Consider the following 72,089-nt stretch of genomic DNA (forward strand, 5'->3'; position numbering starts at 1 on the left):
TATAACTTTGCAATTCAACAAAGTATCTTTCTTGAACAAACTAATCTTTATTTATTCATATTCCCTAAGAACTACACCCATGTCCCATGTCCCATAATAGTTTACATACCTGACCTATTTTCCACAAATAGTAGTAATTTATCATAATTCATCCATTATGAAACATAAAAAAATGAGAATATTTATTATTAACCTTCAATTTCTCCATTCTTTATAAACCCATCTTAATATAGTTGACTTCGAGTTCTAGGTTTCAATTGTAAATGGAAAATTCTTAGAATTGACAAAAGCTAATTGACATTTGGTTGAGGCAGAACTTGAAAACTTAGAACCAGAAAGCATCAAGTTGCAAAGTTATCTTCTAGAGAGCTATAACAAGCATGGATAGGGGAACATGTGGAAGAATGGAAAATCAATTTTTTTTGGTATCATAAAAGATTTAAACTCACCACCATCTAGATACACTATAACTTTGCAATTCAACAAAGTATCTTTCTTAAACAAACTAATCTTTATTTATTCATATTCCCTAAGAACTACACCCATGTCCCATGTCCCATAATAGTTTACATACCTGACCTATTTTCCACAAATAGTAGTAATTTATCATAATTCATCCATTATGAAACATAAAAAAATGAGAATATTTATTATTAACCTTCAATTTCTCCATTCTTTATAAACCCATCTTAATATAGTTGACTTCGAGTTCTAGGTTTCAATTGTAAATGGAAAATTCTTAGAATTGACAAAAGCTAATTGACATTTGGTTGAGGCAGAACTTGAAAACTTAGAACCAGAAAGCATCAAGTTGCAAAGTTATCTTCTAGAGAGCTATAACAAGCATGGATAGGGGAACATGTGGAAGAATGGCAAACATTAATAGTGAGAATGATTTTCAAAAAAGAAACAAAAAATAATGGAGAAGAAGACCAGTGAATTACCTTGACAAAAATATCTTTTTACAATAGAAATACACACAAACCTAAAGAAAGAAGAAATCATTAGTGATTGGAAGCACATTGATAAGAAAAATAAAAATGCGTGACATATTAATTGCAAAAAAGAAATAGACTATGCTCTTAAAGAGGAGAACTATTTTTATGTAAATATAAATAAAAAGATATTCTAGAAATGAATGAAGATGATTTATTAGTTCATATGGAACTTGCTAAAATTATTAATTTTGAAGAACTTGGAATGCTAGGATGATGTCATTTTTACAACAATAAAAAAAGAGAAAAAGACAATTTTTTTCCACATTTTTATGATATTCAAATATAATAAACAAACGTACACTCAATGTCTCAACAAGCTATAGGCACTAAAAATTTCATCAATTTTTTTTTACAAATGTATATAAAAATATTTTCTAGAAAGAGTTTAAATCCACTCTTTATTCTTACTCCAATAGGAATTATAAAATTTAAAACATAGGTTTCAGCTATACATACATTCCTCAATAAAATTTCAACTATTACAAAAACTAAACATTTAAAAAAAATTCAAGAAAACTTGAAAACAATGTAACACATTCTCATCAATGAGATGAGCTTCATAAAGCTAAATCTAATCCAAAAATGTTTAGTTTGGTAGGATTTATATAATTTGTATAAGAGACCTTAACCAGCTACCATTTTTTATGGATAAATGTATCTATTGCATCAAACACAACTAAACCTACATGCAATATTTAATATATTATAAATAATATTTAGATGTAACGCCTCGCTCGAGAACCCAAGAGAAATAAACTTAACATGTTACAATGTTTATTGAACTATTTAAAAAAAAAAGAAGGTTTGAACAACATCAAGCTAACATTAATGCGGAAGCAATATAATCATGCACATCAAATATACATTTGCAATTACAAATATAGTTTCAATTCCTCAAGGGTTCCTTTATGTTGAGTCACATTTAAGAAGTTTAAATTAATTAGTTTAAGTTCCAAGTACAATGTCACATGATCATAAAGAAATAACAAATACATAATCGCATAAGCAAAGCATAAGTATAACTAATACAATGAAAGTACATCCACTAAATAACATCCACTGCACATGTCGTAGGGTATGTGAAAATAGATACAATACATCAGAATACATGATAACATATATACATCAATGGAAAAGAAGTCTCTGAGATAAGAAATAAGAATGATAAAGGTACATCTCCTGCAACGCACATCCAACAGCTGGCAATGTGAGGGGAACCCAAATGGTAGGAAGACACTACCTCCCAACCACGTGGTTACCTAGTCAAGCTTCCACTCCCACCGTGCAGGGAAGAAAATGAACGACCCACATATGGCTAATCAAACATAAAACATTCCTAGGCAAGGAATCCCTAATAGCCAAAACTACCTCAAAGGTAACACTTGCTACTCAAGAAGATAAGATAATCCAAAAAGAAAGAACACTCAATCCAATACCAACACCACATAACCAAACATCATACATGAACCAAGTATAAACCAAATACCAAGATCATAAGATAAAGTCAACGAAAGATATCCTCCTCAAGTCAAGACCACATGTCAAAAGTACATCATCCATGAATCACCAATCATCATCAATGAAAGTAATAACCACAATAAAGACATCCAACAATAAGTACACACCAAAGATACACAAAATCTACAGAGGAGAATCAAGCTACATACTAGGGAGTGTCATCACATGGTTGCTTGAGTTACCCTGGACTGGTTACTCTAAAACTCGGACCCTCAACGTGACACATGTGGAAACCAAAAAGCCCTCTCAAACAAACGAGGCAATCATCCCATTCCCATCCTTAGTCTATACAAGCACTCAAGGCGTGGGTGGATCAAATATCTCTAACTTATCTTTTTAGTGTGTTTTCCCCCCAAAATATTTATTACTAAATTATCACTTATTACATAACTTACAATAGGTTACCCTAGCACTAACCACTTTGGGTCTTGGACCCCTATTGCAAGCCACTCCCAAAGACATGCACCTAGACAACCTCTCCTAAGCACATAAAAACATAGTTTTGTCCCGTACCACAACACTCATAATAATCAAACTCAGTTCCTTAATAGGCAACTTGATAATAAGATGGCTCTCCCATCCAAGAACACATAAATGCTCCACAAGTAAAACTCATAAATATAATCTCAATTTGAAACGCAAGACATATCATGACATATAGCCACATAAATGGTATAAAAGAAATCCAACAAAGCCTTTGGTGTACATCCTAGACTAGTCAAGATCTAAACAACCCCAAAATCCAAAACCATAGACAATACAAGCAAAATAATACAGTTCATAGTTTGGATTTGATTTGAAAACATATAGTTGAGTTAAATATAAGGTTATAGTTTTAGTTCAATGTATGTTTCAAGTTATAAGATTCTTAGTTTATTCCACCCACTAACCCATTCAATTATTCAACTCAAATATATAAAGTTATTCTCATGATAAAAGTCAATTTTCCTAAAAGAATAGTCTGAGTATACCCATTTATTTCTTTAACTTATAAAAGTAACACTTTACTAATTTTAATCGAGTCATTACAATTTTATCAATATTAATGATCATTAACAACAATAGATAAGTTTACATATTCGTTAAATAACTCTTGTTATTAATAATTCTTAATTAAATCAAATTTAATTAAGTCAATTAATAATTTTATTTAACCATATTTCAATTATTAATAATTTATATAATTATTAATTTAATAATAAAATTTTAATAAATAACAATATAAAATTATTAATAAAATTATTAATAAAATTATTAATAATTAATAATATAAATTTAATTTAATTTAAAACTTAATAAAAACTAAAAACGATTTTAAATACATTTTAATTTTTATATGAAAAAGTGCATTGCTTAAAGAAACAAGCACAAGCCTTAAAAAGGCTTTGCTACCGTGCGACAGGCCTGCTAATGCAGGGCCTGCAACAGCTTGCCTGTGTAGTACCTGCGCTAGTAGTGACTGCCGGTGGCTTTAAAAGCCAAGAGGGGTGGGGGAGGTCGTGGCCCCCACTTTCCAATTTGATTTTTTTTTAAATTAAATTTTTTTAAGTATATATATTTAATAATGTGTTCTTTTTAAATATATATGTATATTTTATATAGTTTTCACAATAACAAAGACCACATTAAAAAATATATTTTAAAAATATTATTTAAAAAAAAAAATTACACTCTTAGTCTGATAGGATAAATACTTTTAGCTAATCAAATTTGAAATTTCCTTTACATCTCAAACCCTCCCCAGATTTAACTTCGATTCTCTTTTACCTACAGACAAGATTTCTGATCGATTTTTTTATCTATTTTATTTTATTTTATTTTTCTTCCAGCTCTAATATACAGATGAGATACAACACTATAATATAAAGTTCATAACGAGAGAGCGAAAGATTCATACAAAGATACCCAGAAATTTGATTTTAACAATCACGAAGAAGACAAGATTATCTAAATAAGATAATTCTACTGGGTGAATGAAAACTCAAGAACCTACTTGGTTTTGATGCTAATATTCTAACAGCTAGATGAAAATTCCTACTACAAGCAAAATCCTTCAAACCATGAAAACTTCTCTTCTTTTCCAAACCCTCCGAGTTGCTTTCCAAAACTTGTATTCTTGAAACTTGTGTGTGCAATAATGACCCGAAAACCCTCTAATATAAAATCTAATTACCTTTTAGGGTTTTTGTCACCACCAGTTCTAAATTACAATTATTTTATTTAATTATTTCTTTAACACACAATTAATTTTCTTTTAATTAAAATATTATTTTATTATTCCACTAGACTTCGCTTTTAAATTAATTTATTAACTTTTAAATCTCAAGTGCACTTTATTAAAGTATCTTTATTAAGTTCACATATTTTATATTTTAAATTAATTTCCTATATTTTAATCTCATACATGCATCATGCGAACTTAAATCTTTTTTCATAATTTAATTTCTTTTCACTTTTTAATTTATTTTTGAATGTTTAATTTGATAAATATTTATTAACTTAAATAACAATAATATTTAGCATTTATTTAAAATGAACTCTAAATATATTATTATTAAATTAAATAAATATTATCACGTTCTAAATTTAATCTTATAACTTTTATCTTCGAATTCCATTTTTTTTTATTTAATTAATTTATCAATTAATTAAATATAATTAAATATTCAAAATGTCATAATAATTTTCCATTAAATTAAATCATGAATTTAATCTTTTAATTAGACTTATTTAATAGAAAATTCATCAAAGACTCATGAACAACATATGCAGAGAAGACTCACGGGTTTTAAAAAGGGTATACAGTTTGTTACAAGTCCTCCTTGCAGGACAAGTATTTTAGGCTATGGTTGGGATTGGACCTGATCATTATCTTCCCATTCTCACCATTTAAGTATTTGTAATAGAGCACACTCATCCTGGCAATTCAGGGAAGTTGATGCCTCGTACCTGCATCCTGCATAAAAGATGAGCATGTAAATGTATATAATATTGTTGGAAATATTCAAGATATGATAGGTTATTGAGAGGGGAGGGGTGAATCAGTAACTTCAAAACTTTAAACAATTCAACACTTTAACCACATATACTATTCACCATTCATTCATCTAATCTACTGCATATATGAGAGATCAAACATTCATAGCACATGTACACAGTGATTTGGTAACCCAAAAACCTTCCAAATAGAAAGTAAAACTGGGGTGGGGATGATACCCACAAAACTTCGTTGTTGCAGTATGAAATTGGCCTGTTAAGGCTTACATTGACCACTTCTGGTGATTTTCCCTGTTAGGAGCAAAAAGGACTGCTAGGTCCACCTTGTTAGAGGATTTACAAACATACACCGAAGTATGCACTCTATTAGGAGATTTATACAAAGACTGTTAAGTCTACCCTGTTAAAGGATTTACAAAACTAATTCACCTGTTAGGATGAACTAGTGGATCTACTTACAATCTTGATTGCTGATTAGATCCTTGAAGTATAGATCACCTCTTGTGACTGATGAATCTTTACTGCACCTTGTAGACCTTGCTGAATACTCTGCTCTATTACTGATTCACATTTATTCACCTCAAAGTATTACATGTGCATTCCTTGATACTCTCTTGCATTTTATTGTAAATGATATAATACATTACATATATACCATTCCAATAATTACAATTGCAAGCTTGGCCAAAACACAAGTGAACAAAATATTACTGAGTCGGTCAAATAGTAGAAAACTCGAGTTCTTCAAGCTGACTAGGTAACCTTTTGATACTCGGTGTCCACTGCATTACTCGGCATCATCATGCGCTTGGTAGAAATGAAGGTTTGGTCCATACTAATCACACAATGTAGCTTGGAACTTAGTAATCATTAGAGACTCGGTAGATATAGTATCACTCGATAAGAACTGAATCCTTCGTTTACCTTGCTTTCACTCGGTAAGCACTACACTTTCATTACTCAGTAAACACTGTGAAGCTCGGTGAATGCTGTATGCTTGGTAGATACTATTGGGCTACAAACCCACTTGGTAGCTTCATGAATGCTCGGTATGAACTGCTTGACTGCACACTCACTCAGTAGCTTCAGGAATGCTCAATATGAACTACTTAAGTGATGAACCTACAAGGTAACCACTGAATGCTTAGTATACACTATAGACTGAGTGATGAACTCGGTAACCATTCAGAATTGAGTAAGTGTTGTCACTAATGACAAATACAATATAATGCCAACAAATATATCTAAACTAAACAGGCAATGGCAGGGAGTGGTGCATCGTGTAGATCCTGACTAGCAAGTGACTACGACTCCCTCCCTTAACCACATCAAACACGTTAGACAGAAAGATAAAATAAACATGCACACCATACACATGCAAGTACGGGGTAAGTATCATAAAAATCACAAATCTAACATCAAATGCTCAGGTATAATAATGCATCTGTATCAATACAAACATAATAATCATTAAAGACATCACTTTAACATTGTTATGAAAGAAACCATATTGACAAATTAGGAATCATCAAGACATCATTAACAACGCGTGAAATGAAATCAACTAAGAAATAATCACTAATATATCACTAATCCAAGTCATGAAATAATATCATAATATTGTAAATCCAGTATCTCTAAAACTAATCAATGCATAAAATCAACCTAAAAGAATTTGACAAATAGAACATAAAAGAAAACTACAGGTGGGCATTACATTAGACATGAAGTTGATAATCCAATTCAAATAAAATTGTGCTATATATTACAAAACACATGTAATTTGAAAGGAAGGGACAATGGTTGAAAATTATTAATGACTCCTACCCACAAGAAACTAATACTAATAGAATAAGAGGGTTTTGACCACTCAATTAATTTAAGTGTTAAAAATTTGCTTGGTCTTGTAGAAAAAATATATTATAATTTTTTAGTCATAATAGTGATTACCAACTTTCCAAAGAGGCATTGTAAGGGTAAATTTGAAGATATCATGCTTATGAAAAAACTATGAATCGAGGTGGAGTTTTAAATGGATCTCTTAAAGAAATAAAAGCTCTTGAAGAGCTAGAGTCCTTGCCTTTGTGTGAAATACAATATAGCTCTCTTCTTGATAGTTGTAGTTGTGATTGAGTATATAGTTGTAGTTGCAATTGTGTATATCAAGAGTTGGTAAACAATATCTATATTTTAGTATTTATAAGTAAAAATCATTGTCAATAGTCTTTAAAGTTAAAATTTCATAGTTTTAGTTCCTTAACTTTTTGATATTTTTATTTTCATATAATTGTAGGAATGTTGTTAACATGTGTTTAATAAGATATATGTTTTATAATTTTAACTTTCAAACTTTTAAAAATAATAATTTTTGTAGACATAACAAAAAAAATCTATCATTTAATTAATAAAGTAAATGATAAACCCTTATTAAGCCGAGAGGCTTTCTACAATAGAAGCATTCATCAACATAAACTTTTGCTACTTTTAAAAAAAATTGACACTCCTTTAAGTGTCATATATTTTATAATTATTTTTACATTTGTTCATTACAAATGTAACTGATAATAATGCATACAATCAAAATGTAATAGCAAAGATTAAAGAGTCACCTACTGCAAACTGTAGTGCCTGCCCCTAGTTTACAATTTTGCTATCATTGCCAAACTCTTTCTTGGTGAATTTTCTATTAATTAAGTCTAATTAAAATATTTAATTAATGATTTAATTAAATAGAAAATTTTTATGATATTTTAATATTTAATTTTATTTAATTAATTAAATAAAAATAATTAAATTTGAAGATAAAAGTTATAAGTTTAAAGTTGGAACGTGGTAATATTTAATTTTATATATATATATATATATATATATATATATATATATATATATATATATATATATATATATATATATATATATATATATATATATATATATATATATATATATATATATATAAGAGTTCATTTTTAAATAAATGCTAAATAATATTATTATTTAAGTTAATAAATATTTTATCAATTAAGTTTCAAAAATGAATTTAAAATTGGAAAAGAAATTAATTTATTAAAATTTCATGACCACATGATAAGTGCATGGGATTTAGAATTAATAAATTAAATTAAAAAGAGTAAAGTGATTATTAAATAAATTAAGGTGCATTATTTTAATATTTATTCACATAGGAGTATGCGAACTCTCGAGAGTTGTCATGTAGACAACACAGGAGTTTGCACTCTAATTATGCACGTGTTGTCTACACTTAGGAGTTAGCATATTATTTGAGCACATGGTGTCTACAACATTCTAGACACCTCATCATGTTTATCTTCTTATCGTGAAAATTATGTGCTTAGTTGTCATGCTTATCTCCTAGTTCTTTCTAGACACATTCTAGATGCATCCTAGAGGCCTTTATAGACAAGCTCTTCTAGTATGTTTGGACAAGCTCATATGCTTCGACATCCTGATATGCTTCTACAGGCACTTCTAGTCACTTGGGGGTTCGTGGTTGGAGGGACTGCGAATGTTGGAGAAGGAAAGGATTTTTCTCTATAGATTTTGAGGAGTAGTGATTTAGCATCAGTGTCCAGGTAGACACTCATGATTTTCGCACATATTATTTCACTCCTTTTACTTCTTGTCTTCTTCATGCCTACTAATGCTTGTCTGAATAGTACTCTGTGAACAAATCTTCAATCTTGTAATTTTAGAATTCAGGCATGCATGTTGAATTGAGAATAGAATATAATCTATGATGGTTGATCTCTCCCTTAGGAATCTTTGATATGGTTAACAAATATTTTCCATCTTTCCCATGGTTCGGCATAGACGTATTCCTCATTGCTTGACTTAGGCTCGTTGCTATTTGCAAATTTAGTTTCTATATTACTAATACTGCTGCCAGTTGTCTTTTTATACATATATGAATAAAATAATTCTTGGCAAGAAATTGATGCCGTATGTGTCTCCATGTCACACATTGTGGAGGATGTAGACAATGAGTTGTCAAAATCTTAGTTCTGTCATTTAATAATATGAATGGTTGTATGAAATTTGCAAACACATCTGACGATAGTTATAGTTCATTATTTGAAATATAATACTCTCAATGAAGATTAAGACCAATGCATGAAACCATAAATTTGCTCCAGGTAGTGAGCATTGTGCTTACACTTGTAGGCATACAATTTTATCTAAAGACAGTAGTTCTCCACCAACATAATGTTAGTGGTAAAGTTCACCTATTTATAATTAAATAATTTTAAGAAAAGATGAAATTTATAGACACGAATGCATTAAATAGTAGCATTGTATTTCATATGGAGCTACTAAATTCAACACCACACATATAGAAATATATACCTCAGCAACATGAGTAGGGAGCAAGATCATGTTTTAAAGATGTCCTCAGGTAGCCAATGTCCCAATATCAATCTTTACGTATACTCAAGAAAGAGCAAGACTAAAGCTACTATCCTTTCCAATAGCCCTTGATTCAAGGCTTTATCCCCTACCCCCACTCTCCTCTTATCCACTGGCATTCGCAGGTTGCTATACTGCGTCAATGCAGTTTACCTACGTTGTGCAGTAATAGTTGCAGGACCTTCCATTATAGCCGCACGGGCTTAAGAAGTTTATTAAAGTTTATTATAATTTGTATATTAAAGTTTGTTTTGAGCTCGTTTTCAATTAAAAAACAAAATTTATCATTGAGCTATTTATATCAGCAATGATTCAATCAGCACAATGGTACGATGTAGAGAAGTCAATTGAGATCAATATGAATAATCCTTACTTGACCATTTTTATGATCTGAGGCATTATTTTTGGAGCATGTATGGTCGCGCTTGGGAATTGAGGAGAGAAATGACTAGACAAATCATTAACTTTGAGGAGGATAACTTTCCATATCAATGCCACATCAATTCCCTACAGCAGGATTATCACTATTTCAGGGATAGAGTTAACATGTGTATTTGTGACGTTCCATGAGAGCTAAAAGTGGAAGACATTTATGGATCAATTATTTTGTTGGTGAGCTTTTTGCTTTTATTAAGGAAATCCATTTCATGCGACTGAAGAGAGAAATATTACAGGAATCATTGAAAGCCTACCGAGCATACATATTTCAGATTCAAACTACCCACCCACTCACTTGATTTACTTATCGACAGCTCCACGTATGCATGTCTGTGGTATACATGATGAGTTCGTTACGTGCCTTAACTGGCTTTAATGATAGCATTATGTTCTCCAAAGAATTGGAAGATATCAGATGTTCTTAATCTCTAGCATCTTGGAAAAAAAAGTAGATGGCATATCTTGTCTCTGTGACCTGAGTGAACCCTTCCAAGTCACATTGTTTAAAATCTCCAGATAGCTGCAGGTTCCACTAAACTAAAGCCTGATCCTTGGATCCCAGTGAGGGGTGCTGTTATGCTACCCTGCGAGTAATGTTAGTCACAGGTCTCCACCAGTATTCCCCATTTGCTTCATCTAATTTTTGAATCTTAAGTAAATTCAGCTTTAGATGCAAATAATTGTGGTGCAAAATCAGCACCTGCCATAATAGCTGCAGTGCTTTCTCTCAGAAGACTTCTCCAATCTCCTATCTTCCTAGCTTCTCCACATTTGGTTAGGTAAAATTATATTGCTTACATTTCACTCCAATCTGGCAACTACCCGGCTATCGTCAGGTGTCTTTTAGCATTTTTCTATTTTCCCCAATCTGAATTAGAGAGTCTCAAGTTTTGAATCAGCACATGAACCAGTGAATGCCTTGCTAACTCATGTAGAAATGAATGAGTCAACATGGAGGAGACGAGATTGACAATGTTTTATTTGATTTGACATGGAAAATATGTCCACTTATAAAGATTAATAGTATTCCTAAGTGGGTTTACTATAATGTAGCGGCAACGAGACTCTAGATGCCCAATTATCTTAGCTTTAATGGCACCCATTTCCTCTTTGTCGGTAACAATCAGATCATTATTAATATGATTAGGGCTATCTTTCCCTTGCACTAAGAATGTGATTAATTGGCTATAGGACTTTTCCAATCAATTCTCAGCCCTTTTTTCTTTGAAATTTGTGAGCTCCGATGAAACTGTGGCCAGCTCAGAACAATGTAATTAGGCAGCCATTTCCAATCGAAAATAACAATGCAAGTTGTTTGGATATCACATGGGAATATTATACAGATTACACTTTTAGGTTGTTGCTGTATTGACGTTGCCTGGGAGTAGGGTAGAGATCATGAGCACAAACATAGGAAGGATCGAGCTTAATGGCCTCCGTGCACTCATGAACCACTTCCTGCAAGCGGCCTAGATTTGTAAGTGCAGCAATCTTATTGCGATGATACAAGGTGCATCCAAGAGACTAGGCAATTGCTCTTTCATACAAAATATTAGTAAGTTTTAATAATATGTTTTAAATTAATCATATGTACAAATGTTTATTAATTAATATTAATATATGTTATGTGATGTTAATATATTATAAGTTGTTAATAAACAATATTTATTAATGAGTTTGATGATGTTGTTTTATTTTAAATAATATTGAATATTAATAAGTTTTTAATATGACTTGTTATTATTTAATAATGTTTAATAACAAGTTTATTATTATTTGTTAATTTAAATATTAATGCTTTTTAGTGTAAATTTTTAACTAGTTTTATATGACTTATTAATTAATTTAATTAAATTAAATTTAATTAAGGTTAGTTAATAATTGAGGGAGAGTAATCTAGTGAATTATTAATCAATGTGGAAATTAATGTGGATTGAATTTAAGTGGTGTATTTAATGAGAATGAAATCATTTTATAATGACAATGATTTTAACAGAATTGAATTTAACCCTTTGAGAGGTCATTAATTATAATCCTCATAATTTAAGTGAATTGTAATTTATGGGAGTATGAATATAATTATTAATTAATTTAGTTTAATTCATAATTGAAGTTAATGTAATAGAGTTTAAAATTTATTTATATTGTTAACAATTAACAATATTGATTTTGATAAATAAATCGTTATTTCTATGACTTAAATAAATGGATGATTATCCTTAGAATAATGTTTTTGAAAATTGACTTTTATCATGAGAGTAACCTTACATATTTGGGTCAAACTAATGAATGGGTGAAGAATCTTATACTCCTGAAATATACTTGAACGAAAACTCAAACCTCATCTTTGGCATAACCATGTGATTGCAAAGCAAACCCAAACATGTGCTTGTATCTTATTTCTTTGTGCTATCCATGTTTTGGGGTTGACTAGGCTGTTGACCAGTCATAGGATGTCTACCAGAGGCTTGGGGGTTTATGTAGATGTGGTAGTTGTTAGACCTAGTATTAATTAAATTAAATGTGACACAATGTCTTGGGATCCTTAAGGAATGTAACTTGTTATGTATGCTTATGTATCCTTTTAGTTGAATGTATGTTATTACTTCTGCTACTATGTGTTTGATATGAATGGTTTATCTTTCATGATTTAAAAAAAATTGTTTGGCAAACTTAGTAAAAATTTGGGTTAATTCTTTTGGATCCCTTGGTGGGGCATTACACAAACAATAACTCCCATGCTTTAGGAATTTTTATTAATATTTAATGAGAATGGAGGAGAGTGGATGAAGTAGTAGATTAAGTTTATTCATAACCAGTGCCTCTGAAAAAGATGACTGGAGAGTATTATTGAGCTCTCCAATAGATTTTATTACATATTTTGGGAAAAGATATCCTTCTCAAGGCACTTATTGTCATAAATTATGACATTACAACAATGCCTGAGAAGGATATTTCTCGGCTTATATATATATATATATATATATATATATATATATATATATAAAAGCTAGTGCAATATCTAAAATTCACATTTTGATGATCATAACAACAAAAGTTATACCTAACATACATAAATTGATAAAATCTTTTCAATTATATATTCCTAATGTGTTAAAATAATTATTATTTAATAGTTAGTAAAATGATTTTATATAATAAAATAATTAATTTTTTACATGTCATATTATTCATATAATTTTTGTAATGTCCCCATTTTAGTAGTTGACCAAGTGTGTGTGCATTAGCCTTGTTCTACATGGTCCCGAGGGCTAACAAAGGGTTTAATGGGATCTTGGAGTGTTTTGGCCTAGTCATTTCCAGTTTGGGCCAAAACGAAGTTGATTTACTCAGTTTCAGGCATACTTACTATTTTTAGTAAGTCGACAGGACACAATGCAGGTCAATTTTGGTGATTGGATTCGATACTCTTCGATGAGAGCTTTCCGATGAGCTATCACTCACATTATTCGGAGTCCGATTGCTAACACATTTTAATGCCTGAAGTTTTATTAAAGTAACATCTAATTTAATTGTAAAATATTAAAGTGTTACTTTAATATTTATTTTATGGTGATGTGTACCCAAGGCAGACATAAGGGTATTTTAATATATGTTTTATATTACACATATTTTATCCCACATTGCCCATATGAGTTGAGCGGACCCGTGGGAATAGAATAAAAGGAAGCATTTGTGGCTTCATTAGACAGGTTGAATATGAGAAGAAATTGGTGTGTGAGTTGCAGCTCCGTTCTTGGCATTTGAGGACGTCTATCCTCTCTTGTAACATTCTAGACGTCATTCCCTTGGGGTTTGGCCTTTAGAATTCTTTCTTATTGGCTTCATTATTAGGCAGTTTAGTTGCATTTCCGGCTACAGGCAGATTTGATATTTTTCTCATATCTTCTTCACTACTTGTCCGACGCTTATGCCGCTTGGAGGGAATGGTATTATGAAGGTAGTGGACTGATCGGAGGACAAAGTATTGTAGCAGCAAGTTCGTAAGCATGGGCTAGAGTATTATGACAATATTGCTGAAGTAATTAGTGAGTTGATAAATCTGCCATGTATTTGGTTTTATGAATTCTGAAAATAACATTTTATTAGCAGCAGTTCATTTCCACTTTGCATATTATTGTAGTTTCTTTCTTATTTATGTTGTATGATACCAATTCCATGCACGAAACACAACAAACAAATAAACGTTTGATTTTCAGAGTTATAAGGGGTTTTAAGAAGTTGAATGCAAACTGTTTGACATAATTCCTTTCAGCAATTTGGTTTAGTTTTTTTGGGACATTCAGGAGTGTCCATTACAGTGGTATCAGAGCTATAAGTCCTGCCATCCTGTGGAGGTCTTATAGGGAATTTGGAACAGCCGGATAGAGGGAAAAAGTGTTTGATGAAATGTCAAAACACTAAAATCAGAAATAAATAAAAAACACAGGCTAAGCATTTATGTTTGAGCATGCGACAGGGGTCTTATAATTTCTGCGATACTAGAGCAAAACAAAATAGGATTTCAGACTTGCAAAGCAAACAGTCTAGTACATCTGTGCAGGGGGACATTGAATCCAACCATACAGACACAGAGGAGATATTTTGTGATCAGGACAATAATATGGGTGATCGAGATGACAGGAATACAGGATTAGGCGGAGGCAAAAATGCTGGTCCAGATCAGGGGGAGGTACTGTTCCAACAGTTACTGGATATATTAGAGCAGGGGTAGTGTATGCAGCAGGAGCAAAATAGGCGAATGGACATGATGTTGCAGCTCATGGCTAGACAGATGGGTGTCAATATTAATCCAGGTGATGCCAACAACAGAAACAATAACAACGAGGGAAACAATAACAATGGGGGAAACAATAACCATGAAGGCCAAGGCAACAACAATGGTCCTGAGAATAACATTAATGGTAATAATGGACACAACAACAATGGGAATGAGGCTGATAACTTTAGACACGTTGCACGCCCAGCACGGACTGCGAGCTCGAGACCTCTTCTACCCACTTTCCCACCCAGAGATCTGGTTCAACCAGTAAACGAACCGCAGATTACCAAGTTACAGGATCAGTTCAGGAGGGATTGGGAGGCTAGTGGACCAGAGTTTCAGGCGGATATTTCTCTTAGAGATTATATGGACTTGAGGATGAGACACATGCCTAAAGCAGGAGGGAGGAATCAAAACTTTGAGCTGAGGAAGAAAGTTGGAAAACTTTCTTTACCTTATTATGATGCTTCAGGGAAGATGACTGCACGAGCTTGGGTGTAGAAGGTAGATACATACTTGTAGCTAAATCCTATGCCTGAGGAGGAGGCTATCAAGTATGCGGCTATGCACTTGGATGGCGTTGCACATGAATGGTGGCATCATGGCATGGTGACTTTGGGGCATAATCAGATTACATCCTATGAGGAATTCACCAAAACATTGATTGGGAGATTTGACACTAAGGATCCCGAGTTACATTTCAAGGAGCTAGCACAGTTAAAACAGTCAAGTTTTGTGGATGCTTACATTGCCGAGTTTCAACGCTTGTCTGTACTTGTTACTGATATCTCTCCTAGGAGATTTGTGGTGTTATTTTGTGATGGTCTTGCTGATCCATTACAAGGTTGGGTGAAGGGACATGATCCACTCATGTTAGCTGAAGCAACTAAAAAGGCATGAGATTTAGCCCCTTTGGTATACAAAGAAAAAAACCATTCAACAGATTCTTCCTACCGCAAGGACAAAGACAAAAAATTGTTTCAGAAAGAGTATAGCAAACCCAAAGAAGGATCAAAAGGACTAGACAATAAAACCTTGAATGAACTTCAAAAGAAGAAGCTGCGCTTCCATTGTAGAGAGCCTTGGGACTTATCTCATAAATGTTCTCTCAAGGCTAAGGCAAATCAAATGGAGTATTTTTTAGCAGAAGAGTCAGAGTCAGAAGGGGAGGATCAACACTCCGATTCAGATGAGGGTAACACTATAGAGGAGAGAAACACTCCTAAGGATGATAGATCATTGGCATGCTTGACAGGGGCCCAAAAGGCAATCACATTTAAGGTCAGGGGTACTATCCAGGGGCAAAAAGTGATATCTCTTATTGACACTAGGGCTACACATAACTTCATAGATGCACAGTTGGTAGCCAAAAGAGGGTTACAGATAGAGGAGCATGATGGGTTTAGAGTCATGGTGGCTAACGGTGATAAGTTATTATGCACTCAAAAGATATCTAATCTTCGCATCAGGTTTGGAGATGGCTACGAGTTGGAGGATGAGTTCTATGTTGTGGACATGGGAGATTATGATGTCATCCTCGGCATGACATGGATGGCTTCACTAGTTGAGTTCACACTTAATCTAGCGAAATTGGAGATGAGATTCCAGCATGAGGGTAGAACTGTGGTACTTAAAGGCTTTTCGATGGAGGTTGCAGAGTAGTGTCCTTCAGGAGAATGCAGAGACTTTTTCATCATGATGACATAGAGTGGGCGGCAGAGTGCCACATTATGCCAACTTCACCAGAGCCACAAGAAAAGAGTCATCCACTAGATGTCCAGAAGATACTTGATAGACACGCTAAAGTATTTAGCGATATTCCTCATGGTGTTCCTCCTGACAGAGGGATGGAAAATGTTATTGAGCTCGAGGAGGGAGCCAAACCAGTTATGATTACTCCCTATCGTCATCCTAAGAAACACAAGGATGAGATAGAGAAGGCGATTAAGGATTTGTTGGAGATGAGGCATATCAGGCCCAGTAAGAGCCCCTTTGCTTCAACAGTAGTATTGGTAAAGAAGAAGGATGGGATGATGCGCATGTGCATCGATTACAGGGCACTGAATAAGAAAACAATTAAAAACTGGTATCCCATTCCTAGGATTGATGAGCTGATTGATGAGTTGCATGGGGCATGCTTCTTCACCAAAATTGATTTGCGATCTGAATACCATCAGATCAGGATGAGAGCAAAGGACATTGAGAAAACAACCTTCCGATGTCATTATGGCCACTTTGAGTTCATGGTTATGCCATTTGGTCTAACCAATGCACCTGCTACATTTCAAAGTTGTATGAACCAGGTATTCAGGAAGCAGCTGAGGAGATTTGTCTTGATCTTCTTTGATGACATCTTGGTCTTCAGTAAGACCTGGGAGGAGCACTTACATCATCTGGAGGAGGTGTTATCTATTCTGGAGAGAGAGTCATTGTATGCCAAGGAATCTAAATGTGAGTTTGGCATGACTGAGCTCCTTTACCTGGGGCATATCATTAGTGCAGATGGCATTCAAGTTGATCCCGAAAAGATTAGAGCTATTGTAGAGTGGCCTACTCCCACAAACCTTACACAGATTAAGGGATTCTTTGGTTTATGTGGTTTTTATAGGGGTTTTGTTAAGGGATTCTCATAGATTGCTACACCCTTGACAGATCTTACCAGGAAAGGAGCCTTCGTGTGGACAGGGGCAGCACAGAGGTGTTTTGAGCATTTCAAGCAGGTAATGTCTTCATGTCCAGTTCTAGCTCTACCGGATTTCACGAAGCCTTTTGAGCTTCATTGTGATGCATCAGGTGATGGGATTGGAGCAGTATTGATGCAGGAGAAGCATCCCATTGCATTCGAGAGTAGGAAGCTCCGAGGAGTTGAGAAAAGTTATTCTGTCTATGATCGGGAGATGTTGGCCATAATGCATGCATTGGCCAAATTTTGATCATATTTGGTAGGTGGACATTTTGTGATCAAGACTGATCACAACAGTATTAAATACTTCATGAGCCAACGTGATCTTAATGACCGGCAAAAAAAATGGGTGACTAAATTGCAGGCTTATGACTTTGACATAGAGTTTGTCAAAGGTAAGAAAAATGTGGTGGCTGATGCCTTATCTTGGAGACCTCACTTATGTGCTCTGGAAGAGATTTCAGGAGATTGGAGAGATCGGATTATAGCAGAGTATGTCAGAGATGCTTGGGCTTCTGGATTGATTTCAGGTACCATACAGGATGATCGCTATGAGGTGATAGATGGATTGATCAGAGTTCAGGACAGGGTTTATTTGATTTTGTCATCACATTTGAGAGAGGCGATACTGAAGGCATTTCATGATGCACCCACAGATGGACATCGGGGGGTCTTCAAGACCTACAGGCAGATCCGTGAGCGGTTTTCATGGAAAGGGCTCAAGGATGATGTTTAGAGGTATGTCAGGGAGTGTGTGGTTTGTCAACAGAATAAGGGAGAGCACACATTTCCTGCAGGTTTATTACAACCCTTGCCCATTCCTGATAGGAAATGGGAAAGTATTTCGATGGACTTCATCACTGGTTTACCATGAGTGCAGGGAAGGGATTGCATCTATGTGGTGGTGGACCGCTTGACGAAGTTTGCTTACTTCTTTGCTATTCTGTCCACTTACACAGTAGCACAGGTGGCAGATCTTTTCTTTAAAGAGATATTCAGGTTACATGGGCTGCCCAGATTCATTGTTAGCGACCGAGATAGTAAGTTTATGAGCATTTTTTGGCAAGAGTTGTTTAGGTTGTGTGGTACAAATCTTACACCTAGAACTAGTTATCATCCGCAAACAGATGGGCAAACAGAGATTGTGAATAAATGGGCGGAAGGATATTTGAGGAACTATGTAACTACACAACAAAAGGCTTGGATTAGATGGTTGCATATGGGAGAGTATTGTTATAACACCACTTATCATATGTCCATCAAGATGACTCCTTTCATGGCACTCTATGGTTATGAAGCACCTAGCTTCATGGATTTAGTTTTGGGGGACAGTAGAGTGCCCAAAGCCAAAAACTTATTGCAGGATAGTCAGGACATCCTGAAAGTGCTCAAAGAGAATATACAACAGGCCCAGAATCAACAGAAATTGTATGTTGATCAGCACCGAATAGAGCATAGCTTCGGGGTAGGGGATATGGTTTACTTGAGGCTACAACCATATAGACAGTCATCGCTCAAGAAGAGCGGAGCTGAAAAGTTGAAACCTAGATTTTATGGTCCCTACAGGGTGATTCACAAAGTGGGCAAAGTTGCCTATGAGCTTGAGCTTCCAGAGGGCAATCGAGTGCACAATGTGTTTCATGTGTCTAGGCTTAAGAAAGCCATTGGTCAGAGTGTAGTGCCTTCTGCAGATTTACCCCCTTTGGATGAGGAGGGGAAGCTTGTGTTAGTACCTGAGGCTATTCTGGATACTAGAGAGAGGAAGCTTAGAAAGAGGATAGTGAAGGAGTATTTGGTCAGATGGAAAGACCTGTCGGAGGAAGATTCTACATGGGAGAGTGAGTAGGTTATTCAGCAGGCTGGACTGAGATTGCTTGAGGACAAGCAATTTCAAGGGGGGCGGACTGTATGTCCCCATTTTAGCAGTTGACCAAGTGTGTGTGCGTTAGCCATGTTCTACATGGTCCCGAGGGCTAACGAAGGGTTTAAGGGCATCTTGGAGTGTTTTGGCCTAGTCATTTCCAGTTTGGGCCAAAACGAAGTTGATTTACTCAGTTTCAGGCATACTTACTATTTTTAGTAAGTCGGCAGGACACAGTGCAGGTCAATTTTGGTGATTGGATTCGATACTCCTCCGTGAGAGCTTTTCGATGAGCTATCACTCGCATTATTCAGAGTCCGATTGCTAACACATTTTAATGCCTGAAGTTTTATTAAAGTAACGTCTAATTTAATTGTAAAATATTAAAGTGTTACTTTAATATTTATTTTATGGTGATGTGTACCCAAGGGAGACATAAGGGGTATTTTAATATATGTTTTATATTACACATCTTTTATCCCACATTGCCCATATGAGTTGAGCGGATCCGTGAGAATAGAATAAAAGGAAGCATTTGTGGCTTCATTAGACAGGTTGAATATGAGAGAAATTGGTGTGTGAGTTGTAGCTCTGTTCTTGGCATTTGAGGATGTCTATCCTCTCTTGTAACATTCTAGACGTCATTCCCTTGGGGTTTGGCCTTTGGAATTATTTCTTATTGGCTTCATTATCAGGCAGTTTAGTTGCATTTCCGGCTACAAGCAGATTTGATATTTTGCTCATATCTTCTTCACTACTTGTCCGACGCTTATGCCGCTTGGAGGGAATGGTATTATGAAGGTAGTGGACTGATTGGAGGACAAAGTATTGTAGCAGCAAGTTCGTAAGAATGGGCTAGAGTATTATGACAATATTGCTGAAGTAATTAGTGAGTTGATAAATCTGCCATATATTTGGTTTTATGAATTCTGAAAATAACATTTTATTAGCAGCAGTTCATTTCCACTTTGCATATTATTGTAGTTTCTTTCTTGTTTATGTTGTATGATACCAATTCCATGCACAAAACACAACAAACAAATAAACGTTTGATTTTTGGAGTTATAAGAGGTTTTAAGAAGTTGAATGCAAACTGTTTGACATAATTCCTTTCAGCAATTTGGTTTAGTTTTTTTGGGACATCCAGGGGTGCCCATTACAATTTTTAAAAATATTTTTGAGATATTAAAATACTATAAATGTTTATAAAGTATATGATGCTATTTGTAAAGCTTGGGAGACTTCTTCTCAAGAAAAAATAATATATAGTTATTGCATAATTATGTTCTTGTTCTTAATTACAAATATCTACTTAAACCATTCAGCCATCAACAGTTTCTATGAAATCTACCTGGAGGAACCAACCAAGAATGTGTGAAATTATAAAAATACAGATAAATTTTGTGAGATGTCAATTTACAACCTAACAAGCAATAAATTAGATTCACTTATTATTCTGTAGCACAACTTTTAAATTTTCTGATTTTTAGTAGCGAAAATTCAAATAATCTAGGAGATTATGAATGGGCCAATCATAAAATCAGAATTTTTATACCATAATTGATTTTTAAAAATTAAACCTTTGAAAGTTCAAGTATAACATTGATTTTGTGGCTGCAAAAATTAATTGGAGGACTACTAGGAACATTAGTTCCCTGCCTTATAAGCAGGATCCAATAAAATTTATTGTATATTAGTTTAGATCTAAACTAAGAAAATTGCTAACATGTGTTATAGTAATGAAACAAATTGAGATACTATATTGGAATACAACTTATAATAGTCTAATATGCAATACACCAAATTGAGAAACTATGTTGAAATATAACCTATATCTCAAAGTAATTGTAGACAAATATACCATTCATAATTCATAATATATGGACTCTTGCTTTACATGAATAAGGGCCTTACATTAAATAGAGCCACATATTATATTGATTGAAAGACAAGACATACAAGACCTTGGGATAGTGTCCTCATTGTCTTTTGAATACTATTGCTCTCAACAGCAAATTCAACCATAAACTATACATTTTCTTATTTATATTTTCTCTAGTAGTTATTTTTTAATATATCGAAAACAATATACTTTTAATGTGGTTAATGTGAGCCACAAATTAAAAAAATGGAGCTTGCGTTCCCAACAAAACTTGTCTGTCCGTACCAACCAGACTCCTCAGCCGTTGGTTCACAAAAGCTTCTACTTGACTCGTTTCTTCCATTAACTTCTCGTATATTCATTCGTTATATGAAGACTCTAGACCACATAATTCCATGAGTTCACTCTTGTTGAATATAGTGTAATTTCACTAGAGTTTCTCTATAAATAGAACTAGAACCACCAAACTCTAGGTAACGAGAACCAGAGCTTAAGTTATTTCATACCAATTTAGCCCTTGTTAAACCAGTAAGGCTTTTGTAGAAAATGGATCCTGAGGTTTTTGGAGAAAAGGCTGTGATCCTCCGCGGTGGATATTCCAAAAGAGCGTATGTGACTTTTCTTGCAGGGAGTGGAGATTATGTGAAAGGTGTGGTTGGGCTGATGAAGGGCCTGCGCAAAGTAGGCAGCGTTTATCCTTTGATTGTTGCAGTCCTGCCAGATGTCCCTGCTGAGCACAGAAGATTGCTCAGTAATCAGGGCTGTATTGTCAGAGAGATCGAGCCAATCTATCCTCCAGAGAATCAAGTCCAGTTCGCCATGGCTTATTATGTCATCAATTACTCCAAGCTTCGGATTTGGGAGGTAAATTCATCAATTTTAGTTTTTCCGTTGTCGAATCAGATTTTGTATTTTCATAGGAGCTAGGGTTTCGTCTCGGATGAAATATCTGGACAATTATTTAGAATATTTCCGTTTGTGTTTTCTGTGACGTGCAGTTTGAAGAATACAGCAAAATGATCTATCTGGATGCCGATATTCAAGTTTATGACAACATTGATCACCTTTTCGATCTGCCGTACGGCCATTTCTATGCCGTTTATGGATTGTTTTTGTGAAAAGACATGGAGTCATACTCCTCAGTATAAGAACGGCTACTGCCAGCAGTGCCCTGAGAAGGTCCAGTGGCCTTCTGAATTAGGGAAACCCCCTGCTCTGTATTTCAATGCCGGCATGTTCGTATTTGAGCCGAGCAAATTGACCTACGACACCCTGCTAGAAACCCTGAAAATTACTCCTCCTACGCCGTTTGCAGAGCAGGATTTCTTGAACATGTTTTTCCAGAAGATTTACAAGCCAATTCCCCTCATTTATAACCTCGTCTTGGCTATGTTGTGGCGCCATCCGCAAAATGTTGAGCTGGATAAAGTAAAAGTCGTTCATTATTGCGCAGCTGTAAGTATCTCCATCCTTTAAATACGTGAAATTTCTACAGTTTATAATCCTGGCGATATTTGTGCTTTATAATATAATCTTTACATTATTTGTAATAGCGTGAGATCTATAGAACATATATTTCTGATATATGATATAATCTTTACAATATATTTAACATTTCGGACCTAGATCCTAATTTCTGATTGATAATATATTCTTTACAATATTTTGAAAATTTCGGATCACTATCTAAAATATTGATGAAATAAATACAGAAATAGAAGCAAAATTATCTTTCACACTCTCAAAAGTTCTCCGAATTTAGGCCCTGTAAATATTCGTATTTCTGTGTATGTTGTAATTGGAGTGTTATCCATTGCGGTGCAGGGATCGAAGCCGTGGAGGTACACAGGAAAAGAGGAGAACATGCAGAGGGAAGACATAAAGACGCTCGTCAACAAGTGGTGGGAGATTTACAACGATCCGTCATTGGACTTCAGCCGAGCGGATGTAATTCCAAATGCACAAACTTTGACTGGTTTGCAACAAGTGACAGAGAATTCACTGTTGGCCGCCATTACCCCAATTGCACCCTCTGCTCTAAGATCTTTACCACCTGCTGCTTAATGGCCTTCGACTATATATCAAATGTTTCTGTATTGGGGTGAACACCTCTATGTAGGTATATAAATGCGCCAGTCTGTACCCTACAACCAGAATTTTAAGCTTATTTTCGGGAGTTTGCGAATAGGTCAATCTTTACAGTTTCCCACTTCTGCTTGTTTAATCGATTCTTATAGGGAATGGGTGAATGGCTCATGAAAATAAGATTTTCGAGAAGGACAATGCGTAACGAAACATCTGCAAGTTTCTAGTTCTGATCAAGATGCATTCCGATACGTGGATATTAATTTTCCTATGAAGAATTATAATAAAAAGAATTTGGAACGATAATATTTTGAAGGCAATTGCTCTCGAGAATTAACGGGAGATTTCAACGCATATGGAAGGTAGAAAATTACAAAATAAGGGCAGACAAGAAAGTAGAGCTAAAAGCAGAAGGTGAGGAGTGATGCAAATTTGTTGGTGACTTGTTGCATGGTTTCTGGCGCTTGTGTTTGTTTTTTTTTTTTTTTCACGTGGAATATTCGATCGTTTAATTACTTTAAAAGATAAAATTTTTTCCACTCTATTTATACCGATGTCCCTCAGTCCTTGGCTCTAAGTTGAAAAAGTGCATATGCGGATCTAGATTCCTAAACCTTCCCAAAAAAAAAAGATAAAATTACTTAGTAAATTATTGATTTCTATTATTAGTTGTGTTCTTGGATCTATAGTTAAATTAGAGGTAAATGAAATCAAAGATAGTTTTATAAGGTAATATTTTTTGGAAACCGTATTTTATTTAGTTTTATCAATCATGGTCAAAACTAATAATTTAAAAGTTAGTTTTTATTAAGCATTAATGTTTAATATTTTTTAATGTAAATAATTTGGTTTAATTTTTATATATTTTAATATTGTATTTTTTTATAATATAATATTTGTCATTTAATTAAAAATACTTAAAGATATCTTTTGTATATTATATATTAGTTTAAGAAATACTATTATATATTATTATTATAAAAATATTTTAACTTTCATATTTTAATATATTTCAAATATAATATTATGAGATGACATATACAAAACATATATATTAATAATTATATTTATAAATAAAATTTAAATTTAAATTATAATTAATATCATTATAGAAAACTATAATTATATAATATTTTTATTAATTAAAATCTTTTATAAACTATAATAAATTTATTAAATTAAAACTATATTTATATAAAAGCTAAAGACAAGTAGTAAGCCACTATGTGGCATTTGTTTCTATAGAGTTAATGTTAAAATAGTTTTTCAAATCAAGGTTTGAAAAAATGATAATATTTGTGGCATTTTATATGGGATCTTTGGAATGAGTTATGGGCATTCATCAATGTATAATGCATAGATGGTTTTTTTCAAATGTTGTGGATACAACTATCAAACTACTATGGTGTAATTTTATTATTGTGGACATATATAACATTGAACAAATCTAGAATTCTACGGAAATCAATATAGGGGGGAAATAATTGATTGTGAACTACATTTATTTTTATTGTCTTTTCTTATTTGTTCTCTATACGTTAGCATATTGAGTGTTATTGCTACTAATTCTCATTCCATTTTGCACAAAGCAATCTTTTCACCACTTAAATACAATGTATCTACATCTACATATATATGTCTAGTCAATAAGAATCTATAATTAAAAGTATCTAGTTAGTAGGTAAGGATATAAGGATATGATTGAGGCTTTTCTTAGGCAATTTTTTAATTTATAAATCTATTATTTTGGGCCTCTTTTAAACATAGATGCTTTTAATAAAGCATGTGTTTCATTTGTGAGATTACATTTCATTTCATGCTTATAAAATGTGTAACACACCATCTTAGAACCCATGAGTAATTAACTTATCTTTACACTAAGTTGATGCAATCATTTTTTTTCTTAAATGTTTAACATATATTACACATTGACTCAGTTAACTATCCAAAGGGTTCCAAGATGTAGTTACAATTAACTACATTAATTAAATTGCTAAGATCAACTATAACTTAAATACACGTTTAAAAACCCAAATGTAATAAGCCTAATCCTTTAATTAACTATGAAGAAATGAACACATATCCTAAAGTGAACTAATAAATGTATACATGACATAGAAGGAATCAAGTTACTTTTAGCATATTTATATAAGAAAAGTACAATTCATACTATAAAAATGATGCAACATGGTGTATATACAACAACACATCTTCTACTACACATGTAGGATAGTAATAAATCAAGTCATGGTATCATACAAGTACATATATATGCATATCCTAAAGGATGTCCCAATATAATACTTCATAGAATACATATGATAACATCTCATGATGAACAATACAAAAATCTCCAAGAAATGGACAAGACAATAGAAGAAGCAATACTAATAGAAATAACACAATTGTTGGATCTCAATGGTAAAATTATCACAATCACCCAATTGTGTGGAATTTTAAAGTCCATCCCCACCATGCTAAGGAGATAACACCAAGTTTCACTTACAGAAATAACCAAATAAGTGAAGAGTAATTTAAATGGTATGTTATATAAAATGGAAATAAATGGTTATAGAGGTTATCGAGTATAAATGATAAAGACACAAATTAGGCATGTACCAAATGTAATGTAGGCACCTAGGACATATACATGAAAATTTGTCACATAAGTAAAATCTAGAGTTACCTTGATTATCTTTCTAGACCCTTGCCCACTAGTGACTCTATGTAGTATCAATAATCCTCTCATATAGGTAAGGAAAAAACTAACTATTCAAGACCTCAGTCAAACATACCCATCCATTCCCCTCCTTAGTATGTACTACCAATCAAGGCATGAGTGAGGAAAAAATGATCTTATTAATGTTTTATCTCAACCAAAAGTCTATTAAATTATTACTTATTAAGTCAACTTAATATGAGCTACCCTAGCATCCACTTAGGTCCTAATCCCCATCATAAGCCACTTCCCCTCTATGCTCCTAGATATCCTACCCTAATTCTTTCAATAGAAAAATTAAGAAAAAAAAAACAAAATCATAAGGACTTATCGTCAACAATTGAATCATAAAAAATTACCAAGTAAATACTAGAGCATAATAAAGACATATCATCCTTTATAAGGATCCAAAATGGTCCATCTAATAATAGACATCTCAATAATCAAATCTAATTTCTTATTATTTTATAACATAAGATCAATTTCATCAAAATAATTCAATAACATCTTTCTCTAAACATGGAGTTAAAAAATTATCAACTATCATATCACAATAGAAGAAACAAGGTGACCAATTTTTTTTAGCATAATAAAGGTCATCAGCTCTTCTGGTCAAATAATATAATGGTTGAGACTCAAGAACATGTGACATCACTCACATATGCATCCAAAACCATACATACATGATTGTGACATAAAAATAATTTGGAAATTCTACAATATAACCCTCAAAGAGTAAAATATTATAAAACCATTAAAGATAAATAATTCAAATTTCAAAAGACAAAATCCACCTAAGTCATTACTCACACTAACAATCCATCAAAATAAGACACCGTAACATAAGAACATACATGAATTTTTTTTTTTCCCATCTCCTAGACTTAGCCAAACTTTGCAAAATTACTCCCATCATAACACTTAGGAAATGTTCAAGATAAATGCAAATTCTTACATCTTGAATCAATGTCAATTTTATTTTACTACTTAATCCTACCGAAAAAAGAGAGGGGGTCCTTGTAATGGAGACATCTAGCACCCACCCAGAGAAATATTTCTTAATATTTCAAGAATAGAACTGACTTTGAATCAAGAACCTTTAGCACATCCCCTTTTCACCTATTTAATGACTAGTATTCATAATTAAATTACAAGGAATCATAAATTAATATAAGAACCTTAATCTTTAGTTACACGTGTGTGCAAGTGATTTATACACCACTTGAGAAGAACCTAAAAATATTATTAGATCCATCAGAGTTATCTATTTTAATGTCCTTACTCCAAAAGAATCTTGGATAAATCCTTACTACCAATCAAGCATTCATAGCCTCGATGAGGTTATCATTATGGTCACTCATGAATATTTCTATATACATTTAGTGATTTTTATTGGGTAGCACTAGTAGAGATATCCAGACACCCAAAACCAAACATTTTGTTTCCATTTTCTCCTTTTGTACTTCCTTTTTTTCCCTCTTTCATTCAATACTTTTTCCTTTCTTATTTTCCATCTTTTATTTTGGCTTACAACTAGTGAATCTTGTAGAGGGTTTTGAAAAACCATAGTGATTTTGAAGGAGGTGTATGATTTTCACTAATTCTAGCTTCACTTTAAAAAATCTCAGAGAATTCAGAGTGATTTAGTGTGAGTAAAAAAACATTGTTACTCAAAGATTCAAATATTCTAGGCCCAACAAGTAAGTTCAATCCATTAGTAAAAAATCTTTTTGAATTCGGATTGACTATTAGGAATTCAAGATATCTTACAAAAGGTATTCAAGAAATAAACCAAACAAATCTATTGGGAAAACACCAAAGTTTGTTATCTTGTATGTGTATCACCTTTCTCTTTGGGATCCCTCCAAACTAAACTAACCAAACAAAAAGATAAACTAAAGATAAATAAACAAAAAAAGAGAATCACTACTTGGATCAAATGACCCAAAAAAACCTAAAACTGGATCTCTAAAGTAGGCTAGGCTTCTAAACAAATCTCATGTCAATTGACTCAAGGAAAATTAAGTTTCAGGCTCTTAAGACAACTAAATTAAAGAAGTTGAAAGGGAAAAATATTCTAACCCTCTCAAACAAAGTGGTTCAAGAAAAACCTACTCTAACTATGCACAATAATCCCAAAGGGATGACATTGATTACTGTTGATTTTTGGTAGCTTTAGTCAGATAAACCTACAAGACTACGTGTGTGTGTGTGTGTGTGTGTGTGTGTTATTTTATTAATTAAATAAGTACGTTTTAATGAAGAAACACGTCCCATGTAGGGGCATGTCCCTCCATGCCTCATCCATAATATAAATATTAGAGAGATTGTTGCCTTTGAAAAACACACACCCAACATGCAATGCCATTACATTTGTACTGATCCTTATTATTCAACATGGTATCAGAGCAAGGTTGCATATGTAATTAAATTTTGACTAATGAAATAAAGAAAAAATAATCTATCAATTTAAAACTCAAATCAGATGCGTAAAAAATCTCATCCAACTCTAGTTAATACTATATATGTTGCAAACAAGATGACAAAACCAGTCGTTCAAGATTATGTCCTATTATCCTGCTTGGAAATTTTTCAAATTTTAAAAATGAAATCTCCAAGATTTGCCTCATTGCATCCACTAGATTCACCAAAAAACTAGCACCCAAGTCACACATTTCGATGATGGTGATGCTTATCTTTCAGAAGCATCAAGCCAAGACCCTAAATTTACTTATTTTCACTGCAAATGCTTTTTTAGAACATTTAATGTTTAAAACCCTTCGATTGAGCTCATCAAAGATGAATAAATGAAGCATGGTGAAGGGAAAAAATTAGAGTCTAATGAGTGTAGAAGAATGGGCATTTCAAAATGAAAAATCCTCTTCAAAAACCTATTAACACTACAAAGCATAGTTTAAGGAACAACATGCATGCCACACAGAACCTTGATCTTTTCCTTTCCCTTTGAAGATGTTATTGCAGGAAAAGGAAGATTATTATCTAATTCAAAAGGGGTTTGACACTTCATTAGAGGTGATAATAGATCAGGAGATTAGAAGATTAATATTTAGAGGGAGTTTGAACATCCATGTGTGGGTAGAAGCAAGAAGTTGGGTCTCAAAATTTGATTGAGATTGTGCTCTTTTAGAAATAGGCACCTATTTTAAAAAAATAGGCACCCGTATTAGGTTTGGATGCCCGATCCATAAAAAAATTAAATTTATTAAAAATAATTGTGTTTTAAAAAAAACGGGTACCCATTTTTCAAAAACTAGGTGCCCATTTTTTATTTTTAAGAAATGGGTGTCCGTTTAAAAAGAATTCAATTTCTTAATTTTTTTGGAATTTAAAATACATTTTAAATGTCAATTTTACTTTTTCAAAATGACATCCATTTTTTGAATTTCAAAAAATGGGTACCCATTTCTTAAAACATGGTGTGGGATTTTTTTCTCTCGCCTCGGCTTTTGGTTCGAGATAGGCTTGGTGAGACCAAGCCCATGACTTGACCTCTCAAGATTTGGATAAGGCATTGAACTAATAAATCTAGGCCTTTGCATGATTTTTAGAGGGTTTTCTCAATCAATTTTTTTATGAAACAAACACTAGTAGAGTTGTCACTGTCATAATTTTAGAAATATAAATTTTATAGTGTTATGATTTTATTTACTATTTTTGCATTATGTTTTAATCAAAGGTGGTACCTAAATGTAAAAAAGCAAGGTTCACTAGAACTTTAATATGTTTTTTATTTTATGAGTTTTCTTAAATTAATTTATATGTCATCAAATCTACATACAATTATTTTGAAGTAAAAAAAATAGAATTTGTGAAAAAAGTGAAATTTTGATCAAATTATGGTGTCCATACACAAGAGGTTTTAAAATTTACCTTTATAACCAATTAAAAATTAATAATAAAATTTTAGTTCAATTAAAAACTTAAGGAAAAATATTTTCATCCATCTTTGGTATGTTACGTAAATTTCTTTAAAAGGACTTACAAAAATTCATTTATGTGTCAAACTATGGTGTCCATACACGAGTGTGGTATGGTCTTGAAACATGCATTTTGAAAAAGTGGTTTTTAAAGATCCATACCAAAATAAAACAATCTATCATATAGGTACACAAATAAATTACATATTCAAAAAGTAGATTCCAACCACTACAATTTTTATTTGTAAAGTTCTTTTATCTTCAGTCTCTAAATGCTTCAAATTTTGACATCAATTGACAAGAAATTTTAAAAACAGGAAAAAAAAATTCCACTTTTTGCCGAAAAGTGAGACTCAACTCTTGCACTTACCTATGTGTGACTGCATGATTTTGATGCACCTACCTCTTGTGTAAAGAAAGAGGAAGTGACAGCTTCCAAAAGAGAATTACTTGTACTTGTAATAGTTTTAGCTTAAGGTAAAAACAAGTTTTGAAGGGACCCAAAACCCTTTAACAAAAGAAAAAGATCGACATTAAGTACTACCAAGTTTTACAAGGACCTAAAACCACAAGTTTAAACCAAACACACCTAGATTTTACAAGGACTTGGAACCTAAAATTTAAACAAAAGCTGGAAGAATAAAAAATAGAACCAAAAACTCCACATGGACCAACAACCAGCACACCAACAACCACAACCATCACCTACAACAACTCTTTAATGATCTTTTCCACCTCCTTACCTACTTCTGCAGTACTCTAGATAATATCAACCATGGAAAAATTAGGAACCTTAGGAGCTTCTCTAATCTTTTTCCTTGTACTTTGCCTCGTTCTCTTGCTAGGCCCTCTTGGACTCCTCACCCCAACTATATCTAGAGACATTATTTCCTCATTACTTTTCTTGCCCAGACTGGCTACCACAACACAAACTAGAAGTTACTTTCTCTATTCTTTGCTTGCTATCCTTAATTAGTTGATAGAGTTCTAGCTCATATTCCTTAAATTTTTTAGGGATGTTTCCAACTTGGTTTTCCAGGTGTTCTCTCATAGCACATTCATGGTCCAACTCTTTCTGAATAACCACAACTTTTTTCTTGAGCACCATGATCTCATTATAGAGCCATGAGTCTCCTTGCAGGGATGCCTTCACATGGTGAGCCTCATCCCTGTACCCTTCATCAGACCTTATCACAGTGTCAATGCTAGTGCCCTTATTATCTATATTGATTTAGATGTCGGTGTTTGTGTCCTACTTCTCATTAAGCTCCTCTTTATTCTTCTTACTTAGGCTATGCTATTTCATGACAAGGACTTTACCCTCGTTATTATTTTCTATGTCTATGTCCATTTTCTCCTCATTGGAATTCCTTTTGGAGGGGGAGAGGTGAACAGTTTGCTTCCCCTCATCATCCTCTAATGCTTCAAACCCTACATTGGACTCATTTTTCCTATCTTCCTTACTAGTTGACATGTCCATGCTCCTAAAATAACCTTCTAGGTTTGAGCTGAGGTCCCCCATTTTAGTTTTATTATCATCCTCAATAGAGTTCTCATAATTTGTCACTTCCTCTATATTTTTCTTTTTCATCTCCTGTTTGTTACCCTTTTTAGTACTCTTACTATCACTAGTACCTTCCTCTCTTTTAACCATTTTCTTTGAGTTAGGTTCATTACCAGACACTTTTCACTTCTTCTTTGTAATCGGAGAGGGTTTAACAGCCTTGCTTTTATAGTAATTTTCAATAAGTAAGATTAATCCCTCTTGGAGCATAGGACATGACTTCTTCCTATGGGCTTGGAGACTTTGAATCAAAGAGTAATTCAAATAAAATGGGAAAGAAATTCTATCCTTATACCCAAAATGATTTAGGAACACAAAATGAAACTTGTGGACTCTCTTGGATCTACCATCAAGGATAAAAGACTCATGAATGCAGAATAAAACATCCCTCTAGATTACCTTGATCTGGCTTAGGTCGTAGAAGTCACCATTCTTCTCTAGCTTTTTGTCCTCTTCATCCTTTTTAGGGAATTTCTTGAAAGCCTCATTCGAAATATTGGTCTCCTTGCTGAATTTGAGACCCTCCATTGGTAGACCTATAATCTCAGCGATGAATTCCTCTGAGCACTTCACAGTGACCCCACGTAGTGTAACCCTATCTTCAATCCAATTTTTGAAGAAAGACTTTGTAATGTGGGGCTTATACCCTTGAAGTTTCTCGATATAAGCCTTGACTTTCCCTTTTTTAGTATATCCCATACATCCACATTCATCTTTCACTCTTTGAAATTATTTGGCTCTTGCTTTCTTGGTTCCCCTCCCATCTCATAATGGCTTTGCACCTGCAACTAGTCTGATAAATAATAACCAAAAAGAAAAGTAAAGTGTTATTGATATCCAAGAAACCTTTAATCTTGCATGCATGCCAAGTACAATCCTTAATTATACAAAAGTACCACCTAGGGATACTTAGAAAATCCACCATAAACCAATCACTTCCCTTAATTAATTCCTTGACCTTGCATTAAATTTCCTTCTCTAGCATGTGTCATATCATAATTAACAATTGTTGTCAACTCCACCTCCTTTCTTAGGTCATCTTGGCAACTCAACATTGTTTCCCTATAGACCGCTTGATTCATAGTCTAGTCAGCCGCTTTGTTTCCCTCTCTAAAAATATGAGAAATAATTTTTTTTATCAAATTTATTCATAAGATCTTTTATTTCCATTATGCTTCCCTCAATACTCTAGGTTATTGAGCTCTTGTTATTCAACATGTTAATAATATTAAGAGTCTCCTTCCAACCAAAGATTATGAAAATCAGATTCATTTGCCATCCTCATAGTGAATAAAGTAGTTATTGCCTCCACTTTATGACTAGTAGACTTTCCTATAGGTATTGAAATAGAATCCACAACCTTGTTGTAGTGGTCTCTCAAAATACGTCCACATCCATCTTTTCCTAGAATCCCTTTGACCGAACCATCAAAATTACCTTTAATCTATCCCACAGGTGGAGATCTCCACTTTACATTTTGTCTCTGATCCTCCTAATTTATTTTAGTGCCTTTAGCATTCATAGGATCACTTATTTGAATCTCAACAAATATTTTCTTTGAGATTTGAAGTTCTCTTTTATAGATCTGATAATAATTTGAACTAAAACCCAATCAGGAGTCTCCTTATTTTTGAAAATTCTATTATTCCTCTCCTTCTAGATACCCCACCAGAGATGAGGGAGAGAAATCTTCCAAAGAAAACCAATATCAACATCATTAGTTGGACATGTCTAGCCCTAAAAACATTGATCTATGTTATTATGTTGAACCAAGCTATATTCTAGTAGTTAAGGAGATGACTCAATACATTCTCGCTAAAACTACAGTTAAAAAAAAGGTGCTTCCTATCTTCAAAGTCCATCTTACAAAGACAACATTTGTTGACCAAGTAGACCCCTCTCTTTTGCAAATTATCTAGAGTTAATTTTTTTTTTTGAAGCAAAGTCCCTAACAAATAGATTCATTTTAAAATATATTTGTAATAGTTATTACAATGTGATGATCTGTTAATACAAAAATATTATATTATGATGGATATTTTATGATGTCTAACCAGATCATGATAGATTACTTGCATGGTGGATTAAGTTACTTAAAAAAACCATGACCTTCTATTGTGATGGTCATCTTATGATGTCTAAGAAGATCATGGTAGATGATAACTTGTAGATTAAGTTCCTTAAGCAAACCATGGCCTTTTATTTTAATGGACATCTAATGATGTTGTTGTGAGTGGATTGGTTATAGATTTGACATTATCTTTTGAAGTGGGAGCTTCTTGGTATATTTTTGGTAGGTATTGCTCTTGAGGCTTATGCCTGTAGGTTATAGATTAGATATGTTAACGATTATGTGAGATTCACTTGGTGTACCTTTGGAGGTATGTATAAATGGATGGGTTGACACTTTTTGTGGATATTATTTCAGATATGGATATTTGACAACCATAGATACAGATGATTACCTTTGGATTAGGTGTTTGTGCTTGAAATTACTATTGGTAGAAGATTTTATGATCTTCTTAAGTGATAGGTTGGGTAGCTTTTTGTTTGGATGGCTTCTATGTGTGTCTAGTGGCAGTGGAAGTGGAATGATAGGAGGTGGCATCATTCATGTTTGAGAAGATGGATACTTTGATTTTTTTGTGAGTACCAAGATGGAGCACATGATGTACTTTGACCCATGATGGTGGATGTGCTAGGAGGGATTATTCCCTTGTTCATTTATGTGGCTACGGATTGACCCTATGCAATGTATACAAGTGGGAGATTGTTGAGATAATAACTGTTGCACACATTGCATAATATTGTTATATTATATAATTTTATTTTAGCATGTAATGTTGCACCTATGAGCACTTAGATAGATGTGCAACATGTAAAAATTTCCATGGGATATACTTGATGACTTGTATTGTAACACTGTGATAATATTTGATGTAATTATTTAATATTCAGAGAAAGAATTAAATATCCAATATTAAATGTGGGGTCAATGAGTTATGTAGCACATGATTTATGTAATACCACTTGGTGGTTTTGTGGGACTAGATACTATATAAGAAACCACGAGGTTAGTTGTAGAGACAAGAGGAAAAGACAAAAGGGAAAGAGTTGAGCAAGACAAGGCTTGACAGTTTAGCCAAGGGAGTATTTGTGAAGGTTGCAAGCATGGCATGAGATGTGTGAGTTCATGCTTGTTTACACAAATTTCTTGGTTGTGGCTATGGCTTTAAATACTTCCATGGTTGTATTGCACTAGTGTTTTTGTTGAATAATACATAGCGATGGATGGTTTTGGAGGTTGGATTTTTCCCTCAATGAGTGTTTCCTAGCATGTATCTTGTGTCACATTTTTGTGGTATGTTGTCTATTCTCTTGCATGTGGATTTTAATTACATATTTATTTAAGATCTATTATGGATTATGTGGAAAAATTATATTCTTTGTTGCAAGTTAAGTCTATATGGCTTGAAGCAACCACCTCGACAATGGTATCTGAAATTTGACTATTTTATGCATGAGCATGGACATAGTAAGTGTCATTCAGATCATTTTGTTTATTTTAAGAGGTTAGATGATAACAACTACATTATTTTATGTTTGTATATCGATGATGTGCTTGTAGCTAGGTCTAACATGGATCACATTAAGGGGCTCAAACAATAGTTGGCACATTCATTTTCTATGAAGGATTTGGGAGCAACAAAACAAATCCCTAGTATGAAAATTTGTAGAGATAGGAAGAATATAAAATTGACATTATCTCAAGCTGATTATATTGAGGTGTTGCAATGTTTCTCTATGGAGAATGCTAAAGCTATTAGCATACCTTTACCTGGTCATTTGAAGTTGACTAAGGAGATGTGTCCAAAGACTTGAGAAGAGGAGGACAAAATGTTCAAGTTATCCTATGCTTCAGTTGTAGGAAGCTTGATGTATTCGATGGTATTGGTATAAGATTGTTTTGAAGTGAAGAACCTGTAATGGAACAATAATTATTTTGTCAATGATGTCAAACTTGCTACTTGCTAGTGAGAATTTTTCTTTTTGGTCTAAAAGCTATTATTTAGTTGATTGATGAAGAGGATATGAAAAGAGGAGATAACAATAGAACCGAGAGAAAGGTTGAGTTATTTGGTATGTAAAAGAAGCACTAAGACCAACTAAGACATTGATATTATAGTATATTGTTTATCTACTTAAAGTTTGAAATGAAAGATTACTCAAGTTAAGACTGGAAGAAGATCAAGTAAGAAAAGTGTCAATCAAGCCTTGTTGATTAGTTAGTACAAGCCAAGCAGAAATCAGTAGAAGCTGAGTAAAAAACAAGAGGTGCTGGGAAAAGATGAAAAATAGTGCAAGCTGAGTGATTGTTAGTATATGTTGAGTAAAGTTTAGTTGGTGCCGAGCATCAATAAATTTTAGTGTTTCCAAAGTGAACTAGTGTTGGTCAAGTGACAACAGAAAGTGTTAAATCAAAGATTTGATAAATCTAAGCCAACTATTTTGTTTTCTTAAATTATGTGAAGCATGTGGAAGATAACTATGATGAGCTGGTGGCACAGAATTTGAGGTAAACCATTTTGAGGTGAATTCAAGGAATATTGTAGATGAAGTTTCTAGAGGAACCAAATGGAAAAGTGAGTAGATTCATTGAATCCTACCTAATCCTATCTAGCCCTAAAATGGATGATTGTGGTTAAGAAAAAAAAGATATAAATTCTCTATTTATAGAGATAGTTGGTTAGAAGAAAATGTTGTCATGTGCGAGAACCTAAGGAAGACAAGGAGTTTAGGATATTGCTTCATACAGTAGCCAAATAGAGGTGTCTACAATTGGCATGCAAATCAAGAAGGCTTAAGAGTATGAATGCTTGAAGGGTGATCAAGCTATCAGAGCTAACGAGCATGAATGCCAAGTAGAATGGAGGACTGAAACATAGATCTGTAATATACAAGTGAGTTGTAATTTTTTATCAGATCAAGCCTTACTACTACTTTCTAATCATTGTACCAGTCTAAAGTAAATCCTTTGGATTAAGGTTGACCTAAGAGTAATTTGTAAATCCTTCAATCGGGTGGCATTCTAATGGAATAGTCTAAAGTCCTCTAACAAGGCTCAGTTCTAACAGGGTGATTGAAATCCTTCAACTGGGTCACGTTTAATAGCGTGTATTGTAACCTTTGATAGGGTTGGCCTTTCATAGGGCATCACTTCAGAAGAGTGAGAATTGGTAGCATGTTACTTGTTGGATACAATTAAGTAATTGTGTATTGTCTTTGATGTTACGCAAATGCCATATCAGTTATCAGATAGAGACTACCGAGTTCTGTCGGTCAGGAAAACAGTTTACAGAGTCTACCGAGCTCAGTCGGTCAGTAAAGCCTTTTGCAGTGTATACCGAGTGTTCCTGTATGTCACACGGTAAGCTAAGGAAAGTTTAGTTCTTACCGAGATCACTCGGGTATCAAAGGATTTTGTAGCGGACGGCTAGTGTTAACCGAGTTCGCACGGTAAGCTAAGGAAAGCTTAGTTTTCACCGAGCTCACTCGGTAGTCGAAGATAGCTTTTACCGAGTCTAGCCGATTTCCAAAGGAAGTGGCAGGTTTACCGAATTCCCCGGTAATTGTACTTTTTACCGAGTTCTGCCGGTTAACACAGGAAGCAGTTTTTTTGTTCTGTATTGACTGAGCAGCGTCGGCTAGTGAAGAATTTTATTTTGATTATTAGTTCAAGCCGACTTTGGAATATGTTTTGTCAAGTTGGTTGGGCCGACCTGGTATTATGTATAGTATATAAAGAGGTGCTCAAGATGCAGAAAAGTGTGGAACAGAGAGTGTATACGGATAGTGCAAGGAAGAGACTTGTATGTGCCTAAGCAGAGTTGAGCAGAGGGAAATCTTGGAGCTGCAAAGATATATTTAATCAGTAAGGATCTTGTGGAGCTAAACTAAGATCTGTATTCAGCAAGATAAGTTGCATGTATTTTCAGATCATTCATTGTTGCTTTCTAACCATTGTAACAGTGATTCCAAAATCTCCTAACAGAGTTGGTTTAACAGCCATTCCATAATAGGGTGATTAAATCCTCTAACAGGGTCACACCTAACAGTGTGTTTTGTAACCTTTAACAGGGTTGGCTCCTAACAGGGCTCACTTCAGAAGAGTGAAAATTGGTGACTAGTTGCTGGTGGTTTTTCCCATATTGGGTTTCCACGTAAATCTGGTGTCTACTGTGTTCATGATTACTTTCTTTTGCATGGTCGCTTATTTCAGTAAATGCTTAATAAATTAACTAAACATCTATCAAGTTTTAAGCAGTAATTTATGTGTTTACCGAGTAGCAGCAGCAACTAAGTTTAAGGCATCTTTGGGACTGTTGAATTTGTTTTTGTGGTAACTGATTCACCCCTCCCCTCTCAGTTACCCCATCTTCATTTTCCAACAATTGGTATCAGAGCTTTTGGTGCTTGCAGGAGGAGATTTCAAAGATCTAAGCCAAAGATCAAGATGTCTTATAAGAGGGAAACCCCAAGGCTTAACTGAAACAACTTCTCAGCATGGCAGAGATTAATGAGACTTCATCTAGCTTCCATTGGTGACACTGGTCTGAAATATCTTGATGAGAAATATGTAGAACCATCAGGTACATTATCAGTCAATGACATTGCTATAAAGAAGACTCATAACATTATGATGATTGATATTGCATCTGCCTTGAGTTATGAAGAGTTTGATGATGTCAAGGACTACACTACTGCCTATGAAATGTGGGAAAGACTGAAAGAGATCTATGGTGGAGATGACAATGTCAGAAGAGCCAAAGCTGAAAGTCTGAGAGGACAGTTCGATCAGATGAAAATGAAAGAAGATGAAAATATTGCCAAATATGTTGAAAGAATTAAAGCATGTGTCAGTGCTATCAAAGCTTCTGGAGGAAGTATCAGTGAAGAGACAGTCATAAGTAAAGTTCTTAGAACTCTACTTCCAGTTTATGCCATCAGGGTATCAGCCATTCAAGAAAGAAGGTGTGAGGCCAATCACAAGATAAACCTAGAGGCCATAGTTGGAAGATTGACAGCATTTGAACTAGATAATTTTGATAATTATGTTCTAGCTGCAAAGAACATTGAGTCTGCATTTGAAGCCAAGATTTCACTCAAGGACAAAGGCAAGAAGAAGAAGGAATCTCAGTCAGAGAGTGAAGATCAATTAGATTAGAGTTCTAACAGCGACCTTGAAGTAATTGAAGCTCTACTTGCAAGAAAATATTCAAGAGGAAGAGGTAAATACAAAGGTAAAGTACCCCTAGTCTGCTTTTCATGTGAAGAAGTCGGTCATATTGCTGCAAGGTGTCCAAACAAGAAAGATAAAGATGAAAAGAAAGATAATAAATGGAACAGTAAGAAAGATCTCAAATCATTTAAGGATAAAAGTAAGAAATCATGTTTTATGGCTAAAGATTCTAATGATTCTAATGATGAAGAAGAGGATGAGATTGTTTACATTGCTGTAAAAGATGAATCTGACAATGAAGAAATGGCACTCATCTCTCACATAAGTAAGAATGATACATGGATCATTGATAGTGGCTGCTCACATCATATGACTGGAGATAAAACAAAGTTTGATCAATTTGAAGAGTATGATGGTGGCAGTGTAAGATTTGGAAACAATGAACCTTGTTGCATCAAAGGAAAAAGAAGAATCACTCTAAACCAGGAACTTGTATGTGATAATGCTTATTGGGTAGAAGGCCTAAAGCACAATTTGTTGAGTGTGGCACAGTTACTCAACAATGGACTCAAAGTAGAATTCATCCAAGGCAAAGCAAGACTGCTAAACGGTAAAAGAAAGCTGATTGGATCTGGTACTCAAACTAAAGGTAACTTGTTCTATCTTGAACTTGGTGAACATTCATGTTTTATTGTTCAAGTAGAAGAGAGTTGGTTATGGCATAAAAGGTTATATCATGTGAATTTTGACAATTTGGTAAAGATAAGAAAATTCAAGAAAGTGAGAGGCATTCCTGATTTAAAGAAACCAGAGGTCGGTTTATGCAAGAATTGTCAAATTGGAAAGATGGGTAAGTCTAGTTTCAAAAGCAAAAATTATCAGTCTGAAGATTTATTAGAAATTGTGCATACTGACTTATGTGGACCTATTGAAACTGAAAGCTATACTGGTGAAAAATATTTTATTCTTTTTGTTGATGATTATTCAAGAATGATGACCGTCATGTACCTAAGGAACAAATCAAAAGCATTTGAAAAGTTCAAATGGTATTTGGCAAGAGTAGAAAAAGAAACAGGGAAAAGATTGAAATGCCTAAGGTCAGACAGAGGTGGTGAATTTATTTCACATGAATTCAATAACTTTTGTATTGAAAGAGGAATCAAAAGATAGGTTTCAGCACCAGGTACTCCTGAACAAAATGGCATAGCTAAAAGAAGGAACAGATCCATCATGGATTGTGCAAGAACCTTGATGATAGAAAAGAATGTTGCTATCAAATACTGGAAGGAGGCTATCAGTACATCAGTTCATACCTTAAACTGAGTACAGTTGAAAAAAGACTCATTCAAAACTCCCTATGAATTATGGTATGGCTATAAACCCAATGTAAGTTATCTGAAAGTATTTGGAAGCAAATGTTATATCTTGAAAGAATCTAGAAAAGGTAAATTTGATGTAAAAGGTGATGAAGGTATATTTCTTGGATACTCATGCAAGAGTAAAGCATATAGATGCTTGAACTTATCTACTCACAAAGTCATAGAAAATATACATGTGAAAGTTGATGAGTTTGCAGAAAAGACTGAAGAAGAAAGCACAAGAGAACCAGAAGATTACAAAAGATTCGTCTTCAGTGAACCGGATATAATATCAACTGCATTTGAGAATCAGAAACCTTCTTCTACCGAGTCATCACTAACCGAGTTGCAGGAAACATCTACCAAGCCAACATCTACCGAGCCAACGTCTACCGAGTCAGAGAATACCGAGTTAGAGATTACCGAGCCAGAGGTAACCGAGCATGTGCATACCGAGCCAGTTGATACCGAGCCAGACCAAACTGAGCATGAATGTGAAATGCAAGAAGATAACGACAAGATTCATCCAAAAGGAAAAGAACCTGTTCTAGCCAAGTATGTCAGGAGACATCATTCAGCAGATCAGATCATTGGAAATAAATCTGAAGGAACCATCACAAGAAGTAAGTTGAAAGGTACTTGTTTACTTGCTGATTTTGAACCTAGAACTGTCAAAGATGCATTAGAAAATGATAATTGGATTGAAGCAATGAATGAAGAAATAGAGAAGATAGAGAAAAACAAGACATGGACTCTTATACCCAGGCTTAAAGACAAAAATGTAATCGGTACAAAGTGGGTTTTCAGAAATAAGTTGGATGAAAATGGTAAAGTATCAAGAAACAAAGCCAGATTAGTGTGCAAAGGATATTCTCAAGAGGAAGGCATAGATTATGGAGAAACTTTTGCTCCCGTTGCTAGATTGGAAGGTGTTAGAACCTTATTAGCATATGCTGCTTACAAAGGATTTAAAGTTTATCAGATGGATGTCAAGTCAGCATTTCTAAATGGTATATTGGATGAAGAGGTCTACATTGAACAACCTGAAGGTTTTATAGATCTAGATAAAAAGAACATGGTTTGCAAATTGCACAAGGCACTGTATGGTCTGAAACAAGCCCCTAGAGCATGGTATGAAAGATTGCATAGCTATCTTATTCAAATTGGATTTCAAAGAAAAAATGATAATAGTAGTTTGTATATCAAGGAAGGACCAGAAAATAAGATTGTCCTGGCAGAAATATTTGTAGATGATACTGTTTTCACAGGGAATGATGATCTTTGCAAAGAATTTTCAGAACAAATGAGCAAGGAATTTGAAATGTCAATGTTCAGTGAAATCAAATTCTTTGTTGGACTTCAAATTCAGCAGAACAAGAATGGCATCTACATCACTCAAGCAAAATACATCAAAGAGATATTGAAAAAGTTTGGTATGGAAGACTGTAAACCAGTTGGAACTCCCATGTGTACTGGACTAAAACTTACCAAAGAAGATGATTCAAAAAAAATAGATCAGACATTGTACAGATCTATGATTGGAAAATTGCAATATGTAGTTCATACTAGGCCAGATATTGCTCTTGCAGTTGGAATTGTGGCAAGATTTTCAGCCAAACCAAGAGAAAATCACATGATGGCAATCAAGAGGATAATGAGATATCTGAAAGGAACTGAAGATTATGGATTATGGTATAAATTTGGAGGAAACCTAGACTTAAAAGTGTTTACTGATGCTGATTGGGCAGGAAATCTTGACGACAGAAAAAACACAAGTGGAGGTGCATTCTTTCTTGGAAAGAGGTTGGTTTCTTGGACAAGCAAAAAGCAAAATTGTACATCTCAATCAACAGCAGAGGCAGAGTATGTTGCTGCAGCAGTAAACTGTTCTAATATTGTTTGGTTCAAGCAATTGCTACAAGGCATGAAGATGGAAATCAAGGAACTAGTTGTCATGTTTTGTGATAATACAAGTGCAATCAACATATCTAAGAATCCAGTAATGCATTCTAAGACTAAGCACATTGCAATCAAGTATCACTTTGTCAGAGAATTGGTGCAGGACAAGGAAATCAGATTGGAATATGTCCATACAAAGGAACAGATTGCTGACATATTCACAAAGCCTTCACCTAAGGATGCATTTTTGTATCTCAGAGGTAAGTTAGGGGTCATTCCCCTATCTGAAGTTCACTAAAAATAAGTTTTAGTGATGCATCAGCTCTTACAAAATTAAACAATCATCAGTTGATGCAGCAAATCAAGGAAATATTGCATATGAATCAGTACTAAAGGTACAATGAAATTCATTGAAATTGGATTGTCTTTGGCATGTGTTGTCAAAGAGGGAGAGTTTTACTGTCATATCTTTCCGAAATTTAATTATGTAATTCCTTCACAGAGGGAGATTACTGTAAGAGGGAGAATTCTCTATCTTAGAGGGAGAATTGTTAATTGTGTTGTGTTGCTGTAGACTTGCTTTCAAATTTCATTTCTGCTATGACATGTTGTGTTGCCATCAATGCCAAAGAGGGAGATTGTTGGATACAATTAAGTAATTGTGTATTGTCTTTGATGTTACACAAATGCCATATCAGTTATCAGACAGAGTCTACCGAGTTCTGTCGGTCAAGAAAATAGTTTACAGAGTCTACCGAGCTCAGTCGGTCAGTAAAGCCTTTTGCAGTGTATACCGAGCATTCCTGTATGTCACACGGTAAGCTAAGGAAAGTTTAGTTCTTACCGAGATCACTCAGGTATCAAAGGATTTTGTAGCGGACGGCTAGTGTTAACCGAGTTCGCACGGTAAGCTAAGGAAAGCTGAGTTTTCACCGAGCTCACTCGGTAGGCGAAGACAGCTTTTACCGAGTCTAGTCAGTTTCCAAAGGAAGTGGCAGGTTTACCGAATTCCCCGGTAATTGTAGTTTTTACCGAGTTCTGCCGGTTAACACAGGAAGCAGTTTTTTTGTTCTGTATTGACCGAGCAGCGTCGGCCAGTGAAGAATTTTGTTTTGATTATTAGTTCAAGCCAACTTTGGAATATGTTTTGTCAAGTTGGTTGGGCTGACCTGGTATTATGTATAGTATATAAAGAGGTGCTCAAGATGCGAAAAAGTGTGGAACAGAGAGTGTATACGGATAGTGCAAGGAAGTGCAAGGAAGAGACTTGTGTGTGCCTAAGCAGAGTTGAGCAGAGAGAAATCTTGGAGCTGCAAAGATATATTTAATCAGTAAGGATCTTGTGGAGCTAAACTGAGATCTGTATTCAGCAAGATAAGTTGCATGTATTTTCAAATCATTCATTGTTGCTTTCTAACCATTGTAACAGTGATTCCAAAATCTCCTAACAGAGTTGGTTTAACAGCCATTCCATAAATCCTTTAACAGGGTGGCAATTTAGTTGAATTGTTCTAAAGACCTCTTACAAGGCCACTCCTAACAGGGTGATTAAATCCTCTAACAGGGTCACACCTAACAGTGTGTTTTGTAACCTTTAACAGGGTTGGCTCCTAACAGGGCTCACTTCAGAAGAGTGAAAATTGGTGACTAGTTGCTGGTGGTTTTTCCCATATTGGGTTTTCACGTAAATCTGGTGTCTACTGTGTTCATGATTACTTTCTTTTGCATGGTCGCTTATTTTAGTAAATGCTTAATAAATTAACTAAACATCTATCAAGTTTTAAGCAGTAATTTATGTGTTTACCGAGTAGCAGCAACAACTAAGTTTAAGGTATCTTTGAGACTGTTGAATTTGTTTTTGTGGTAACTGATTCACCCCTCCCCTCTCAGTTACCCCATCTTCATTTTCCAACAGTTACTGGTGGTTTTTTCTAGATTGGATTTCCATTTAAAATCCTTGTGTCAAATTGTGTAAATGTTCTTATGGTGTTTCATGTTTACATTTTTGCAAAGTTTTTTTGACTTAGGATAGTAACCTATAAAGTATGATCTAATGGGTGCATGCATGATAAAGTTTTATGGATATGGGTCTATTAAGCATTAAAAGGTTTTATTTGTACATCTAGATCTTGGATAACTGATTCACCCCCTTCTCAACTATTCTAAATAATTCCAACAATTGGTATCAAAGCCACAGTGCTTGAGAGAATCAGTTTGAAAGTACTGAAAGAAAAAGATCAGAGATGTCTAAAAGATAGGTACCCAAGATTAACAAGGAAAAATTTCCTGCATCAAAAAGTCTGATGAAGCTACATCTAGGCAGTCTTGGAGACCATGCACAATCTACCATCACCACTGAGCATTTTAATCCTACTGGAGCCGCAATTGATGATTATCTGAAAAAGAAGAAAGAACAAAATCAGGAAATGTTAGAGATTGCCTTCAACCTAAGTTACTCTGAGTTTGAAAACATCAAGGATTGTGATAGTGCAAAGAAGACGTGGGATTCTCTACACACAATTTATGGAGGAGATAATTTTTTTTTGAGAGCCAAATCTAAAAGTCTAAGAGGTAAGTTTGATAACATGAGAATGCAAGAAGGTGAGAATATTGTTCAATATTGCTCTATAATAAAAGTTGTTGTTAATGCTATTAGAGGAGCTAATGGTATCATTGATGATGATATTATATTGAGAAAAGTATTGAGAACACTTCTTCTCATCTATTCTATTAGATTTTCTGCCATACAAGAGCTAGGATGTATACTCAGTACTAATCTATCCCTTGAAGGTTTGGTAGGTAAGCTCACTGCCTTTGAGCTCTCTAATTTTGATAACTTCAAATATGAGAATATTGAATATGATTTCAAAACTAAACTATCATTAAAGGAACCTAAAGAGAAAAATAAAAAGGTAAAATGTGTCTCTAGTGACTATGATATAGATGAGGAGGATGTAGAACAACTTGAAGCATTGTGGCAAGGAGATTTCATAGAGGCAAAGGAAAATTCAAAGGTAATCTACCTATCATGTGCTTTAATTGCAATTAAGTTGGTCATATTGCTGCTAGATGCCAAGAGAAGAACAATAGAAGTGGAGACAAATACAAAAGAAAAAGAGATGAGAAAAGATAAAGGAAATAAGTCCTACTACATTGTTGAAGAGGAAATCAAAGATGGATTTGATGACCATGATGATGAAGTGGTGCATGTTGTAATGAAGGATGATTTTGATGAGGATGAGGCAATTGCACTAGTATTTTATGTGAACAAGAGTTATAGATGGATCATTGGTAGTGGGTGTTCACATGACATGACTGAAGATAAAAGTAAGTTCATTACCCTTGATTATTATGATGGAAATAGTGCAAGGCTTGGTAATGATGCACCCTGTCTAATAAAAGATAAAGGATTAATCAAACTTACATAAAAGATCATGTGTGACAATGCTTATTATGTAGACGGACTTAAATATAACTTGTTGAGTGTGTCACAACTGAATAGTTCAGGTTGTAAAGTTGAGTTTGAGAACAAGATAGAAAAGATCTATGACACTGATGGGAAACTAATTGGAAAAGGTGATAAGACTAGAGGTAATCTATTTTATCTTGATATGAATGATGCTACTTGTCTTTTTTTAGAATTTGATAATGTGTGGCTATGACACAAGAGGTTATGTCATGTTAACTTTGATGACTTAATGAGTATCAATAACATGAAAAGAATCAAAGGTTTGCCTAAATTGAAGAAACTTAACAATATGATTTGCAAACAATGTCAGTTAGGCAAGATGACAAAATCTAGTTTTAAAAGTAAGACTCACACCTCTAAAGAAATTATGGAAATAGTTCATATTGATTTGTGTGTACCAATTATTGTGCAAAGCTAAAAAGGTGACATGTGCATTATCCTATTTGTTGATGATTATTCTAGGATGATGATAGTTATGTTTTTGAAACAAAAATCTAATGCTTTCCAAATGTTTAAGTGGCACTTAGCTAGAATTGAAAATGAGACAGACAAAATCTTGAAATGTTTGAGATATGACAGAGGTAGAGAATTTACATCAAATGAGTTTGAGATGTTTTGTAATGATAGAGGAATCAAGAGAAGGAATTTTGCACCTAGAACCCCTCCACAAAATGGAATTGTTGAAAGGAGGAACAAATCTATAATGGATTGTGCTAGAAAACTCATGATGGAGAAGAATGTTTCATTGAAATACTAGAGAGAAGCTATAAGTACAACTGTCTATACCTTGAACCATGTACAAATCAAGAAAGGTATTCATTCAACACCTTTTGATTTATGGTATCAATGCTCACCTAATGTAAAATATTTTGGAAGCAAGTGCTATATTCTTAAGGATTCAGGAATGGTAAATTACATGCTAAAAGTGTCTAAGGTATATTCCTTGGCTATCCCACAAGAAGTAAAGCTTATAAGTGTTTAAATACTAACACTAACAAAGCCTTGGAAAGTGAAAATGTGAAGTTTGATGAATATACAAAGGTGCATGAAGCTGAACCTATGAAGGAACTTGAAGAGTACAAATCCTTTGTATAATTTTATGAAGGTATGCCTACTAATAAAAATGTTGTAAACCAAGTTGGAAATCAATATAAAGTTTCAGTGACTGTCAAGTTAAATACAATGAATGTCGAGTTGCATTCAAGAACCGAGTTACAATCAAGAGCAAAGTTGTAGATAGAAGCTGAGGTATATTCTAATTGTAAGATATGTATACATGAAAGAGATGCTAAGTTACCTGATAGAGAAGTACATAATGATTCTAAAGTTGATAGACCTATTGAAGAAATAAGAGCATAACCAAGATTGTGAAGGTATGTCAAAAGACATCACCACACTGAACAAATTATTGGAGATAAGGATGATAGACCAATGAAAAGGAACAAGCTGAGAAGTGATACATTTTTGTTGAGCATGCATGAGCCTAAGATAGTGAAAGATTCCTTAGAGAATAAGGATTGGAGTAAAGCCATTAAAGAAGAGATTGACCAAATTGAGAAGAACAAAACATGGACTCTAGTACCCAGACTAGAGGTAAAGAATGTGATTGGAACCAAGTGGATGTATAGAAAAAAGTTAGATAAAAATGGTGAAGTCACAAGGAATAAGGAAATATTGGTTTGCAATGGGTATGCACAAGAAGAAGGAATAGACTATGGAGAAAATTTTTCCCCTATTGCAAGATTGGAAGGAGCAAGAACTCTACTTGCTTACTCTACATACGAAGGTTTCAAAGTTTATCAAATGGATGGGAAGTCAACATGTCTAAATGGTATATTAAAAGAAGAGGTTTATGTAGAAAAACTTGAAGGATTTGTCGATCCAAAAAATAAGAACATGGTATGTAGACTACACAAAACTTTATATGGTTTAAAGCAAGTCCCAAGAGCATGGTATGAAAGGCTTCACAATTATCTTGTGAAGATTGGTTTTGAGAAGACCGATGATAACAACAATCTATACTTGAAGACAAAAGGAGTAAAATTATTTTACTAGCTAAGATTTTTGTTGATGATATCATATTTGGAGGTCAATATGCATTATGTAAGGCCTTTATAAATCAAATGAAGAAATAATTTGAGATGTCTATCTTTGGAGAGATGAAGTTATTTTTTGGTTTTCAAGTATATTAGATGAAATATGGCATATACATTACTCATTCTAAGTATGTGAAAGAAATATTGAGAAATTTTGGATTGCAAGATTCAAAAGTAGTTAGCACACCTATGGTGACAAGACAAAAATTGTCAAAAAATGATGATTCTATTGATGTGAATCAACCATTGTATAGGTCTATGATTAGAAAGTTGCAATATGTAGTACATAGAAGACCTAACATTGCATTAGCTATTGAGATTGTTGCAAGATTTTCTACAAATCCTAAGGAGAATCATTTGATTGTTGTTAAGAGGATTACGAGATATCTGAAAGTAATAGAAGACTATGGTCTATGCTATAAGAAAAATGCAAAATTTGAGTTAAGAGCTTATACATATGCTGATTGGGTTGGAAACATTGATGACATAAAAAACACAAGCGATGGAGCATTTTTCTTAGGAAAGAGATTGGTCACCTAGACCACCAAGAAATAAAATTACATATCTCAATCTACTGTTGAAGTCAAATATATGGCCGCTATAGTAAATTGTACAAATGTGATATGGATCAAACAACTACTCAAAGGTATGAAGGAGGAAATCACTAAACCTTTGGTACTTTATTGTGATAATACAAGAGCTATAAATATATTAAAGAACCTTGTGATGCACACAAAGACTAAGAACATTGTAATAAAGTATCATTACTCAACCTTTCCTCTAGATTCTGTTGTTATCTCATTTGATCAAAACCTCTTCATCAATCAAATAAATGATAGTACTCAAATAAAATAGGCAATTGTCTTACCAGTAAGTAGTAGGTTTGACATTAGTGACAAAAAAATGATTACAACACATTCTCATACTTATGTCAATCTATTTTCAATAATCTCCCTCTTTGGCATTGATGGAAAACTAGTACCAACAATAATATCAAAAAGAAAATAATTTCTTGTATTGAAATCTCTCCCTCTATCAGTAGCTTTAATCTTCTATATAGACTACAAAACTCTATTATGATCAGTAGATAATCAACTCATCCTAATGAATCCCTCTTGATCACTCCCTCTTTCTTATATTTAGGTATCCCTATACTATTCTGTTCTTATATCTCCCTTGGCACGATCTCCCTCTTACTAGGTAGATGTATGTCTTTTAGTCATTTCTCACTCTGTAGTAATCATCAGGTACACTATCTCCCTTTCAGTAGATATTCCATATTTCTCCCTTGTTCTCACTATGTTTGGTATTATGTATTTCTTCCTTTCTCTACTTCTCCCTCTTTGACAACAATGTCAAAGACTTGTCAATATTAATATGTAGATATAAATTTTTTTAGTTTCTCCGTTTGTCACTTTACTTGTGACTGATTTGTAGCTCTAGCTCTTTGATTATAATAGGCAACTCCTAAAGTAAGATCCACTGCATCAATGTGTAACATATGTCAATCATCTCAATTGGTGCAGGGCACTAGTGCTTCTTAAATGGCCTTGGATAGGGGTATTACCCCTAGTTTACCTCTTATATACTCATGAGCATCCTTAGGTAATGCTTTTGTGAAGATATCAAGTTCTATTTGCTCTTTTATATTTACATATTCCATCTTCACCTCTCTGTCTTGAGCTAACTCTCTTAAGTAACGATACTTGATTACAATACAATTAGTCTTTGTATGCATCACAAGGTTTTTTGATTTATTTATAGTAATTGTATTATCACAATAAATTATCACAAGTTTAGTGATTTCCTTCTTCATACCTTTTAGTGGATGTTTGATCCACACAATGTTTGTACAATTTATTGTAGTAGCAACATATTCAATTTCAACAATATATTGAGATATGCAATTTTATTTCTTGCTAGTCCATGTAACCAACCCTTTTCCTAAGAAAAATGCTCCTCCACTAGTGCTCTTTTTGTCATCAATATTTCCAACCCAATCAATTAGTGGAGGCTCTCAACTCAAACTTCTCATTTTTCTTGTAATATAGACCATAGTCTTTTGTTCCTTTCAGATATCTTATTATTCTCTTGACAACCATCAAATGGTTCTCCATAGGATTAGTAGAGAATCTTGTAACTATCCAACAAATAATGCAATATCAGGTCTATTATGTTGAGATAATGGGTGTTGCACACATTGCATAATATTGTTATTTTATTATTTTATTTTATTATGTAATGTTGTACCTAGATGGACGTGCAACATGTAAAGATTCCCATGGAATATTCTTGATGAGTTGTATTGTAACATTGTAAAAATATTTCATGTAATTATTTAATATTGGGGGAAAAAAGGAATTAAATGCCCAATATTAAATGTGGGGTCAGTGGGTTAGGTAGCACATGGTTTTAGCACATGGTTTATGTAATACCACTTGGTGGTTTTGTGGGACTTGCTACTATATAAGCAGTCACAAGGGTAGTTGTTGTAGACAAGAGAGTAAGAGTGACAAGAAAAAAAAAAAAGGCAAGAGTCGAGCGGGACAAGGCTTGACAGGTTAGCCAAGGGAGCATTTGTGAAGGTTAAAAGCATGGCATAGGATGTGTGGATTCATGCTTGTTCACATAGTTTGCTCGGTTGTGGCTATGGCCATGAAGGCTTCCATGGTTGTATGGCAATGGTATTTTTTGCTGAATAATACATGATGATGGATGCTTTTGGAGGCTGGGTTTTTCCCTCAATGAGGGTTTCCCAGGGTATATCTTGTGTCACAATTTTGTGGGTATGTTGTCTATTCTCTTGCATGTGGATTTTAATTTCGTGTTTATTTCAGATCTATTATGGGTTATGTGAAAACGGTTATATTCTTTATTGCCAAGTTTCCTTACAAGTGGTATCAGAGCTATGGTTTTATTATTGTAACCCTAGATTGAATCTATGAGAATGCATGAGAGGATAAAGGAAAGGGCAAGATATATGAATGATTTATTGCAGGTCTGAGGACTTTGGATTTTCTGTTATGATGGGATGTTAAAATATTTGGGCATGTGAAGTTGTTGGACAAAAAGATTTTTCGGATGTTTCATTTAAATGAGGGTTTTGGGAGGTAGCTTGCAAAAATGACCTCCTGGGTAAAAACAGACCTCACCATTGGATCCGGGTCGACATTTCCATAAATTTTGATATATAATATGCCCTAGTTTGGCCATGTTCAGAGGAAATGAAAGAGTTTTTTGGTTTCAGCCTATGATGGCCGTCAAATTTAATCCCGTCGGAATTTTCGTCACTGAAAAAATAAAAAAATAAAAAATCGTACTGAAAATGGTAAAAAGGCTGTCTTAGTAAAACGGCCATAACTTTCTCTCAGAATATCGGATTTTAGAGTTCTTATAGGCATTGGAAAGCTAATTCAGAGCACTACAAGATGGTGTAGGTTTGGTTCTATGATTTTGAAATTTTGTCAGGTTTTAAGAGCCCTAAAGTCAGATGTTATTTATTTTGAGCACGGATTAGGGCATAACTTGGGCATACGGAGTCAGATTTTGGACTTTCAGTAGTCAACAGAAAGCTCTTGGAGAGCTCTACACATTGGTTTAGATTTGGTGTAGGTTTGGCATGATTTATTTATTGATATATTTATCTAAACAGTTTATGGTATATATTTTGACTATGGTAACTTGTGAGTTTATGGCATTGGAGATTTAAGTTTTGATGTCATTGTATACTCAAGTTTGGTCTCATGATGATATGGTTATTAATGTTTGGTTTGGATATGCATGATGACTTGTTGGATCTACAAGTTGTGCAGTGTTGTAAGCGGTCTATACTTACAGGTTGCATTTATAGCTTGGTTATGGGTTGTCTTTGCCCATTGATCTTTCATTATTGATGCATATTCAGATTGGTGGCTTAGATTTGGGTTGTCTATGCCCTAAGTCACATGATTTACTATTTTATCTTCATGTAGAAGGGATGAGATGTTGTTACCAGGTATAGTCATGGCAGACGATTGTGGTTGACTATGCTGAAAGGTTGGACATATTGAGAGCCAGATGCTCGGTTCATGGATGTGATCATGGTGCCATGGATTTTGGCATGACATGATTGGTTATACAGGTACATCCTTGATGTTCATTAGCTTGGATTTCTGATTTGGTTATGGTGGTATATCTTCTTGGTTGAGGATCATGGTTATTTGGTTTCTTTTGAGGAGCTCATGATGTGCACTTTGAGTTCTTTGATGGTTTGATGCCTTGGTTGATTCTCATGGTTAGAAGATGGTTTTTCATCATTATGTCATGGATAGCTTGGATACACAGTTTAGTGGGAGCTTGTGACAATGATGGGGTGACAGTGCAGGATTAGTTCCTGGTTTGGTTTATATCTTCTTGGTTTGGAGAAGATGGATTTTATGATGCCATAGGTGACTTGGTACCATAGTTGAGTTGGAGTTGTTGGCATTGATATATTTATTGAGTGTTTGCAGATGTTGGAGGTTTGTCTTAGATCCTGTTGCTGCAGAAGCGTCTTTGACATTTGCATGGTGCACTTGTTATCTTCATGGTGTTTGAAGATGGTTAGATCTTGAGGACTCATGGAGTTCTTGGTTATCTTCATGGTGTATGGAGATGGTTCTTCCTGGTATGTGGAGATGGTTTTCTTCATGGTGTATGGAGATGGTTGCATCTTGAGGACTCACAGGGTTCTTGGCAAAGGTGTGGTTTATGCTTTTATTTGGCATGTTATCCTTGGTATGAGGATGGTTTCATTATTATGTCATGGTATACTCTTGATACGCATTTAGATTTGTGACATGTTATAGTATGTTCATGTGGAGCATGTTATCTCTTTGGTTGAGATGGTAAGATCATGTTGTCATGTTTATGTTCCTGAGGCCATGGTTGGAACTTTGACATTGATCTTGGTTTAGTTTCTTAGTATTGAGTACACTGATCATAAGCTGGATACTTCATGATATTGCTATGTTGCATTTGGAGTTGGCATGAATTGATTGGTTATAGGTGCTCATGGATACTTAGAGATGGTGGTGATGCTGATTTCTCTTGGATTAGAGAAGTATTTGTTGGGACAGTTGATGGTTTTAACAGGAAGTCCGAGGGGCAGTCACCTGATATGGACTTGAGAGGAGATTGTTCTTAGATGAGTCTTGGTTGGAGACTTGGGTATCTTGATGAGCATTCTCATTCCCCACTCTTGGTCTACTCGGCGGTTTGCTACTTGAGAGGTATAGCCCATTGTTTCTCTCAGTTGCATTATATTTATGCTTGTCTTTCATGGATATGGATCTTGAGCTATGGTACATGAGTTAGTTCTGGAGGGTTCATTTGAGAGATGGTTTAGCATTGGTTATCTCCATGTGCATATGTTGTTATGCTGGTTGAGTTTGGGAGATGGTTTTATATTGGGCATATTCCTTGGTTTAGGAATGGTTTATTGAGTTTGATCTTCTTGTGAGAGGCTTACATACATGATTAGTTATATTGTATGGTTTGGGTGTTGTTGAGGCTTCTTGTTGGGGTTTTATGGAGGAGATCATACTTTCACAGTTTACATCTAGAGGTGTGTGTAGAAGGGCATGATACAGGTTATGATTTGCATGGTTTCTCTTGGTCTTGGTTATCTTCCTGGATGTTCAGTTTTGCTTACATTGGATTTGAGATTGGTTGGATATTGTGATCACTGGTTTGTGCTCATGTATGTCATGTGAGAGATGACATGGTTATTCCTTTATCTCTTTCCTCTATTGGTTGTGGTGAACTTGAGAGAGCATTGGAGACTTGTTATGAGAGTTTTCCTTGTAGGATATTAGTTTATGTATTGCATATGTCCTTGATACTACATGGATTCACTTCTTTGAGATGTGTTGAGTGGATTGGTTATAGATTTGACATTATCTTTTGCAGTGGGAGCTTCTTGGTATATATATGGCAGGTATTTCTCTTGAGGCTTGTGATTGCAGGTTATAGATTGGATATGTCGGTGATATGAGATTCACTTGTTATACCTTTGAGGCATGGATAGTTGGATGGGTTTGACACTTTGCTGTGGGTGCTATTTCAGCTATGGATATTTTGACAACTACAGATACATGTGATTACCTTTGGATCAGGTTTTTGTGCTTGGAGTTTCAGTTGGTATAGGATTTTATGATCTTCTAATGTGACAGGTTGGGTGGTTTTCTCTTTGGATGGCTTCTATGTATGTCTAGTGGGAGTGGCAAAATAGGAGGTGAGATCATTCATGTTTGAGATGCTGGATACTTTGATTTTGTCACGGGTACCAGGATGGAGCACTTGGTGTATTTTGATCCATGATGGTGGATGTGCTGGGAGGGATTGTTCCCTTGTTCATTTGTGTGGCTACTGATTGACCCTATGCAATGTATACAACAAGTGGGAGATTGTTGAGATAATGGGTGTTGCACACATTGCATAATATTGTTATTTTATTATTTTATTTTATTATGTAATGTTGTACCTAGATGGACGTGCAACATGTAAAGATTCCCATGGAATATTCTTGATGAGTTGTATTGTAACATTGTGAAAATATTTCATGTAATTATTTAATATTGGGGGAAAAAAGGAATTAAATGCCCAATATTAAATGTGGGGTCAGTGGGTTAGGTAGCACATGGTTTTAGCACATGGTTTATGTAATACCACTTGGTGGTTTTGTGGGACTTGCTACTATATAAGTAGCCACAAGGGTAGTTGTTGTAGACAAGAGAGTAAGAGTGACAAGAAAAAGAAAAAAGGCAAGAGTCGAGCGGGACAAGGCTTGACAGGTTAGCCAAGGGAGCATTTGTGAAGGTTAAAAGCATGGCATGGGATGTGTGGATTCATGCTTGTTCACATAGTTTGCTCAGTTGTGGCTATGGCCATGAAGGCTTCCATGGTTGTATGGCAATGGTATTTTTTGCTGAATAATACATGATGATGGATGCTTTTGGAGGCTGGGTTTTTCCCTCAATGAGGGTTTCCCAGGGTATATCTTGTGTCACAATTTTGTGGGTATGTTGTCTATTCTCTTGCATGTGGATTTTAATTCCGTGTTTATTTCAGATCTATTATGGGTTATGTGGAAACGGTTATATTCTTTATTGCCAAGTTTTCTTACATATTATGGACTACATATTGCAATTTTTCAATCATCAACCTATACAATTTTTGATTTAGCTCAATTGAATCATCATTCTTTGACAATTTGTGTTAGTCACCATAGCAGTGCTTACTAGCTTGGAATCTTCCAATGCAAAACTTTTTAGTATCTTGTTTACATACTTAGACTGAGTAATGTATATACCATATTTCATCTAATGTACTTACAAACCCACAAAGAACTTGATCTCTCCAAACATAGATACCTCAAATTCTTTCTTCATTTCATTTGCAAAAGCTTTACATAAAGTATCTTGACCTCTAAATATTATATCATCAACAAAAATTTTAGATAGTAGAATACCTTTTCCTCTCTTTAAGTACAGATTATTGTTATCATCAGTCCTCTCAAATCCAGTCTTCATAAGATAATTGTGTAGCCTTTCATACCATTGTTAATATCATATTGGTTTTGACATATGAGTGTCTATAAACTTAAGTGATTTACAAATTAGAACTCAGTTCATGCCGAACAAGTAATGCATGCCAAGCATAACATGTCAAATAGTGCATGTTGAGTGAGATACTTAGTATGTGTTGAGTAAATATTTAGTGCCAAGTCACTCAAATGCTAAGTAACCAATGAATGTTGAGTCATTTAGATATCGAGTTACAACATTGAAGTTACAGTTGATGCCGAGAATTAGGGACTTCAAGTGCCAAGTAATATAGTTTTGACATAGTTGCTTGTAATGGAACAAACTACTATATAAACCATTTTGGATCTAACTTGAGGATTGCTTTGCAATCCTAGATGATAAGAGTGAATCTTAATTGTGAATCCCTATGTAGTACATGTGACCAATTAGATAAAAGGATTTTTTGAGTGGCTAGATGGATGAATTAAAGTTGTTGATTCATACCTAACCCTAAGTTAGTCAGGTCTTCTTAAGCAGGAAAAACCCTAAACTTTGTATGAGTGTGGAAGGAAAAGAGAGAGAAGTTTTCATGCACAAACATAACATTCATGGTGACTAAGGTATTATGAATTGAGATACATTGTAGAATCAGTTTGAGGAGAATAGAGGAAAGGCATTATAGGATAGAAAAGATACATTTGATCAGTGACGATCAAGTAAACATCAAGAAAGAGGTGATATATTATCTAGTAGTAGAGTGCTAACCACATAATCATTCTAATAGGCGAATAAGTTAAATCTCTTAATAGATTACTCCTAACAGGCTATTATAAATCCTTTAATAGGGTGCTTACTTCATTGTAAGTTGAAGTCCTTTTAGCAAGAACACTTCTAATAGGGTGTTGAAATCCTTTAATAGGGTAAGATCTAACAATCTTGTAAGCCTTCAACAGGGTAGACCTTTCACAGGGTAGATCATGTTTCATGATCAAACATTGTAACCTTCATTGGATACACTTTACAACTGTAGTAGTCAAGATTTATGGGTGTCATCACTACCCCAATTTTACCTTCTCATTGGAGGGTTTCTAGGTAACCAAATATCTTGTTTCATACATGTGTTGAATTATATTTTCTTTCATGCTATGGATGAATATTTTTAACTAGCTATTTTAGTTTACATGCAAATTGTGATATGGATTTGCGATGAAAGAATTTATGGTTAAAGTTTTGAAGGATTAATTCAATCCCCCCCTCTTAGAGTTTACTTTCCCTATTGTATTTCCAAAAACTGGTATCAAATCTTAGTTCTCTAGAAATGAAAGCTTTGTAGCTTTGAGGAAAGATCTTGGAGATGGTAGTCTACAAGTTGGGAAAGATAATTGAGAACCAAAAGATTAAAATCCAGCTTGTCCTACATTAGCTGAATGAAGCAAGAGATGAGTTGAAGCTATCATTGAAGAGAAGGAAAGAGATAGGTATTGAGGAGAATGAAACATATTACCAAGAGATTGACACTAATAAATTATTTGTAGATGGAAACACAAGTGAATTTGATGTAGTAGTTGCAGACCTGATGGAAAAGAATGGATCCCTAACTGAAGAGGTTAGAAATCTCAAGACAAAACAAGAAGTCCAATTGATATTGCTATGTGAGGTGACTAAGAAGGAAAAGAAAGTTGAAGAAGAAAAAGTCATGATTGAGGATGACAAAAGGATACTAACCAAAAAACTAGAAGAGAATACATCAGAGGTGAATAAGATTGCTCACATACAACAAGAAACATTGAATCAAATGATGATTACTAATCATGAATTGAATGGAAAAGATATTGAAATCACAACACTAATGTTGCAGAATGAACAACTGAGAAATGATTTGAAAAGAGAAAAAGAATTTTTTGAAAATTTCAATAGACCTAGTGAAACCATCAAGTATTTTGACCAATTGATGAGATCTCCTAGATCCAATAGTGATACTACTAGATTGGGTTAGACCATTACTAAAGAAGGAGAATCATGTAAAAGTGGTGAACAAAGGAATATAAATGATAAGAACTCCAAACCTACTTGTCATAATTGTGAAAAGTTAGGACATACTGCTAATATTTATAGAAGCAAGACTGCAAATCAAAATCCTAAGTAGAAGTTCATGGGTCACTGCCACAAGTGCAACAAGCAAGGACATCAGGAACATGAATGCAGAATCAAGACCATAAGTATACAAAGATTTCAAGGATACTACTATAACTATCAAAAGTATGAACATAGAGCATATGAGTGCAGAGCCAAGCCCAAGTGGTCATCAAATAAGTAGACAAAGGTAAAGCACAATGGAAACTCTTATAATTGGGATTATAATACTAGGTATAGTTGTCACTATTGTCAAGTATATGGACATGTTCCTAAGAAAACATTTGAAACATGATTATAGTAGATGGTTAAGTCAAACTACATGTTTTAGTTGCTTAAAGACTAGTCACATAAGCAGACGTTGCCCAACAAGGTCAAAGGCAACAAGTAGTGAGTTCAACAAAGGAAAAGGTAAGGCAGATGTTGAGGAAGTCAAAGTACATATGAACAAGACATGGAAGAAGAAGGAAGATTGTAGTACATCAAGTTCAAATGGGATCACTTCACCCAATGGGTTAGGTGATCACACCATCCCCAACTAAGCAATCAAGAGGCATGCGTGGGACTGATATTTAAATGATATTCCATACATTAGTTCCAAGGATTTAGTTTTGAAAAGATTACATATGCATGAAGAAAGATGCAAAGTGTTTTTTAGAACCTGGAAGAAATATTTAGGCTTTGTTAGTTTTTATTTTGCTACTAAGCATGAAAAGTTTCATTGTGACTGTCAAGTAAAAGTTAGTGGATGTCAATCTATTGGAATTTATAGTTTTGGCGAAGCTCGTAGTGTTTTCCAAGTGTGAAGAAAACTACATGAAAGCTGAGTAAGTCAGAATTTCTATTATAGCTCAGCTTACAACTGTGTAAGCACTAAGAATTAATTACAAAATTTTGAAGGCTTATATGGTCAATTTTTTGATTCATTTAAAATCATTAAAATTTGAAGAGAGTATGAAGAGCTTAAGGAAAATTAGGGAGATCATTCCAATCATTTATAGACTGAATTCAACCACTATTCGACACCATTCATCAGATTTGTGAAGGTATTTATCATATGCTCAGCTACGCTGTTTGAATTTATGCAAATCCTAGGTATCAAGTATGGCATCTAGTTCTTTTTCTTCTAAGGTTAAAGAGGAAAAAGACATTTTTAATGTTCATTTAATCAACAATGAGATCAAACAATCAAACTTTAAAGAAAATGCTAACATTGCATACAAACACGACCCATCTGGTGCGTTATCCATGATACCACCACAAGTTTTAATGATTCAAGATGTAAGATTTTATTACTCATGTAAGGTGGGCATCATAGGTGACATGGAGATAAGAGACATTTATGGAAAATTGTGTGAAAATAGTGTATTAAAAGAATAATTTAAGGTTGTAGAGAGAAAAGGGTTAACGTATGCCCTAGATTTTCTAAACATGTTCAAAATAGAATGGATTAAGATTATTCCTAGTAGAGTTCATGAAAATTTTGTGTTGTTAGAGGATGACCTATAAAAATCACCAAGAGGATTGTGTAGAGGGTAATAGGATATCCAACTCTACACAAACCTAAGACAACGAGGAGTGATGCAAAAGAGGTAATTGAAAAGAATATAGGGGCACTATGGAATAAGAGATGAATGATAATTGACACCATCACAAATCCCCTAATTGCTTGTGTAGTAAGGATAATTGCACATAAATTCTTTCAAACTAGCAGATCCAATAGTGTGCCTTGTATTTTTGTTTATGTAGGCCACAAGATAGTTAAGAAGTATCATTCTTATGACCTTGCTGAGTTGCAGTTACAACAATTATCAAAAAACTTGGGAGCCATTAGGAAAACCAAGAGTGCACAATGAAATTTTGGTTCAATACTAGTATGTATATTTTTCTATATGTAGAACACATTATCTTCTTTTGGTAAAGTTGCACGGAAGAAAAATAGATCTATTGAAGTAAAGATAGGAGAATACATTTAAAAACTTGGAGAAAACTTTAAGTCTATAATGACTAGCTACTTTGAAGACTTTAAGAAGTCAATGAAATAAAGATAGGATTCTAGTGTCACTAGTTGAGAAGCATTTCAATGATGTTTTCTTTCTAGTTGATATTGATTTCACATATGTATAGGATACAATTCCAGGGGTGAGATGGTTAAAGCCTCTAGGTTATGAGATAAATGTGGATGAGGCATCTGCAACAATTACTACTTTATTGGCAGAGGAAGTAGATAAGAATGCTAAAATGTTGGTAATTATGATGTAGCCAAGTCAAAAATAGCCATGGATTTGAAGATAACCTCTATAATAATGAAAAAGAACAAAATTGTTAAGAAGCTCAGACAAAATTTTGGTGAAGGGATAGACAAAGAAGAAGATGATGATGATGGTGAAGAAGGTGAAGATGCACCTACCCAAGCACCATTGGCCATTACTCAAGGTCAAGGAGAAGATCAAGGTGAAAAGGAAGCCAAGCTTGATAAAGGTGCCAAGGAAGAAGAAGCCAATGAAGCACCTTTATCCAATGAAAAGAAGAAAAGAAAAGCTAAAGCTCTAGTAGTTAGTAAACCAAAGAAGGTTGTAAAACCTACACAACCTAAACCTGCAGTTCTTGCCACTAGGGCCAATACAAGGGCTACTACTAAGAAGGTTCAAGAAGTAAAAAAGCCAAAAGGGAAGAGAACTAGGATAGATAAACATGAAGATGAGTATGAGAAGAGACAAAGGAGAAAGTACATTGCTCCAATTGAGTCAAATAAAGAGAGAACATAATCTAATGACAAAAACCAATTTAAAATGGCAAGTCATAGTCCTTCTTTTGATTTGGACAACCTGTGTGAAAGTATAAAGAATAATTCTAACTTATTTGGATTCACACATATTGAGTTTGAAAAACTTGGAAAGATTGAGATGAACCAAGTGGAAGAGTCAATATATGCCATGATGACAACATTCAGTAAGATTCCAATTGAGCTTGCCAACTCTATACCTAAAAGTTTATATGCAAGAGTTGAGAAAAAATGGCAATATAGTCTCACTACAAAAAGGAAAATCAAAGAGACTACACTTGACCAAGTGATGCCAAAATTGGATATTGTCACAATGTCAAAGGCCATTAACAAATATAATAGGACTTTTTCTCCTAAATATAGAGCATTTAGTATTTTGCAAAAGGACATTGAGGGTGTTGTTCAGAAGTCCACTTAGATATGGAAGTCAATATATGTACTAACAACACCTGAGGAAATTGAGTAGACACCTGTTGAGGTAGGTGAAGAAAAAGGTGAACAAGAAGTAATTGAGGTTACTAAAGATGAAATTGAGAAAGATGCACATGTGGAAGGCATTGAGATAAACGTAGATACATAGGCAACATCTGAAGGAAAAACTAGAAAAAAGTATACCAAATATACAAATGCCAAGTGCTAATCCACAACATGTGACAGATGCCAACACAAATACACTAAAGATCAAGGATCTTTTTGATACTGTAGCTTAGAAAATCAATCCCCTAATAGAGGAGGACATGAAGAAGATATTGTTAGACAACACCACCAAGGCACAGTTATGCAATCATCCTATATTGGTGAGTATATATGAACTTGAGAAGGCAAAAAAGAAACTTGTAGAGGAAGGAAAACAAGCCATAACTCAAACTCCTCAATTTATTGTGTTACAACCTACAATGTCCATTCTAGTATACCGAAGGAAAGAGATGACAATGAAAAATATCAACATAATAGTGCAAAATGTGTTAGTACAAGAAGTTTCTATAGAAGCATAGGAAGGGACACAAGCTCAAACAAGTTAGGAAGATACTTCTATACCTACAACACAAACTCAAGGTGTAATTGAGATTGAAAAAAAAGTAAACAATAGGACTGAAGACTTGGTCTTGATTACCAAGCCTGAGGAGAAATTAGCAATACAAACACTGGTTACTTTGCTAGAAATTGCTACTCCTCCAAGTCAAACTCTTCATAGGCCAAGTGTAGAAGCTACACCACTGCAGTCATAAAGGCCTAGTCTTATCACATCAAAGGCAAATGAAGTTGCATAATATGGTGATGTCAACTTGGAAGAGGTGATAGTGTTGCCAAAATTTGATCTTGCAACAATCACTATTGAATAGATGAGCATACTTTAGGATGCTCTTGCAAGGACAAAAGTACCAAGAACTACTCAGAAGGGAGCATAGGCAGAAGAAATCATTATAAGATATCAAGGAAATATTTCTTGATGCATTCAACCCACCTGCACCTGCAAAAGACAAGCACATCATGGAGCAATTGGAAAATATAGTAGTGTAGATAAATGATACACACCTATATTCAAATGTTAAACCACTTGAATGGCCTAAGAAGAAATTTCAAAACCAAGTCAATGAAAAGATATCAAGTGCCATTGCACTTAATCAGGTTGAGTTAGCAACCAAGATTGATAGTGTAAATAAAGTTTTAGAGAACATTTTCTCACTTTATACCAAGTTGTGTGATACAACTCTATTCACACAAGAAGTGTAGTGCCATATTGCAAATCTATAGGGAGATATGAAGATGATAGGTACTACTCTACCCAATTCTCTAGCTCAGAGTCAAAAGCACTTTAGGAATTTAATGAATTTCCAAAGTTAGTTGGCATCCTTGCATGCTCAAGATGCAAATATTCAGGCTACACTAATAAGCATCCAATCCATGCTAACCCCACACATGGACATATTACATAAGGAACTAGCTTTTGTAGAGATAGTGATGAAGAAATATCTCTATCTTGCTATACATGAAGGCTTAGTTCACCTTGTTGCTAATTTAGCTATCCAAATCAAATCATTGGAGGTAGCTTGTGATAATTGGAATACAACTTTGAAGATCATACTTGAGGTCCATAAACCTTTCTTGGAAAAACACACTTTATGTGTATATCCATTTGACATAAGTGTCAAAAAGAGGGAGTAGTTTTTGAGAGAGACAATGACTCCAAGGAAAGAGTGAATACAACTTTGGGTGAGACCAAAGAAAGGTGGAGTCAAAGATAGAAGTAGAGTAAAGTACAATTCAGCATATGCACATTTACTCAGGGGAGTATAAGTTCAAATTTAGAATAGTACAATCAACTTAGAGGGGGTTATAAGATTTTGAGGTATGATTATTAAGTCAAGTTTTGCAAAATTTTGAAAATTTGAAAATTTGTACATATGCCGAACAAAGATAGTAAGTATCCGAGTTATGCTCATAAATTAAGATCATTCATACATGACCAATTTTTTTTGCCACTCATGTCAAAGAGGGAGAATATTAATCTCAGATTGGTTTTGACATATGAGTCTCTATACACTTAAGTCATTTAAAAATTAAAACTTAGTTCATGCTAAACCAGTAATGCATGCCAACTAAGATAGTTAGTATGTTCTGACTAAACAGTTAGTTCCAAGTCACTCAAGTGCCGAGTGTAGAACAAGAATTAGTATGCAAAGAACATTAACAAATAAAGTAAACATTCACAAACCAAAAACTAAATTCACATATATGCTTAGACAAAGAAAGCAAACAAGAAGTGCAAACTTCACAAGAGAAAACACTCCATGCTTTCTTGATTCTGTAGATGTGTCCTTTTGCTATGGATGTATGCTCAAGATGCTCAAAAGCTGCTTCAATGGAGATGGGTAATGGCAAATTGGTAGCTTTGTGAGCTCTCAATTTGGCATTATAAGGGTAATATTGATGGCTTTGGTTCTCAAAATAGCATGGTAACTTTAGCTCAAAGATTGTTGATGAAATGGCTTGGGATGGGATTCAATTTATAGGCTAAGGGGTAGAGGGATGGAGGGCTTAGATGCAAGGATGGATGAAGGCTTAAGGAGGGCTAGGATGCACTCAAAGGAGAGTACATGGATTGTGCTTGTTTAGCACCAATGGGAAGGTGACACTTGTCACAAGGAGGATGAGTGTGAGAGGGTAGGGTAAAGGGTTGGTTAAAGGCATGATGAGTGGGGTTGAGTATGTAAGAGGGATGTAAGAGGAATGAGTGTGGAAGAGGGAAGAGTGTGGAAGATGGGTGTAAGAGTCATGAGTGGGCTTGTAAGAGTCTTTATGTTTTGTAAGAGCACTCATGACTTAGTGGTTGGGCTTTTTGAGGGGAGACTTTGGTTTGGATTAGGAAAGTCTTAAACTTGTTTAAGGAATGTGACAACATTAGGGGGTAGATTAGGCTTGGGTTTAGGATTAGATTAGGGATGTTAGAGATGTGCAAGTGGATGGCATTAATGAGGGTGGGTGAGTTAGTGGCTAAGCTTGGTTAGTATGGGTGGATGGGGTGGATTAGGCTAAATGGAGGATTAGAGATAGGTTAGGGGTTTTTGAATTTGAGGATTTCATTTATCAAATAGATTTATTTAATAAATGGGGATTTTTGGAATTAGATAGGAGAAAAGGATTTAATTGATAAATAATAGATTATTTGATTTATCAATTAGGACTATAGATGATTAATTAAATTAATCAACTAGGGGATGACAAAGGATTAATTAAATATAATTTAATTAATGATGCCTTTAGAGATGGCTAAATTAGATTACCAAAGCAGTGTAATCAAATTTAGATGTCTACACCGAGTAGAAAGATGATGTCTAGTAACCAATGAATGCTTAGTCATTTAGATGTCAAGTTCCAACATTGAAGTTGCAATTAATGCCAAGCATCAAGGACTTCAAGTGCTGAGAAATAGAGTTTTGACATAATTTTTTTAATGGAACAAACTACTATGTAAACTATTTTGGATCCAACTTGAGGATTTCTTTGTGATCTTAGATGATAAGAATAAATCTTAATTGTGAATGTCTATGCAATACATGCAACCAATCAGATAAAGGGATGTTTTGAGCAGCTAGATGGATGAATTATACATACCTAATCCTAAGTCACCTAGGTCTTCTTAAGGAGGACACCCCCTAAACTTTGTATGAGTGTGGAAGAAAAAGAGAGAGAAGTTTCCATGTGCAAATAGAGCATTCATGGTGACTAAGGTATTGTAAATTGAGATACATTGTAGAATCAGTTAGAGGATAATAGAGGAAAGGCATTAGAGAAAAGTTGAGATACATCTTATTAGTGAGGATCAAGTACACATTAAGAAAGAGGTGATTTTTTATCTAGTAGCAAAGTACTAACTGCAAGATCATTGTTGAGATATTCTAACAAGTGAATTAGTTAAATCTCTTAACAGAGTAGTCTTAATAGGCTATTGTAAATCCTTTAACAAGGTGCTCACTTTAGTGTAAGTTGAAGTCCTTTTACTAGACACACTTCTAACATGGTGTTGAAATCCTTTAATAGGGTAAGATCTAACAATCTTGTAAGCCTTTGACAAGGTAGACCTTTCACATGGTAGATCATGTTTCATGATCAAACATTGTAACCTTCATTAGATATGCTTTACAACTGTAGTAGTGAAGATTTGTGGGTGTCATCCCCACCCCGATTTTACCTACTCATTGGAGCATTTTTGGGTAACTAAATATCTTGTTTCATACATGTGTTGAATGTTAGTTGCTTTCATTCTATGGATGAATATGTTTAGCTAACTATTTCAGTTTACATAAAAATTGTGAGATGGATGTGTGGTGAATGAATTTATGGTTAAAATTTTGAAGGATTGATTCATCACCCCCCTTAGAGTTTACTTTCCCTATTGTATTTCCAATAACCATGCTCTTGGTGCTTTCTTTAAACCATATGAAGATTTGTGTAGTCTACATACTATGTTTTTGTTGTTACCATAACCAAATCCTTCTGGCTATTCTATATAGACCTCTTCTTCCAATATTCCATTCATAAATGTAGATTTAACATCCATTTGATACAATTTGAAACCTTTGTATGTAGAGTAAGTAAGTAAAGTTCTCACTCCTTTCAATCTTGCAACATGAGAAAATGTTTCTCCATAGTTTATCCCTTCTTCTTGTGCATACCCTTTAAAAACTAATATTTCCTTATTCCTTATGACTTCACCATTTTCATCTAACTTGTTTATGTACACCTACTTGGTACCAATCACATTTTTATCTTGTGGTCTAGGAACTAGAGTCCATGTCTTGTTCTTCTCAATTTGTTCAATCTCTTCATTCATGGCTTTACTCCAGTTCTCATATTCTAATTAAGGCATCTTTTACTATCTTAGGCTCATCCATGCTAAGAAAACATGTATCATCTCTCAGCTTGTTTCTTGTCATTGGTCTTGCATCTTTATTTCCAATAATTTGTGTAGCAAGGTGATGTCTTTTGACATACTTTGACAATCATAGTTCTACTCTATTTTCCTCATTAGGTCTATCAACTTATGAATCACTATGTACTTCTCTATTAGGTAATTCAACATCTCTTTCATGTACACTAATCTTAGAATCAGAATGTGCCCCAGCTTCAGTTTGGAACTCACACCTCACTACAGCTTGGTCCCTGAATGCAACTCAACATTCATTGTATGTGACTCAGAAGTCACCGAAACTTGTTGATTTAAAACTTGATTTACAACATCTTCATCAATAGGCATACCTTCATAAACATATACAGAATATTTGTATTCCTTTGGTTCCTTCATATATTCAGGCTCATGCACCTCTATATATTCATCAAATTTAACATTTGCACTTTCAACAACTTTGTTAGTGTTATTATTTAAACATGTATAAGATTTACTTCTTATGGAATAGCCAAGGAATATACCTTCTTCACTTTTTGCATCTAATTTACTATTCCTGAAATATTTGAGAATATAACACTTTCTTCCAAATACCTTAAAATATTTTACATTGGGTGAGTATTCATACTATAGTTCAAAAGGTGTTGAATGAGTACCTTTCTTGACTTACACATAGTTCAAGGTATAACTAATTGTACTTAAAACCTCTCTCCATTATTTAAAAGCAATATTCTTCTCCATCATGGGTGTCCTAGAATAGTCCATTATAGATCTGTTTCTCCTTTCAACAATTCCATTTTGTGGAGGGGTCCTAAGTGCAGATGCCTATTTGTTGATTCCCATTTCATTATAGAACATCTCAAACTCATTTGATGTAAATTCTCCTCCTCTATCAGATCTCAAGCATTTTGGACTTTCATTTGTTTCCTTTACAACTCTTGTTAAGTACCACTTAAACATTTGGAAAGCTTTAGATTTCTATTTTAGAAACATAACTATCACCATCCTAGAATAATAATCAAAAAATAACATAATGTACTTATCACCTTTGTATATTTTCAAATAAATTGGTTCACACATGTCAATATGAACAATCTCCAAAATTCATTTATAGGTGTGAGTCTTACTCTTTAAACTAAACTTTGTCATTTTGCCTAACTGACATTGTTTGCAAATTATATTGTCAAGTTTTTTTCAACTTAGACAAACCTCTAACTCTTCTCAAGTTACTAATAGTAACCAAGTTATCAAAATTAACATGGGATAACCTTTTTTTCTATAACCACACATCATCAAATTCTACAACTAGACACAAAGCATCATCCATATCAAGGTAGAATATATTACCTCTAGTTTGACCACCTTTTCCAATTACTTTTCCATTAGTATCATATATCTTAGCTATCTTGTTCTCAAACTCAACCTTGCAACCTAAACTATTTAGTTGTCACACACTCACCAAATTATAGTTAGTCCTTCGACATAATAAGCATTGTCACATAAAATATTTTCTATGAGTTTGATAGATCTTTTTCCTTTTCTCATAAAAGGTGCATCATTACCAAACCTTACACTATTTCCATCATAATATTTCAAGGTAATGAACTTACTTTTATCTCTAGTCATGTGATATGAACACCCACTATCAATGATCCATCTATGATTCTTGTTCACACAAGACACTAGTATAGTTGTCTCATCCTTCATTGCAACATACATCACTTCATCATCACGATTGCCAGATCCATCTTTGGTTTCCTCTTTTGCAATGTAGCAAGACTTCTTGCCTTTTTCTTTGTAATCTTTGCTGTCCTCATCTATTCTACTTCTATATTTGTCTCCACTTCTACCATTCTTCTTTTTTGGACATCTAGCAGAAATATGACCAACCTCATTGAAATTAAAACACATGATAGGTAACTTACCTTTGAATTTTCCTTTACCTCCATGAAATCTTATTGCTAGTAGTGGTTCAAGGTGTTCTACACCCTCCTCATCTGTATTACCGTTAATGGAAACATATTTACCTTTTTCTTCTTCTTCTCTTTAGGTTTCTTCAATGATAGCTTAGCTTTGAAAGCACATTTAACATTGTTAGATTTGAAGTTGTCAAAATTAGATAGCTCAAAAGTAGTGATCCTACCTACTAGACCTTCAAGAGTTAGATTAGAACATGGTACACATTTCAGTTCTTGTATTGCTTAAAAATCTAATAGCATAGATGGGAAACAATATTTTCAAAACTTTGCTTAATACAATATCATCATCCATCTTACCAATAGCTCCTCTTGTAGCATTAACAACTTTTATTCTAGAGTAATATTGAGCAACATTCTCACCTTCTTGCATCCTCATATCATCGAATTTACCTCTAAAAATTGATTGGCTCTCAAAACATTTGCATCTCCTTCATAGATGGTGTGAAGAGAATCCCACATCTTCTTTGCACTATCACAACACTTGATGTCATCAAAATTAGCATAAATTAAGGCATAGACAATCTCCAACATTGCCTGATTGTGTTCTTTCTTCTTTTGGAAATCTTTAGTAGTTAGGGCTCCAACAGGATCAATATGCTCAATGGCAATGGTAGATTGTGCATGGTCTCCAAGGCCTCCTAGGTGTAGCTTCATTAGACTCTACCATGCATGGAATTTTTCCTTATTAAGCTTGGGTACCTCTCTTTTTGACATCTTGATATTTTACTTCTAGTACCTTCAGACTAGTCCTCTTAAGAATATGACCTTGATATCAATTGTTGGATTTCTTTAGAATAACTGAGAGGGGGAGTGAATCAGTTATCCAAGGTCTAGATGTAAAAATAAAACTTTTCATAGCTTAGTGAACCCATATCCATAAAACATATTCATACATGCATCCATTAGATTATACAATCACTCAAACTTGTTGATTACTATCCTAGGTCAAAACAACTTTGCAGAAATGTAAGCATGAAACATAACAGATTCAATAACACATTTGACACAAGTATTTTACATGGAAACCCAATTTGGGAAAAACCACTAGTAACATCGTACTCATTCCCACTCTTTTGAAGTGATGCCCTATGAAAGACCAACCCTATTAAAGCTTATACTAAACACTATTAAATGTGACCTAGTTAGAGGATTTCAATCACCCTATTATGAGTGAGCCTTGTTAGAGGACTTTAGATAATTCACTTGGAATGTCACCCTATTAAAGGATTTACAAATGACTATTAGGTCTACCTTAGTACAAAGGATTTACCCTAGATTGGTAGAATGATTAGAAAGTAACAATAAGGCTTGATCTGATAACAAATTACAACTCACTTGTAGATTATAGATCTCTATTTCAGTCCTCCATTCTACTTGGCTTTCATACACTTCATCTCTGATAGCTTGTTCACCCTTCAAGAATTCATAAGCCTTCTTTCTTTTCTAGTCAATAATAGTCTCTTCTGTTTGGTCATTGAATGAAGCAATACCTTAGACCTCTTGTCTAATTTAGGTTTTCAAACATGACCCACCTTACTTCTGACCAACCATCTCTGTAAATAGAAAATTATGATCTTATGCCTTTCAACCTCTATCGTCCATTTTAGCGTTAGGTAGAATTATGTAGGATTCAATGAATCTATGCATCTTTTCATTTGCGTCCCTTCTAGTAACTTCTTCTTCATTCCTCTTTGAATTCACCTCAAAATGGTTTATCGTGAATTTTGCGAAACCAACTCATCATAGTTATCTTCTACACACTTTACAAAATTCAAGAAAAAAAATAGTAAGCTCAGATTCATCAAATCTACAATTTAACATGAATACTAGCACTCAACATCAATATGTTGTCACTTGGCTTACAAACTGTTCTTCCACCCATATTCAACCAGATCACTTGACATACCCTTAAAGTTTATTGGTGCTCGACATCAACTAAACATTACTTGGCTTACACTATATCACTCGACATACACTAAACTTTCACTTTTCTCAACTCCAACTAATTTTCCGCTCAACTTGCACTAACTTTTCTTAGCACCTATTGTTCACTTAGTTAAGCTTGGCAAACTCAATTCTTCTTACGTTTTCTTTTAGATTTATTTAGTGTATGCAATCTTTGTAGCCTTAAGTAGATAATCAATAGACCATAACATCACTATCTTAACTGATCTTTGTACTCATTTTTCTTACAATAACTCAACCTTTCCTCTAGGTGTTTTTGTTATCTCATTTGATCAAAACCTCATCATCAATCAATCAAAATGATATTACTCAAATCAACTAGGTAGCATAGATTACTTTAGCAATGAATCTTTGCCATTTGGTGATCCCATCTCATGGGTCGATCATCATTTGGAAAATAGTGCATTTAACATAGGTCAGCTGTGTCATTGGATATTTATCAGATTTGGGTCCAACACTCATGGTAGTTGCTCATTAATTATCACATGATTGGTCAAAAATATTGGTCCAATTACCAATGTAATACATTTTGGATATATTTATTTTAAACATTTCACCATCCTTTATGTGTTATTTTTTATTGGCCAATGTTCTTTCACCATTACTACACCAAATAATTTCCGCTTGGGTTGGGCATCACCTACCATTTTTCTGATGTGTGTCGGTCACTAGTCCTATTTAGCCAACTATTTCTTATTGTGGGCTTGCGTAGAAAGGTGCATTTTGTCAACATTTGACATTCCTGCTTGTTAGTCCCACATAATTTACCAACCTAGATTAGACTATAAGATATTATTAATCTACACAATTCACTCTTTTCTAATTTGGAGACTGACATTTCTTATTGCTGCCAAAGTTTTAGAGTGTTGAGTGCATTGCCCATTGACTCATTGACCATGGTTTTGATAAAAGAAGAGTGATTTTTAATTTATTTTTTATGTGGATAGTGGTACAAGTACTAGTTATTTTTCTAGTTTTATTGTCCAGTGTCCATTGGTGACTGGACATGTCACATGCTAAGATAGCCTATAGATTTAAGATTTTTATTGGGTAGTACTATAGCAGTAGTACCCTTTTTATGAGAATGAATCATATTATTATTATTATATGTAGTCTAAGTAGTATACTGTCACTATTCACATTCTTTGACTCGTAACTATTTGAGTCTTTTGTTCAACAACTAAGTTGATTTTTTTACAGCCTTTATCGGTTTGTAATGTCAAACAAGAGGGGTAATAGGGGTTCTAGTAGGATCCCTGAAAGCCAAGAGAGGCCACCATTACCAAAACACAAAACCATATCAACATATTTTTGTGGTCAAAATTTTGGCAACCTACTAGATTCACAAGTTTGATCTCCAGTGCTTATTGAAAAAGGAGATTCATCAAAAGTTGGAGACCATATTGAAGAAGTTCAAGTTGTTGAACCTAATATCTCAGTCAAGGATGAACTTGAGCACAATTTGGAGGTACTTCCCCTGAGTAGGGAGTCAAAAATTGATATTATAGAGTTGGAGTTGATTAATGTCCAGTCGGGTGAGAAAACCAAAAGTGATTCCATAAATCATGTTCATTCACAAAAGGGGAAAATAAAATTGGAATAAAAAAGATCAATCTTGTTGGGATCTATCCAAAAGGAATTTTAATTAGAATGGGTGGAAAAATACTAGTTTATTGAATTAGTGACTAATTGAATTGATGGTGAGCCTCTTGTAGAATGTAGATGTAAGATTTACACAAAGATAACAAAGAAGAAGAGGTTGCAGCTTAAACTTGATACCATAGAAAAGTGTTGGTGTAAAAAAGTATTTACTTATTACACTTAAGTTTACTTAGGTTAATGCATTATTTAATTATTTTGCATTATTTTATTATTATTTTAGGTGAGACACTTAGGAATTTGTGTACTCTCATTGAGTTACGCAACTCTAATTTTTCACATGGTGTCTACAACACAGGAGCATGCATCATTCACTCAGTTGTCATGTTGACAACACAGTTATCCACACTCCTCATTTAGCACATGTTGTCTACACCATTGATTTGTGTGCTACACCATTGTAGGCTCATCCTCACATCATCACACTTAATCCCATGCTCAATGGAGAATAACCCATATCTGGTGGACATGTGCTTGGTTGTATGACATATCATGATGCTAACTTCTATGTATTCTAGAAGCTCTCCTAAGGCCTTTATATACAAGCACTTCTAGTGTAATCTCAAGTTGGCTAAGGTGATATATTGAATGAATATCATCATTCTGATCATACTCTCTATTTTGGTCTACTGTGTACTTATGTTGAGTTCTTTAGTTCTTGGGT

At 34.2% G+C, this 72,089-nt stretch overlaps 1 protein-coding gene and 1 pseudogene across 2 annotated transcripts; both read left to right on the forward strand.

The window, feature by feature from the left end:
- The first annotated feature begins 22,058 nt into the window (after window positions 1–22,058).
- LOC149542195 (galactinol synthase 4-like) lies at window positions 22,059–24,334 on the forward strand. Of its 2 annotated transcripts, XM_089796175.1 has the most exons (3): window positions 22,059–22,449; window positions 22,584–23,040; window positions 23,410–24,334. In XM_089796175.1, exons 2-3 carry the CDS (start codon window positions 22,615–22,617, stop codon window positions 23,647–23,649), a joined length of 666 nt encoding a protein of 221 aa, XP_089652301.1. In that variant the 5' UTR covers window positions 22,059–22,449; window positions 22,584–22,614; the 3' UTR covers window positions 23,650–24,334. The 2 variants fall into 2 exon arrangements, with proteins under 2 accessions (XP_089652301.1, XP_089652300.1); XM_089796174.1 differs by lacking the exon at window positions 22,059–22,449 and having other exon boundaries at window positions 22,692–23,040; window positions 23,410–23,905.
- On the forward strand, window positions 22,132–22,605 carry LOC149542196 (galactinol synthase 1 pseudogene; annotated as a pseudogene).
- Window positions 24,335–72,089: the final 47,755 nt, after the last annotated feature.

Source organism: Cupressus sempervirens, chromosome 8 (assembly GCF_028749045.1).
Source record: "Cupressus sempervirens isolate cs-2001-9-10 chromosome 8, ASM2874904v1, whole genome shotgun sequence".
Lineage (NCBI taxonomy): Eukaryota > Viridiplantae > Streptophyta > Pinopsida > Cupressales > Cupressaceae > Cupressus > Cupressus sempervirens.

Excerpts from the sequence above, each read along its gene's own strand:
- LOC149542195 (XM_089796175.1), top strand. The coding sequence starts at position 22,615 with ATGCCGATATTCAAGTTTATGACAACATTGATCACCTTTTCGATCTGC. Across the intron at positions 23,041-23,409 it reads TCGTTCATTATTGCGCAGCT|GGATCGAAGCCGTGGAGGTA; the intron begins GTAAGTATCTCC and ends ATTGCGGTGCAG.